The sequence below is a fragment of the Peromyscus eremicus genome, chromosome 6 (assembly GCF_949786415.1).
Source record: "Peromyscus eremicus chromosome 6, PerEre_H2_v1, whole genome shotgun sequence".
NCBI lineage: Eukaryota > Metazoa > Chordata > Mammalia > Rodentia > Cricetidae > Peromyscus > Peromyscus eremicus.
In genome coordinates this window covers 36,401,657-36,473,745 of record NC_081421.1, presented here as the reverse complement: position 1 = coordinate 36,473,745, position 72,089 = coordinate 36,401,657, and the positions used below count along the sequence as shown (strand labels likewise).

The 72,089-nt window shown below is 37.2% G+C and overlaps 1 protein-coding gene and 1 long non-coding RNA gene across 2 annotated transcripts; one reads left to right on the top strand and one right to left on the bottom strand.

Moving 5' to 3' along the window:
- Positions 1-41,756: 41,756 nt before the first annotated feature.
- Positions 41,757-71,518, top strand: LOC131913047 (arylacetamide deacetylase-like 2). The gene is made up of 5 exons (XM_059265399.1): positions 41,757-41,894; positions 56,674-56,896; positions 60,328-60,397; positions 61,879-62,050; positions 70,916-71,518. Exons 1-5 carry the CDS (start codon positions 41,757-41,759, stop codon positions 71,516-71,518), a joined length of 1,206 nt encoding a protein of 401 aa, XP_059121382.1.
- Positions 51,056-66,295, bottom strand: LOC131913048 (uncharacterized). Its single transcript, XR_009379800.1, has 3 exons — positions 66,172-66,295; positions 60,423-60,503; positions 51,056-51,194 (listed from the first exon to the last, which is right to left on the bottom strand). It is a non-coding gene; the product is annotated as an uncharacterized LOC131913048 (long non-coding RNA).
- Positions 71,519-72,089: the final 571 nt, after the last annotated feature.

The window sequence follows — 72,089 nt, the reverse complement described above, 5'->3', positions numbered from 1 at the left end:
GGGTGCACCTGGATCTATATTTAAAATCACAATTTATTTTTGAGGGATTGTTTATGAGATAAAACAGCCTTTTTATCTTTTCTGCCTACTTCTCGCTTGAAGTCTGTTTTTGTCAGATACTGTAATAGATATGCCAGCTTATTTTTTGTTTCATTTGCTCTAAATAAATTATTTTCACCCTTTTAGCCTAAGGTGGTGTTCATCTTTGGTGTTGTGATATGTTTCTTGGAAGCAGCAAAATCATGAATGCTGTTTTCTAACCCAATCTGCTCCTCTCTGTCTTTTCACTGGGGAGTTGAAGCCACTGATAGAGGATTACTAATTATCTTTGTTGATTCCTGTCGCTTTCTTGGTTTGTGCCGTGTTTCATCCATCTCTTCAGAGGGAAGTGTTTGTTGCAAGATCCTCTGTAGAACTGTCATAATGCTCATAAATTCTTTAGTATTTTATTTTTTCATTTAAAGTTTTGATTTCTCCTTCAATTTTAATGGATTGTTTTGCTGGGTTGATAGCTGTACTCTTATGAACTTGGAATGCATCTTCCCAGGACTGTTTGCTTTAAAAATTGATGTTCGAATAAACAGGTGTTCCTCTCATGGGTATGTGTTTTTAAGTTACTTGACCTCCTCATCTTGTATCCTTCACTACCCTTTATTTTCTTTATGTTTTTCAGTGTTTCAACTATAATAAATTCTGAGGGGTTTTACTCATCATGTCTGTTTGGGGTTCTACAGGCTTACTGTACATGGTTGGACATCTCTTTCTTTAAATCAGGGAAATTTTCTTTTATATTTTTATTAAAAATATTTCTATGCTTTATGCATTTTTCTTTCTTCTATTTCAATAATTCAAAATTTTAGTCTTTTCATGGTATACCAGAGTTCTCTAATGTTCTTTCCATGTTTTCTTTCAGATTTATCTATTTTACTACATGTGTATATACCGCATGTGCCTGGTGCCAGAAGTCAGAAAAACACATCTGATCCCCTAGAACTGTAGTTATGAATGCTGTGAACCTTGGTGTAGGTGGCCAGAATGTAATCCAGGTCCTCTGAAAGAGCAGCAAGTGGTCTTAAATACTGAGCCATTTCTCTAGACCAACGTTTTTATTTCTAACTGATCTTTAGTGTATTATCCAATTCCTCTTCTTTGTCTTCTACCTTTTGTACTTTGTTTCACACATGATGAATTCTATTGATCCAACCTTTTAATTTGGCTTATTGGGGTTTTAATTTTCAATATCTTTTCAGTTTTGCTTTTCTTCAGCAATTGAAGTATTTCTTCATTTTATATCGTATTTCAGTTCTCTGGAAGTACACTTGTGTCTTCATTAAGTTGTGCAAAAATCATTATAATTGTTCTTTTAAGTTCTTAGGAAGTTCTTCAGATCATCCTGATTAGGATACAACACTATGGAATTAGTAATCCATGAATAAGACATATTATCATTTTTTTTTCCGGCTACTTTTGTTTCTGCTATGGAACATGATTATCTGTAGTTAGTAAGTTTGTTGACTGAATACACACATACACACACACACACACACACACACACACACACACACACACACACATATGGGCTCCCCTTTTTTCTTTCGGTGGTGGTATATGTAATGTTCAGTTGAGGCGGAAGGTGTAGGAGAGTTGAGGTGTCTTTTCATTAAGTCAGAGGCTACTTGTCAAGTCTTCTTCTGAAGGTCCTATGTTGGATTGTGTCAGGTGTGAGCCTCCTGCCTAGGTCTGCAGCTTTTGCTGCAAGTTGTAGAACTCCCTCTGTGCCTCAGTGGCCTTGCCCTGGAGTCAACTCATACCTTACTGGTTTTCCCCGAGTCAAATTCCAAATGTGAAACTTCGCGAGCACCAGTAGGCCAAACCACAGTTCATGATGGTTCCTTATCCAGGGTCTTAACTTCCAGTGAAACAGCTAAGACATTTGGACTTCTCAGTTACCACAGGTTTTGCCCTTATTCATATTTGATATCCACTCTAGGTCTGCTGACTCTTTCTGAATTTTTGAAATTTTATTACATAATTACAATGAAACTTTTCCCATGCTGAATTTTTCCATCTATGTTATTCAGCTTTATGTAAACATTGAATATTGTCTTGATTCTTTGTAGGTCTTATCTAAAATTTGCAGGTGCTGTGACTTGTCATGGACAATAACTGTATCATGGCCTGAGACACAATCACTATGACATAAAACACTTTATAACTCTTCTTCCCATATGTGGGCTTTTACATTCATTCTGTTCCCTCTTCTGTGAAGTTACCTAAGCCTTAGGTTGTGAGAAGTTAATATAGATGATCCATCTGTGGTTGAATATGCAATGTTTTGTTACTTATACTCACCAATTTGAAAAGCTGAAAATCTCTGCATGAATCACTACCTATTTCAAAATGAAGCCTCTGTTGTGAGATGTTCTGTATGTTAAATGTGTTGTTCTGATTGGTTAATAAATAAAACACTGATTGGCCAGTAGCCAGGCAGGAAGTATAGGCAGGACAAGGAGAGAGGAGAATTCTGGGAAGTGGAAGGCTGAGGCAGAGAGAGACACTGCCAGCCGCCGCCATGACAAGCAACATATAAAGATACCAGTAAGCCACAAGACATGTGGCAACTTATAGATTAATAGAAATGGGTTAATTTAAGATAGAAGAACTAGATAGCAAAAAGCCTGCCACAGCCATACAGTTTATAAGTAATATAAGTCTCTGTGTGTTTACTCGGTTGGGTCTGAGCGGTTGTGGGACTGGCAGGCAAGAGAAATTTGTTCTGACTGTGGGCCAAGCAGGACCAGGAAAACTCTAGCTACAAGCCTCTCTGAAAATTTTAACAAATATCTATTAATCATATTTGATTTAACTACATCATTATGCCTTATTTTTTTATTTTTTATTTCTCTATGATAAAATTTTATAGAGAATAGTTCATCCATATTTATTGCTGAATATTTTTGTCACTATATTTTTACTAGCTCTAGAATTTCTGCTGAATTCCAAATAAATAAATTTATGGGCTTTCACTTATTGTTCTCCTAAAAGTATTTTCATGAGTATGTAAACTATTTCTAAGCATGAAATAAAATTATTTTAAATTTTTGTGTTTCTGAAACCTGTAAAGTGAATTGTTAAACATGTTTTCAACCATGGTGTTAAGTAAATAACTAAGATTTTTTTAAGACCATGTTAAATTTCAAGAGGTAACATCTCCCACATTTCCAAAATGTTTGGTCATCCTATATGCTTATCTAAAAGTATTGTAGAACCACACTTGACACTGTTAACAGAGCCAGAGACTTAGGGGATAATTGAATACAATTATTCTGCTAAACAGACATAGTGTTAAATTGCTTCCTACTGACTTATTGTAACACCATAGAGCAGCATTTTTCTCAGTCCTCATTAAGGAAGTGTCTATTTGCAGTAGATCGAAATTAACATAGCAGAGAAACTCAACTAGTCAGTATGCAAAGGATGAGACACTGTGGAATGTCCATCCCTAGTTGGGGCATCTATATCACATACCTCTTCCCAAGACTTCAGTGAAAAGAGTAGAAAGTTTATAAGAACTAGAGGTGATGGATGACTACAAGTAAACAGTGTCTTCTGGACACAGCCGAGTAGTTGCACATACAAACTTACAGAAGGCAGAAAGCACAAAGCCTAAACAAGATCAAACTAGACAGAAATCCAGCAGGAAAGAAAGGAAGTGGGAATGAAATTCCAGCACTAGCTCAAGATCTATGGGTGTTTGACAGATGCTAGGAGAGAGAGTCCATTTTGGTTTTTTGTTTGTTTGCTTGCTTGCTTTGCTTGTTTTTAATGGTGTGACCACTGGTATGTCAACCACACTCAAGGGACACAGACTCAAGGCAAAAAAAACTCTCAAGAATGGTTGGGTCACACAAAATGGACTTGAAGAATTTGAGGGAAAAAAGAGAGAGAGAAGGAAGAAAACTCAAGATGGATGGGTATGGAGGAAAAAAGCACAAATCAGGTACAAATAATACAAACAGCAGCAAACCAGGTACAAGTACTATATGCAAACAGCAGCATAGGTGGATGCTCAGAAAGTTAGATATTGATCTAATGCCTCTCTGTGGTAGCACATTTGGTTATGCACTTATCATGAGCTGACAAGACTATGGGTACTACCACAACATAGAAACAAGTAGGTCTGAGAACTGTCAGCTTAGATAATTTCCTATATATGCCATCTCCATGTGAGCAAATGATTTACTTCAAAAATTCAAAACAATACTACTTATCTTTCTGATGATCCTATGTAGTTTGGTAGTTGTCAGCCCAGATCAGTAATTACTGAATAGTAATGAATGCAGTTTGAATGTGTACCTTCAATTTTACTGTTACTGAAACTTTAAATCAAAATGAAATAATTAAACTGTTGTAGTGATTGACAGTCCAGATGTTAACCTTTTCCATCTGTAAGCAAAGAATCCTTGCAAGATGTAGTATGCAGATTATGTACAAAATGAATGACAAATAACTAACTTAATTTAACTTTGAGGAAATCAAATTAATGTATGAATAACATAATTGAAAAATTTGCCTGAAATACAGTTAATGCTCACTCAATACCAATATTATTGAAATTTTTCTCTCCTAAATTTTCTTTTCATTTACCTTCCCATTCTTATCATTAAATGGAAACTGGCATGCCTTTCATGCATATAACTATGCTCACATTTTATTATTATACTGCTGCTGGTAAATATTTATAACCTATCAATCACAATAAATAATATTTAGTGGGAATGATAAAGTAACTTCTCTTTAATAATATTTAATATTAGAAAAATTAAGTAACTTCCTCAAACATACACAGTAATCTTTTTTATAATTTAAAGGTGTTTATCCCCAATTCAAATCATCGTTGTGTTCAATAAACTTACAATTCTTCAAAATGTTTGGATTACATCACTAAATTCTTCCCTAAACACATGTGCTACAGATTTATAGATTTTCTTCTAAATAACTGTTTGTAATTTATTAATCAAGTCTAAGAATAAAAACAATGGTGAAGTTATAAGTAGCACAGCTCCATTAATTCTATCCTTTATGTAGTGATGAGTGACTGGAATGTACACACTTCTAAGCTGTGCAACATGACTGAGGACATCATCTCTTTCAAGGTCATATTTACAAATAAGAATGTAAGTTAAAGGCAAAATCTGTAAGTGAGAGTCACTGACTGTTCTACTATCCATAAGTCCTGGACAAGAAGCATTTAGTTTCCCAAGAATTGGTTCAGTTTCCAAGAACTGGTTCAGTGTAAACATGATTCTTTTTATACTTCTTAGGAAGTAACTCTAGTTAGACAACTTGAACAGGTGTCTTGATCCTTCAGACATGTGTTCTTTTCTCTTCATGACCCTGGGAAATGCTTGATCTTCAGTCACATGCAGGCATGCCAACTTAATTGCCATCTTTCTTAAGAGAACTAGACCATGTTTATACTCCCAATGAGATGATGTAAAGGCATCAAAGAACTGTAAACCAGGGTAAATCAAGGCTTCTGCTTCAATTTTATTTTTGAATTATGGATCATTCTGCAGCTGAAAATATATAATAAGTACTAATGATGTGATATATTTCAAACAAGGTAATTAGAATTTTTTTTAATAACCTGAGGTAAATTATAAAATTGAAACAAGAGTAATTATTCTCATAATACTTATACATGGTTTTAGAAAATCATGAGAATGTTTCATTCCACTTTCATCAGTGAAGAAATGATATACACTTTGGTGCCCACATGTTTATTTGTATATAACAAGCAAACAACTGATATGATCAGGAGAGGGATAGTGAATGTCAAGATATCTATGTTTTGGAAAATCTTTAGTTTAATTCCTTTTTAATGTTTTGTGAGAGAATATTATTAGCTATAACAGGTTTTTCTGAAACATGTTATCCTCTTATATAAACTTCAAAAATGCTTGGATTGCAGGCATTCCAATCTGCCCACCCTGTATCAATTCATTTTTAAAATCTGTTAATCAAAATATGAAGAAACAATGAAAATAATAAAATTCCAAAGACAAAATTTACATATAATATGGATACTTATTATTATAGGAGCTTTCTAAAATGTATGTATATACAAGTGTGAAAAGAGTTTAAATGGAGTTACCATATAACAGAGTGGCAATGCCCCTGTTAAGACAACACTGACTAATAAATAAAAATATCCAAATCCAAGGAATGTGTTACCTCTTTTGGAGTTGTTGACCAGATATGTCGCATAGATGTCCAAACATTAAAGTCTATTGCCAATGCTCTTGGTTTCCCTCCAGAACTAACAGTGATACCATATTGTTATAGACACCACATATCTGGGTCATAGAACATGGAGAAAACAAGCTGGTAGTGACCTAGAGCCTTTATAACCCTACTGGCCAGCTTTCATCACCCAGGAAGGTGCCCTGTACTCTACTGGAGGAGAAAAGTAATCCATCTTACAAGCTGTGAACCACAAAGTCTACAATAATGACTGGCCAGGAAAGACCTGCATATTGATGCAACCGTCACTCAAATGTCATGAGGAACAATTTTCTGATTGGATTTAAAGCCTGTTCTACAAGATGGAACCCCTACCTTATAGCATTATCAGGCAAGAACCTGCTTCTAGACTGGTCATAGGCCCACGAGAAGAACTTACTATTATTCTACTAAACAGACATAGTACTAAACTGATTTCTAATGACTTATTACTAAACCTATAGAGTAGTGTATCTGTCAATCCTCGTCAAAGAATCACCTCCTTTTGGTAGCTGATAATTAACACAGATACCCTCAACTAATCTTCAAGTAGAGAATGAATGAGACTGAGGAACATTTAGCCCCAAATGGGCCATCTACATACATTCCCAAGGCTCAGAGATCTTCATGGCAGAGGGGACAGAAAGATAGAAATCGCAAAAATGATGAATGGCTACAAGGAAACAATGTTGTAAAGACTGGACACCTGCACATATGAACTCACAGTAGTGTGACAACATGCATAAAACCAACCAACTCACAACAGACAAAATCCCAGCACGGAGAGTGGAAGTGGGCATTAAATCCCACCACTGAGAAAACTACTGGCAACTAATATGTACTTAGAGATGAATAGTCAGTCTCTGTTAATGGTTTGGCCCCTGATAGATCCTTCACACCAATGTGGAAAGGACCTACACATCTGGGAGTATACGGACAATAGAAATTGGGCTTGATGAGTTAAAAAATGAAAATCACAAGGATACAAAGTTGGTGGGTAGAAAAGGGAGATGGATATATGGAAAGTTGGGGAACGGTATGACCAAAATATATACTATGAAATTCTCAAGGAACTAATAAAAATTTGTATATTAAGTAAACTGAATAAAAATTAACGTTTTTGGTCATCCGATCACCAGAGCAGGTCAGCTCAAGCACTCTCTCGACCATTGCCAGTAGTCTACAGTGGAGGTATCTTTGTGGATTTCTGGTGACTTCTCCAGCACTCTGCTTCTTCCTATTCCCCTGGGATCTTCATTCATCATGGTATCTCCCTCCCTGTTCTCCTACTCTGCTCCTGATCCAGCTGGTACCTCCCACTCCCCTAAGCTCTCTTTCCCCCAACCCTTGCCCTCCATTACCCCCCCTTCACCCCCAGTTTGCTCATGTAGATCTCATCCATTTCTCTGTCACTGTGTCTTTTTCAGGGTCCTCTTTACTAGGTAGCCTCCCTGGAGTTGTGAGTTGCAGTCTGGTTATCCTTTGCTTTACGTCTAGTATCCACTTATGAATGAGTACATACCATGTTTGTCTTTCTGAGTCTGGGTTACCTCACTCATGATGACTTTTTTTCTAGTTCCATCCATTTGCATGCAAACCTCATGATGTCATTGTTTTTCTCTGCTGAGTAGTACTCCATTGTGTATATTACCACATTTTCTTTATCCGTTCTTCCGTTGAAGGGCATCTAGGTTGTTTCCAGGTTCTGGCTATTACAAATAATGCTTCTATGAACATAGTTGAGCATGTGTTCTTGTGGTATGATTGAGCATTCCTTGGGTATAAGCCCAAGAGTGGTATAGCTGGGTCTTGAGGGAGGTTGATTCCCAATTTTCTAAGAAAGTGCCATATTGATTTCCAAAGTGGCTGTACAAGTTTGCATTCCCACCAACAGTGTAGGAGTGTTCCCCTGCTCCACATCCTCTCCAACATAAGCTGTCTTCAGTGTTTTTGATCTTAGTCATTCTGACGGGTGTAAGATGATATCTCAGAGTCGTTTTGATTTGCATTTTCCTGATGATTAAGGATGTTGAGCAATTCCTTAAATGTCTTTCAGCCATTTGAGCTTCTTCTGTTAAGAATTCTCTGTTTTGCTGGGCGGTGGTGGCACACGCCTTTAATCCCAGCACTCGGGAGGCAGAGCCAGGCGGATCTCTGTGAGTTCGAGGCCAGCCTGGGCTACCAAGTTAGTTCCAGGAAAGGCGCAAAGCTACACAGAGAAACCCTGTCTCGAAAAAACAAAAAACAAAACAAACAAACAAACAAAAAAACAAGAAAACTAATGCCCGGGGAAGGAAGGAAACCACTGCTGTTCCTGTTGGCAGACTAGCAACAGAAGGGAATGACGAGCCTCCCCAGCACCATGCTTCCGAGGAACCACGGCAAGTTTAGCTATAGTGTAATAGCTTTTGCATGTCAACGGGGCATCTCTCCTAACTCAGGATGGAGAACAGTGGAGGAATCAAATGTGATGCATGCTGATTGTTGGATGTTATAATAAAGCTTTGTGCTGAATATTCTTCAAAGGGTTTTATAAATAATATAATATTTAAAGTCTTCAGTTGCCTTGCTGTTATACCATATTGTTGCTTTCTCCAACTTTGTCTACAAATGATCTGATTCCAGGTAGATTTAGGAGGGATCCAAGGACAGGCACTCTTCTGATAAAGCCAACGACCACGGGAAAGAAGCCCCTGAACAAGAGAAAGAATCCATAAATTTCGAAGATCATGCCTATCAAAGGCCAACCAATAAGGACCACGAACACACCACCCAGGAAAAATCCGGTGGCTTTCACTTTGTGTTTCTGGAAGAAGAATCTGAAGGTTCTTTCTAGACCAATTACAAAAGCCAAGCCAGCCACAAACAGAATTCTGCGTATCCGTGAGGGAGATCACGGCGGCGGCGGAGGCAGCGAGGACCGCGGAGCCTTGGGGTCCACGCTGCGAAGCCTAGTCCGGAGAAGAGCCACAGGGACGTGGCCAGGCCCAAGCCGCCACGTCTTCCGGAAACACGCAGCCGCCACTGCCGGCATCATCCTCTTACAAAAATACTTTCCCAGTGCCAGTGGTTTTAGGGTTATGAGTTATGTATTGGATTGCATTTGTTTCTCAAAACACTATTTATTATTTAACTACACACAGGAAAGGTAATAGGAGGTTGCATTTCTTATTTATCATATTAATTTTTCTATACAGGCTTGAAATGTGACCTGAATATTGTTTGTGACACTCAACTAAGTTTGGAATATCATTATGGTTAATCTTCATTGCCATCTTGATAGAATCTATTTAAATCGCCTAGGAGATTGGGGCACAACACTATGTTTCTGTGAAGGCATTCCAAAGATGGTTAATTAAGGAGTAAGACTCCACTTTGAGCATGAGCGGCAACTTCCCAGGAACTGGACACCTCAGTAGAACGTGAAGGGAAAAAGAAGAAATGGTGTTGAGGTCCAGAGATCATTACTCTTTGATTTTGGTTTTGGAAGATATGAACAAGCAGGCTTTTCCTCTTGCTCCAGTTTTAAGCTGATCTGGCTCTGTGTGTGTGTGTGTGTGTGTGTGTGTGTGTGTGTGTGTGTGTGTGTGTGTGTGTAAAATCTAGGAAACGTCTAGTATATCAGGTTTCCATACTACCCCTCATCTGGTCCTTAATTTTAGTGGTCTCTCCCCATATTCCCCCCTTGGAGAAAGAATTTTCAACACTGTACTTTTCTGTTGGAATTCAGAGTACAGTTGCTATAAGAATGTAACACACATCTTTAAATAAAATATACTGTGTAATATTGTTTGTGGAATTGAGCTTTCTGCTGTTATGATAAAGTACTCACAGATATCAATTTCAAGGAAGAGAAGCTTCCTTTGGCTCACAATTCTAGAAGTTTTAGGCCATGGATAGTTGGCTTTGGTGTTTTTGGAGTATGGTGCCACAGAGAATCCATGGTTAGGCAAAGCTGCTCACCTTATGGTGTCCAGGAAGCACAGGAGTGACACAAGCTCTCTCCTTCACAGATGTGCTCCCAGTGGCCTACTTTCTTCAGCTAAGCTTTATCTCTTCACATTTCCATCACCTCATGATATAGCCCATGGATGGATAGAAGCCTGGACACAGGATACACAAGGATGCAACAAATATTTGCTCAACGAATACAGACATTTCTCATGATTATATAATTACATGGATTTGCAAATTTTAAGTTTAACTAACCTGAATTGCATTTGTGGATTTGTTGGCTTTATTCTGCAATTTGGATAAGGACTCTGTTTCTTTTCTTACCTAAAGCTCAACTGAGAGTGTAGATTATAATTTTCTTTAAAAAAAAAAAAAACTCTTGAGGACTTAAGAGATGTTCAGTAGAAGGGGATTCAGATCTGGTGCTGTAAACCCAGCCAAATACCCATGACTGGTGAGGTCACAGACCCTAGAGTAGAACCTACTATTGTCACTTTCTTAAAACACTATAATTCCTAATTATATTCTAAATAGCTGTTTTTATATCGACAGATAAGTGAAGTTCTAATCCCTCATCACAGAAGGTTCTTCTTTCAGCAGATGGAGAAAGCTATAGAAATCTACAGATGGTCAAAATACAACTGAACTGTAGAATGCCTATCCCCAACTGATATACCTACCACAAGGAGCCTTCCACCTATGACTTACGGAACATCACAAAATAAGAAGGAGAAAGATTGTAGGAGTCAGAAGCTAGGACCTCTAATGAAATGATAATATCTTCTATATATGACAGAGAAGCTGCATTCTTGAAATCTTAACAGTAAGGTCACCTAAAGAAGATTTGCACAATGAAAACACCAGTTGAGATGCTAGCAAGGATGGAGGAAATCTCACAAGTCCCCACCCCTAGCTACAGGCAATTGATCAAATTAATGTTTATTCGGCTAATCAGTAATATAATTCCTGAATATATACAAAACAGAGGGAGATATCATTCTTACTAAACATATAAATATGAAAATAATGACTGTGTATTATCATAATAGAAATAGTACTGTCTAAAAGGAAAACTCTAGGAATTGTTAAATAGTTTGCATATATTTGGCATGTCTGTGAAAACCTAGCCTCAAATCTCTTAAAACTTACACCTATGTATCAACTACATTTCAATTTTATGTATATTTAGTTCTTTTACTGTTTTAATGACTTCTACCTTTTGGGTCATTCTCAAAATTTCTATTCTCAGGAACTGTACATTCTTACTGTTATTGAGGACTCTAATGAGCTTTGGAATGTGGGAGAAATTTATAAGTTTTATCAATGTTAATTGTTAACATTTAACCCACTGATATTGATTCTATTGCAAATTAATGTATGATCTATTTTATCTAAAATAAAACATATCTTATAAAAATAGGAAAACTTTATGATATTGGTATTTTTTTCCATTTTTTCAGATTAACTTCTGTATTTCTTTATAGAAGACAGCTGACTCTCCTATCTGATCTTACATTAGTCTGTTGAAATATACCATCTACAACCTTCTGGAAAGCTGCACTGTAATTCACAAGCAGAGCAGGGTTTGCTTTAAAGAAGTGTGCTGTTGATGCACACTCCCTGACATGTTTCAAAGACCCGAAGGGGCTGTCAGGTCGCACTTGACATTTGTTCTGCTGTTATTTATCTTCAGTTTTAAGTTGGTGGATTTCGTGTTTGTTTGTTTTTTTAATTTGAGTACAAGATTTTGAACTCAAGTGTACAACGAAGAATATTCTTTGTTCCATTTTTACTGAAATATGCTTCTGTCTGGAAGTTTTATTGGTGACAGTGACAATATGTATGTTCAGAGAGACAGGAACAGACAATGTATGATCAGTGAAGACACAACCAAGTCTAATAGATCAGGAAGATGCAGAGTTCTGTGGTACAGAAGTGACAGCAGAGTTCTCATGATGCATTTTCTTCTCAGAGTCCAAAGTTTGCTGAGCTATCTTGACTCACTAATTTCCAATATCTTACTCTGTGCACTAGACAAAAGAGGAAAACGTGGATGAGTATGTCCCATACCAGAAAACTACTTCATTTACCAGAAACTACTTCATTTAACTTCTTTGAGTAGATCATATATCCTGAGATTTCATCTCCTCGAGAATGTGGATGTATTATAAAAACCTAGTGGTAATAGTTGAATTTGGCTTTTTCTTCTTCAAATGCAAAATAAAATTATATTATGATGCCTGTAATATATATGTGTATATATATTGTATACACATACACATATTGTATAGGCATAGGAATCATAAAACGTATCATGTTAGTGACTAATTAAATTCTACTTGAATTTTACAAAATAAGTATTTTGCTATTGTCAAAACAGAATTAAAATACATCAGATGGTTCCTGAGAGAAATAAATTTTAAAGTAATGTCATGGAGCCAAATTCACAGAGCCGACAGAATGGTGAGGGAAAGTTTAGTACTCGGCCACAATGCACTCAAACTATAAATAACACAAAGTGGGAAGCACACAAGCTTTAAAGCCAGTTAGATCTTCATTTGCTTAATTTCTCTTGAGACTCATTTACTTTAACTTTGAAATTAAAACAAAGCAGTACATTATGGTACTGAAATTAATAAGACAGTACTTTACTGTGAAAATTGAAGAGTGTGTGATATAGAGCATAATTCAGTAAAATCTGGAATGATAACTGAACTTAAATTAACATACATAGAGTTATCACTAATTATTTGATAGGATCAGAAGAAGATGATGATACAAAACTGTGTTTATAAAAGTTAAACTTATAATGAGATAATTACTTAAACGAAAGGATCTTTATGGTGCCATCCAGCAATGAAAAGTTTATCAAATCACTATTGTGCTTTGTCATGTTGTATTTCATAAAGTACTTCACTTTACTTATATAAATAAGTAAAATAAAGCATAGGGCTCAGGTAAACACAGTTTTTAGTTGGTGGGTAGAAATAACAATGAAACTCAATTGAGTTTCAGACTGTAATTTTATTTTATTTTCTCTTTTATTAAAAATAGATTCTTTTCTCATATATTATATCCTAATTACGGTTGTCCCTCCCTCCACTCTTCCCAGTTCCTCCCCACTTCTCTTCACATTCAGATCCACTCCCTTTCTGTCTCTCATTAGAAAAGAGCAGGATTCTAAGAGATAACAAGACAACAAAAAATAGAACAAGATAAAACAAAACCATCACATCAAAGTTGGACAGGGGAACCCAACAGAAGGAAAAAAGCCCAAGAGAAGGAACAGGAATCAGAGACCCCTCATTCATTCACACACTCAGGAGTACCATAAAAATACTAAACTAAAAGCTATGATATATATGAAGAGGAACTGTAGCAGACTGATACAGGTCCTGAGCTTGCTGCTTCTGGCTCTATGAGTTCATATGAACTTTGCTCAGCTGACTTATAAGGATTTGTTCTCCTGGTGTCCTCCATCCTTTCTGGCTCCCACACTTCTTCTGTCTTTCCTTCCTTGAGGTTCCCTGAGCTCTGGCGGGAGGTATTTGATGGAGACATCCCATTTTGTACTGTGTGTTACAAGTTTTCTCTCTGTCTTTCCCAAATGTCTGGCCACAGGGTTCTGTATTTTTTCACATCTACTGTGGGAGGAAACCTCTGTGATGGTGGTTGAATAAGGCACTGATCTTAGTATAGCAGAATATCATTAGGAGTCATTTTATCACATTACTTTTTAAGACCATCCCCATCCACCCCCAGTCCACCCAGGAGATCTCTTCTATTTCCTCTTCCCAGGGAGATCCATGCATCCCCGCTTGGGTACTCTTTGTTACTGAGAGAAAGATAGACACACATCCAGAAACACGCTCGTGCGCGCTCGCACACATACACACACACACACACACACACACACACAAACGCATACACATATATTTTGCACTACTATTGAGCTTCATCGATTCACTACACAACAAAGGGAAATTGTATTGTGCATTTAAAATATGTAAGAAAGAAGCTATAATTCCTTCTTAAAAAAATTTGTAGCTTCTTAACATATCCATGACTTTGCTTCCATGATCTGTGAATATTTCAAAATAAGAAAAGGACATTGTGTTTGGCTGTGCAGGTAAATCTTGTTCTTCTGGGCGAGCCCACTTTCAGATGAGCATAGTCATCACAGTTGTAGTGGCGAGGAAGCAACGGTAAGAGATGCTCTCACAGTTCCATTATTAGAAAGAGACGGAAACAATAGCCCTTCCTAGGCCTTTCAGCATGACCCAGGGATTTAAGGTTCACACCCCTGATGAACAGTACCTTTCTCTTCTATATTTATTTATTTAAGATAGATTCTTCTCTCATAAAAGACATCCTGACAACAGTTTTCCCTTCTTCTCCTCCTCCCATCTCCCCTTCTCATCTCCCAACTCCCCCAACTCCCCATCTCCCCCCAACTTCCACCTCTATTATTTCCCTTCAAAAAAGCATGTCCTCAACAAACAACCAAACACAACAAAACAAGATACACTGAGACAAGGCAACACCCCCCACACCGAGACTGGACAAAGCAACCCAATAGGAGGGAAAGAGTCCCAAGAGCAGGCAAGAGTCAGAGACACATCTACTTCCACTTTTAGGAGTCCCACAAAAACACCAAGCTGACAGCTAGAACAGAATACTTGATGAAAACCCTTTTAGAGTCTGTGCTTGCTGCTTTAGTCTGTGAGCTCACGTGAGTCTTGCTTAGTTGATTCAGTGGGAAGTGTTCTCCTGGTGCTCTCTATACACTCTAACTCTCACATCTTCTACCCCCCTCTTTTGTGGGGTTCCCAGATTTGCGAGGGGAAAGATTACCCCTCACATGGGGACCTCCAATCTATCTGCTTAATGTCTGGCTGTAGGTCTCTGTACCTGCTCACATCTTCTGCAGGAGGAAGCCTCTCTGATGATGCCTGGACAAGGCACTGATCTATGACTATAGCAGAATGTCTCTTGGAATCAGTATTTTTTGTCAGTTATGTTTGGTTGCACTCTAGGTTTCTGAGCTATTCAGCCTTTGGGTCCTGGCCATCCAGACACTGGAAGGCATGGGCTCTCTCTTGTGGCATGGGCCTCAAATTAAACCAAACATTGGTTGGCCACTCTCAGAAGTTCCACTGCCCCAGCACGTCTTGCAGGAAGGATAAATTGTAGGTCAAGGGTTTTGTGGCTGGACTGGTGTCCAGGTTCTTCTTTCCATAGCCTGCAGAGTATCTTCCTGTACCAAAGAGACTGGAATGTAGGGGTGTAGGCTCCATTTGGGCACCAGCTAGACCTCTGTGTTCTCAATGTTACTGAAAGATGCTGTCTCTCAAATGTCCTTCTATTTTACCTCAGAATAATTTCAAAATTTTCCCCATTCCCAAGCTCACCACCTCCTCTCAGGCCTTAAATTGAAACATTCAGCATCCATGCCCCTGTCCACTTCTTCCTTTACCCATTTCACACTGTCTTAAACTTACTGCCACCTTATTAATCTCTTATCCATGTCCCTCTGCTTATATTGTGGGAAAAGGTATGTTTTCCTTTTGGTGAAGAGAGGCTGCATCTCTCTGCTTGCTTTGGATCATATTTTCTGCTATGTCATATTTTCTGCTGTGTTTTTCTTCACTCTTCTACCTGAAAATGTGCTGTTTGGTGACTACTAAGCATGTGTTCTCTCTCCTACCTTGAGCTCCCTTGACCTCAGTTACTTTATTAGTTATTACCTTATCATATTTCCTTTTCTCAAATTCATTTCCACATTCAAGAGTGTCTGTTTTTTTTAATTTCTCTCTCATTCTTCAAGTGGTTTAATTTGAAAACGGTTATTGCTTTCTTATACACTGTTAGTACACAGCTATTTTGTACTTCCTTTTCTCCCCTCCCACTTCCTTTTTCTCATTCTCCCTTCATTGCATCTACAGTTATGAAAATCAAAAAGCTGTACTAAAGTAAATCAATGCATATACTTTCTAAATGTTTCTATTCCACAGAATTCCATATACCTTTTCAGTTACTGATTTTCAATATTCTTCTATTTTGGGTTCTACTCTTCCACATTAGCTCCCATGCCCATCTGTTGATAGAAGGTTCTATATTTTCATCTATAACATTGATCCTGAATTTCAGATCAATAAATGCACTTACTGAATAGGCCATACCCATAGATCAATAGTAGGTCACAGATGCACAACATGAATTCTCTAATAGAAATGTTTTGCCCAAATTTCTAACAAAATACCAGAAAAATGAGTAATTATATGCCTATTATTTTTTATCTATTGGGTATACCTGTATTTTTAAAACCCCAAAAATGGGGATGCAGAAACTTGTCTTGTGTCCTACCAATTCCATGGTGTATAAATGAACTTCCAGTATTAGAGATTGAGAACAAAAACACTGTCCAGAATTTCTTGACTGAGAGAACTACGGGGCAAAGCAGAACATATCAGGGAGCTTAATGTAGTCTTCTCCATAACTGTACCTTCAATGTTAATAGAAGAATTACGTATTTTTGAGATGTTTCTAATTTACATTTCTAAGGACATTCTTCCCTTCTAGCTATTATTTAAACCAAGTTTACCACATTGTAATTTAAAATAAGCTTTATTTTAAGTGACATAATATTTTGTTCCCATCTTAAGAATTCTGCAGATATTTTAGGTATCTCTTGTACTTTACTGTGAAGAATATTTATGTTTTTGACATTACTTTGTTTAAATTGTATTAATTTTTAATGTTTTTAATACAGATTAAACTATAAAATATTTCAAGATCCATTTTGATAATATTACTTATTATAAGTACAAGAAAAATTGGCTAATTGAGTGAATATTAAGATTCCCACTACTGATAGAGTTAAACAGTAAGACAGGCCAATTGAGATATGCTTCAATAGAAAAATCACACTCACACACATGAGTGCATCCATGTTTGTGCATGTGCATGCACACACACCCATATATAGAGGTAGGAAAAGTTGCAGAAATAATTTGACTTACAAAGGAACTTTTGATGTTTAAGATTCGCTGCTGTAATTAACTATTAGCATTTTAAAATGTTTATTTTGAGTCAGATTCTCATAAACAGAATATTAAATAACCTCCGTGTGTATTGGGCACATATATGGTAGACATACATACATTCAATCAAACTCTCATATACATAAATACAAATAAATGAATCTTTAAAATTTCCTATATAACCCTATCCGTTATTATAAATGGCTTTCGTGGTACTAGTTGTAAGGATAATCTGTTGAATCCTACAAACTTTATGATGGTGAACATATCCTGTGTCACATATACCCCCATAGAACCAGCACTTTAGATCCTTTAAACAAGTATGCACTTCTTATTTTAATACAGAAGTTAAGAGTAAGCCTGGACTTAATTAATGAAATTGAAGACTTAAAGCAGGGCCAAATTTTGTCAATACATCCTTTAGTGAAACTGAAAGATACTCACGTAAGTAAGTTTCATCATAATTGCTTTTTTGCCTTTTGTGTTTGCTTGACTTTCCTCTAAAGATACAGACTTGTTCCTCATTATCCATTCCCAGCTGCCCTCAAGAAGATTATGTTTCTGTGGTCAAGTTTGTTCTTTAGGACGAAATTCTTGAAAAGTATGGAGTCGATCCCACTCTCGTCTGTGTTTCTGGAAACAGCTTTGGGAGTACGTTGGTGGCAGCAATGACTCAGATGGTGTGTTGTATGTGTTACACATGTTTGAAACCTGAATGCCATTATTCTAACACCAAAACAAAATCAAGATTTCAGTTATTTCATTTGCATTATTATTTCCTGAACTATGAAACATAAACAAGAAAGGAGGTCTTCTTTGTACATGATTTTACTATAGTTGGGAGTTCTAATTATTAAATTATGTAATGTTAAATAACTTTTATTTATCTTTTATTATCTTACTCTTCTATTTTGTTTTCAGTATTGGGCACTGAACCCAGGGCCTTAACCTTAGTAATTTACCACTGAACTATATATTCTTCCACCCCTTTAAACATCTTGTTTTAAGACAAGTTGTTAATATGGTTCCCAGTCTAGCTTTGAACTTTCTCTAGAGTCTGTTTAAGCCGTGAACTTGATATTCTCCTGCATTAGCAACCCGTTTCTGAGATTCCAGGTCTACACCAAAAACCTCAGTTTTCTTTATTCATTTTAGGACAAAGTTCAACAACATCTCCTGCTATGGAATAATCATTTTTTGTACACTGTGAAGATTTATTGCTGTAATTGGTTTAATGAAGAAGCTGACTGGCCAATAGCTGAACAAGATAATGGTAGGTGGGAAAGCCAAACTGAGCAAGATGGGAAGACGAAGGGCAGACAAAGCCTCGCCTCCTAATACTGCTACTCCCTTTGGGGGCCATTTTCTTTCAAACCACCACAGTATGAAACTGAAAAAAATTGGGTAATCAATCTGAGTAAAGCATTTCCAGCTGAGTACTCACTCTTACACTTTTCCTCTTACACTAACATCAGCCTGCATAGTTAAAGTTAGATACCTAGAAGACCCCATTTTCTGATTGAGCCCACACCTGGAGCTAGTTTAGCATAGATAGGCCCATCTTCCTTGATTTCAGAATATGTTTCAGTACATGTTCAAATAGAAGTGGGAAATTATTAAGAAGCTGTTAAAGGGAATAACTTACTTGCACTGTTTAAAGCAGATTATGCAGCCTGACACAGGGGAAGGTCTTGGGCATCTATATCCATTGTTAGGAGAAGGGTACATGCATATGGCACATGCAGATAAAGGTTATAAGTTTTCAAGAGCACTGTTAGGGGAGTAATATGTATGTAGCCTAAGCCCAATGATGTCCTAAATTGATAAGCTGTTTTATGTGTTTGTCTGCCTCAATGGCTTTGCAAACAGGAAGGAAGATCATGCGTGATGATACCTACCTCTGATCCCAACACTTGGGAGGCCACTGCAAGGGTATCTTCTTGAGTTCTTTCCAAACCTAGTATATATAGTGAGTTTCAGGCCTGCCTGTGCTACACAGCAAGACCTTGCCTCAGAATAAAATAATAAGTAAAATGAAAAATGAAAAACAATACATATGGAAGGCTAGCCACATAAATTATAATAGGATTTTTAATATATTTATAATAAGTATTCATAATAAAATTCATTAGTAAAACATATTCTATATGTCACATGGCAACCAAAGCTTTTACAAACATAATTCATGGGTAACGGAAATGTGGCTGTGGTATATAATGCACTAAGAGGTTTTAATTTGATTGAGGTGATGTAATTTATTATTTTAAGCAAATCCTCAATAAAGTTGGCATTCCCAATCTACAGTTCTAGCTAACTGCTAAACACTTCATATAAAATTGGGAAATTATACTATGAATATCACAGATGTTTCAGTATAATCATAAGTGCCCCTGAGAGATGACAAAGGCAGAAACACCACTGTCACATAAGAATGATGTCACTCTGTGCTAGCAAGATGTCTCAGCTCGTACAACACTTCTTACAGCCTGTCAACTTGAGTTCAATCCCAGGAACACACATAAAGGTGGAATGGTAGAAGCAACTTCATAAGCTTGTCCTCTGTCTCCATGCATGTGCCATGGCACACTCATGTTCACATATATACATCAGGCACATACAACAAAAGTAAGTAGATACATTTTCAAATCAATAAAAAAGGAAGTCCCAAAAAGCCATTCTGGTCTTTCAAGAGGAAGAGAGACCATAAGCAATTCAGAAAACCTCTAAAATCTGGAAATGGAGGAAGCAACCATCAATAATCAATTCTCCACTAGATACCCTAGAAAGCAGGGGAGTCTTGTAAGCACTTCGTTTTAGCCTAGAAAGATGTCTTTCAGACCTCTTATCTAAGCAACTGTAAGATAAAAAATTTGTGTTGTTTTACATCACTGGTTGTAGTCATTTTTTCTAGCAATGACAAGGAACCACTATGTCCAACAGATGACCCAAGAGTCATTAACAATTGAATATCCTCTCATTCTCAACCTCAGGAAGTTAGATAAAAAACCAATTACTTGTGTTTTAGAAAGATGGCAAAATATGAATAATACTATGACTGAACTAAATAAATCATATCATTGGCATCTGGCACATAAACAACACTTGGGGACTGTTGTGTGTTCATCATTAGTACATATATTAACATTCACTTATAAATTTGACAATAAGAGAGATAATTTGGTAGCCTGGGTCCCTTGATGAGGTTTCCTGATCACACCTACTATCAGTGGAGGTCTTTAACACTCAATAGAGTGGTCTAAGGTCACAAGAATTTAGGGCGAAGGCCAAGAGAAGATAAACAAAGGGCCTTGTCCTAGTTTGCAGCTGGAAACTGGTGAGAGTCTCGAGATTTTCTCTTACTCTGGCAATGACACATGACCCTCAATTCAAAAATAAAGTTTAGCTGGGAGAGCTCATCAGCTGCTCTTGGGAAACAAGAAAACAATGTATCTGACCCCTTCTTCTCCCAGGATTTTTCCCATGGGCTGCTAGCTGCCTTGCACTTGGATTTAAACCTTATTTCTTACTACTCAAAAACAAGAGAAGAGCAAGATTTACAGAAACTAATGCTTTACTGTTCTTACTTTTTCTTTATTATATGGTTATTTTGATGATTTTGCTGTTTCCTATTTGGAGGGGGGCATTTATCAAGGTCCTCCATCATTTCCAAATTAATTTGTCTCCATCACTTTTAGAACCTTTACCAAATTCTTGAATATTTTTAGGTTTAAAGAAAAATATGTTTACACAGTACAAAGAGATCCCATGTACTGTGCCCAGTAATCCCTTTTATTAACAATTACTATGATATATTTGTTTAACATTAATGATTTGGCTAACTGCCATTTAATGGTTTAAGGTTTTAATACAATCATCTTGTTTTATCAGTTTCTGCCTCCCCACATAGACGTTAAACTCACTGATGAAAAATATTATGAATGTTTTTCCCTAACTTATAAATTTGTGACATTTCATGTATATTACTAAAACTTAATTCTGACTTGAGGTCTACACATCATTTTTCTTACTTTTTATTTAATGTCCCCAAATACTACACAAGAAATAACATTACCCCACTATATCTACTACATAGATCTCTTTAATTCTCTCTTACTAGAGACATTTTCTCTAACTTTTAAAGAAGTCAGTATTTTAGTTTTCATATTTAAAAGTTTACATTTTCCAGTCATAATATGAAGTCATCATATGCAAATTAGATGTAGACTATAGCTATATCTCGATAAAATATAAAATATTTTGGTGAATATATGTGTGTGCAAATGTTCGCACATCTACCTACCTGCATCCTCTAGAGTAAAAACATAGATATCAGCAGATCATACTGAATAAACATTGTTGCTAAAATATTCTGCTAAATGAATATAACCTTCAGAAATTATGTATTTACTTTTCAATATAACTGTGAATTTCATATCTTTTGCATAAATCTTTGTGTTAGTGCACATATATTTCCATATGGTGAATTTGCATAACAAAATAAAAAAAACAGATTTTATTTTCTACAGTGAGGAAAATGAGTTTTAATGAAGGGATGGGAGGGCAACGGGGCACAAGAAGCAGGAAAGATGGCTGTGAGGACAGGTGGAAGGTCAGGGGAATGGGAAAAAGAGTCAGTGCATCAACAAAACAATTTTTGTTGGAAATTGACAAAATGAAATGTCGTACTGTATAGGCAAATTACATTTTAAGATATAATCATGTCTGGGGATTAACTATAAAAATTAAAATAAGAGATTCAAACTTGATTTTTCTCAAAAAAAATGGCTAAGAATATTAAAGTGTACAGCAAGTATTGATTGTTATTCATAAAAAATGGATGTTCTGTTAGTTTCTATAAAGTTTCTGTTGGTCATTGTAGTGAACATTCCAATGACCTCATGAATTGTGAGGAGTACTCTTTCAGGATTGTCAAGAATACCCCTCATCTGGGGGATATTTTGGGTGTTTTCCAGAGAAACAATCTAAGAGTACCAGCATTTGGGGAACTAGATAGAGAGATGCCCAATGCACTGTTCTGTAGACCCAGCCATAGGATCTAAAAGACAATTAGTTCTGGCAATGGCACATGCCCTTCTAATGCCCAGGTGACAATGATCATTTTCATGGCCTGGAATGTACAAAGATAATTCTAGCTCCTGTACAAGAAGGTGAGTATCTTCCCAGACTCATCCCGGAGCCATCGACATCATTGGTCTTTAGCTAGTCAAACCTCTAACTTGTTTTCCTCATGGAAAGAGAAAAAGTAAGGGGTTGTCTGCAATGACAAGCTCATTTTGTATTTTTGTTTACATATTTTTGTTTTGTAACTTTATGCAATAGTATGAAAATTGCTTGGGGCAGACGTAATTGTTGCAGCCTTCCCTGGAGTTTTCATCACCCAGAATCAATGCCAAGGAAATGTCTTTGGAGGTTTGGGCACTGTTTCAGGACCGAGCCGTAAGTTTCTGAAAAAAAAAAATCTACCACAGAAATGTTTGTTATAGTGAATAATATTTTCACCACAATAAGTAAAATTCCAAATAAAGGCTTTAGCCAAGTCCTCACTGAGTCCCACTCTCTAAGATAGTTCAGACCAAATTCTGACCTTCTCTCAAACAGGACCTCCCAAGATCTCTGCAGTTCTTACTGCATCTCTGTGAAAACAAGTTCTCTCCTGTTCTCACTTTTCTCACCCCTTCTGGAACTTTGCAGTGACGCCTCATTCTCTGTTTGGCATGTGCAAGAAATGCCAGGCTCCTTAGATTTCTATCCAAATTCTTTTTTCATTATAAATGAGTCATCTCTGTTTTATGTTGAGTGCAATTCTGGATTTCTTTCTTTTAAACAATACCCAGTCATGTGCCAAAATTTTTCTTATACGTTTTTAAATCACATACAAATGTTTAAACCCACTTCTTATAACATTTTGTGTGGATCCTCATCTATTTATTAATAGAATTTCATTGAGGTTTTTTTTTTTAACTCAACTCCTCAAGTGCATACAGATAATAGCCGTTTTCCCCAAGTGTCTGACAAGGCTATGAAAAAGCAGAAATAATTTAAGACTGAGGGTGATATTCTTTTTGTCTTTGCTTTTGGTTTGGCACATACCTCAATTATCTTAATCCAATTATAGAGATTCAGTCTTTCAGGGATGCTGCTAGAGAGGCCAAGTTTATTCAGAAAGGACTCCCTTCCTCAACTGGATATTGTCACTAAAAAATCTGGTTAAACCAACAATGGGTACCCACAGAAGTAGTGGACAAAGGACTGGGTAGGAAGTTAAAGGTGTGTTCTCAACTGAAGTCAAACCATGACTGACAGATACAGAACACCTGCATCCCATCCCTGTAGTGGGAACAGTGACTTGCCAATCTCCTTTATTCCAAAGATGCAATTCCAAAGGCTGGAAACATAACACCTTCCTTAGTCTCTCTCCATATGTGGCTACTACTGATAACCTAACATCTGCCATCTCAGACCTTGTACTGTTAAAGGCCACAGAGACTCTCTCATCTAGCCAGTGGTAAAGTCCACAAGCCTTCCAAATACCTGAACCTGGCTTATGAAGGTACATCTGCCATTTACCACATGGGAGGGAGATGGAGGTGTGTGGTTTTAACTTAAATGGTGTTTAACTAACCGATTTCTAAAACTAAAGTGTTTGCACCTAACTGAACCATATTTGAAGGACCAAGTTCTTTTGACTTCATGAACAAGGAGAAACAAGGTTTCAGCAAAGTAAGGACGAGATCAATGGAATATCTCCTGTGAGAATCACAGGAACAGTGTTACGTGGGAAATAGTTAGTAAACTATGCCATCAATAAAAATTGAATGATTAAAACCAAATCCCTCATAAGGAAGATTGAACAATAAAATAGGAAGCAGTACTGAGTGGACCTAAATCCTTGTCTGTGGAAGATCCACACTGTGGAAGATAATCTAGGCACATAAATAGAGGTCTGATGAGTCTGGATTTATCCCATTTAAAAAGATCTTTAGAACTCTTTGTTCCTCAAGACCCAATCCCTCAGTCTGTCCCTAGCACTGCAACAGAACACCAGCTGCAGCCCTCTGTCCCCTCCGCCTGTACCTCCTGTGGTTCTCCCATACCTCCCGTGGTTTTTCCATACCTCCCGTGGTTTTTCCATACCTCCCGTGGTTCTCAGAGACCTTCCCTTCCTAAGCTCCCTCCCTTCAGTCATAGCTGTATCCCAACTCCAAACTCCAGAAGGCATGCCCTGCTAAACTCCAGACCACACCTGCCACAAAACCAGATAGGCTGCTCTCAGAACTTCTCCTGTCTTACTCGGTGTTCCCCAGCCCCAGCCCCACAGTCCCATCACTAGTGCTGCAACAGAAAACCAGATGCACCCTTATCTCCTCCTGCCCACATCTCCTGGGGATCCCACAGACCATCTTCTCTTAAATTCTGTCCCCACCACTTGTCACTGTATTCTGGACCCCAATCTAGCAGGCACCCCCTTCTAACCAAAGGGTCACAAATCCCAGGGCAACAAGTAGGCTGAAGGTAAACCAATACCTCTCCCACTGCTCTTGAGATCCAATCCCCAGTCTCATTCCTAGCTCTGTAGCAGGAAATCTGCTGTGGTCTCCCTTTCCTCTCTGACCACACCCCCAGTCAATCACAAAGAACTTCCCTCCAACTTTCCTTCCCCCAACTCATCTCAGTTACTCAGATTCCAAAACCAGCAGGCATTCTCTTTGAAAACACAAGCCAGGAAAAGAGGCAACAAAGACATAGGGAAGAACATTACATATTCATTAAAGGAAAATCAATCAACTAACATTTCCATTCTTAACATCTATGCCCCAAACACAAGGGCACCCAAGTTTTTAAAAGAAATCCTACTACAGCTTAAATCACACAGTGATAGTGGGAGACATCGATACCCTACTCTCACCAATGGACAGATCATCAAGACCATGCCTAAACAGAGGAATACTGGACCTAAGAGTGGCTAGACACAGGGTTAACTAAAAAAAAATCAGTAGCTTTCCTATACATATTTATCACCCTGCATAAAACTCAAGTCCAAGTGCAGAAAGTACCTCAACATAATACCAGATACACCAAACCTGATGGAAGAGAAAGTGGGGAATAGCCTTAAACACATTGGCACAGGAGAAAATTTCCTGAATAGAACACCAATAGCTCAGGAATTCAGACCAATAATTAATAAATGGGACCTCATGAAACTCAAAAGCTTCTGTAAGCAAAGAACACTGTAATTGGACATAATGGAAGTCTACAGAATGGAAAAAATATTTTTGTCAACTCCACATTTAGTAGAGGATTAATATCCAAAATATATAAAGAACTCAAGAAATTAGACATCAACAAACCAAAAAAAAATTCAATTTAAAATGGGGATATAGTTCTAAACAAAATTCTCAATAGAAGAGTCTCAAATGTTGAGAAACACGTAAAGAAATGTTCAACATCCTTTGCCAGCAGGGAAATGCAAATGAGTACTTTGAGATTCCATCCTACATCTGTCAGAATGGCTAAGATCACAAGTGTCAGCTCATGCCAGCAAAGATGTAGAGCAAGAACAACACTCCTTCTCCATTGCTGGTAGAAGTGCAAACTTGTACAGCCACTATGAAAAAAAATATGGTGATGCCTCAGAAAAATGGGAATTGACCAACCTTAAGACCCTGCTATATCATTCTTGGGCATATACACAAAGGATGCTGAGAACTCCTAGTAATGGGTGATACAGAGTCTCAGCTGGCTATCTCTTGTAGCCAAAAGAGGCTTCCAGTGGCAGGACTAGGTCACATTCAACTGAATTGCTGGCCAAGAGTTCCCATGGAAATCCCCAATCACCCAGGTGTATGCTAAGACAAAAGGTAACTCTGCAAATTGACAGCAGGGGCTAAGGACCATTGTTGAGGACAACATCCATACAACTCATTGCCCATGGAGAAATCAAGCTGGTGCCTTCATGGAGCCTTCATCTGCCTCTTCTGCATCCCTGAGCCTTAGCATTTTGGACACAGCAGCCAGAGAACATGAACTGGATCTGCCCTGAAAGTCTTCTTTCTGGGGACAAGCTTTCATGGTATCTGAAGGTACCATGCAAGCTCCCAAGGTAGAAAACTATAACACCTACACACCAAAAATCAACCAGCATGGTACAATAATCATAAGGGTTTAATAGTGGCACAAATACTTTGATGGAAACCAACAGCTCATTAATTCAACATAAGGCCTCCTCAACAAGAGGGAAACCATACCTAGAACCTAGCCAACTACTGGGGTTAGTGAAGTCACAGATCTTGGAAGTGATCCTACAATTGCCACTTCACTAGGCTAGCATAATTCACAACTACATTCTAAATATTTATCCTATACTCACAGGTAAGTATAGTTCTCACCTCTAATCAAACAAATTTCTCTTTGTAACAGAGACCAGTAGAGAAAACCACAAGTGACCAAAATACAGAGAACAAGAGATCATGTGGTACTCAGCTCCAACTGAAGCATTCACAACAAAATATTGGCAATTAAATTTAGCATTATTTTATGTACCTAAAAAGTTTTAAAGAAATTGAAAATGTTCCTTAAATACTATACTAATTTCTGTAGCTTTATATCATAGTACATTTATGTTTAGAATAAAATTTCTCAGTCCCATATTTTTGAAGCCTCTGATTTTCATAAATATTAATATTTTTACTGGTACAGCATGGCACAAATATAAAAAAGAAAAAATGAAGAAGCTTTATTTTGGTTTATATCCAATTGGTACTTAAATTATACTTTTTTTACCTTTGAAAATGAGCATGGTTTGTATCTGGCAATTAGGTTTGCAATACAACTCACTGACCAAGGAAAAATGTTTCAGAAAACAGTGAGGGAAAGTCTAAACACAAGCCACGGAAACCAAAATACCTGCTCCAGTTTATTAATTCACTTTCTGAGAGGTATGCAACAAGTTAGAGGGAATCAGCTCTGATTCATTTCCAGGACTCTGTGATATATGATAAAATCATTGTGAACTAACTATTTCCAGCAACAGAATTTATCATCTTCCTATATTGTCATTTATTAGTATCATTTCAAAAGAGAAAATAAGATCATATATGCTACAAATCTTCAAATGTAGGCACCTGATTTAATTATGACCATACAGGAGGACTCCATGGATTTCTAACTTTCATAATCCTTTCATTTACATCCAGGAACATAGTTATATAGTTTACATAGTTAAATACATGAACAGACTGGATAGCAGTTTATGAATAAATGCTGTGCACCAGCATCAGATTGTCATGGGGTATTCACCAGAGAAGACTGCTAAGACATGATTTTAAAACTATAGAAAGTCTTTACTAGCCAGCTGGTAAGTACACTGGATGTTCAGGACCTCAGTGTAGCACTGAGCCTTTCTCAGGGTAAGCTTTCAAGCGCAAAAACCATGTTCTGGGTTGACATAGTCCAATTAATAAGAACAGTTAGCCAGGAGCAGAACTCCAGAAGCTACAAAGCAAGGTTATTACATTTTGACCATTCCCAGAACTACATGGACTTTGATAGTTAGGTGTTTGTTTTAGATTTGGCAGGTGGTGCTGTTTATGTGCTGAGTTTTACAGCCTGAGTAGCACTTCCATCATGGAGTCAGTTGTGCTAAGGTCTCAATGCCTACTAATGTCTGGGGCTCTGTTACACAGATCATTTAGTAGGTTGCAATCTAAAATAATCTTATTGAAGTTATTATGTCAGTATAAAGGAAAGACTTATGGAATAAGAGTAAGCCAAAGATGGTTTGAATCAAAGTTATAATATTATTGTTTTCCTTGAGAAAGTCATTTATTTTTTTTCTAATCTTCTAACATTTGATCATAAAATAAAGATAGTTATGCCTATGCTGTTATCTCTCAGTTACGGTATTTAGGGATAATATAGACAAATGTAAGGATGAAGTTGGTCATATTTTCCAAAAAAAGACAGAGATTCTAATGAATGAAATGGAGTAAGTTTAATATGTGAAAATTATAATGGTATTTACATGTGGAGGTAGATTATTTGTCTTGCAAACTTTTATGTTAGCTTGCAGTCATAAGAATTGTTAAATGTAATCACATTAGGGGTCAATAGTATACTTTTCATGAGTTTCAGTGTAAGCAAGATTAGAGTTCAAGAGTACCTCTTAGCTTTTATTATTCAAAGCACATTTTCACAGCTGATAACTTTTTTAATTATACATTTTTCACCCTAATTAAGTATGTCAGAGTAACTGTGTGAATATATGAACATTCTCCATGGATAGTCACACAGACTCTCAAGAATCTTGTGTAGCCATGGGCACACAACTGTCGATATTGTTTGTTGTATTGTGTGGAAGTTGTAGAATGTGATAGTGGTCAAGAAGTGGAATTGCTCATTGAATGAAATTACAATATCATCTTAAATATAGTTAGTATTTTATACATGGGATATTTTTTTATTTAAGGGCTGGTGGGATTAAACACTGTGTTAACAGTTTTAGATGATCTCTTTATCTCTCTTAATCCATCTTTCTCTGTCCCCCTGTGCCACCTTCCACTGAGCATATTTTAAATTAAATTTACAGTTGGAATTCTTAATTTTTGCTCTGAAGTTGTAAGTATGGTTCACTTTGCACTGATTAACAAATAAGCCTGCATACAATTTACAGAAATTTGTCTTATTACATGTGAGCTTCCTTATATAGGACTGTAGCTTGGATCCTAACAGCTCTCTTGGGGGAGGGGGTGAGAAGGCATGGCATCAATGACACACACACACTGGGAATCTATTGAAGGCAAATAATGAACTCATTTATTCAATAACAGGGAAGGCCTTATACACCCTCCTGCCAGCAGCCAGTCTGTAGTCGTCCCTCATTGGCTGGGCACAATCAGGAACTCTGACAGCTCCTGTTGCTAGGCCCTCAGGCAGACTCCAGGTTGGCTAATAAGGAAGTAAGGTATGTGCATGCCTTGGCAACTGGTCTGAGCCAATTTCCTTGACCCTATGGGCCTGTCCTATTACATAGGACATATTTTAAATTCATTCTTATATTTTCTCATGTTTCAGTTTTCTAATAATTTTTATACTGTACTTTCAGCTGCTAATACACTTTAAAATATACTATACTATTTGATTTTTTTAAAATTTTAAGTCTGGCTTATAAAAGCTATTTCAGAAGGAGGAATACATTGGCCCTTCCTAAGAGTTTAGCTGCATGAGTTTTAACACCAAACACATTCATATAATCTTCACAAAAATATAAACATAAAAATTTTTATAGTGAATTTGTAAACAATATACTGCACTTATCTGGGAAATCTAGCCACTGGAAATCCAATTTATATATTATAACGCCTAATATATATGCAACACAATGTTATCAAACCTTTTTGTTCCCTTTTCCAAACTGTTCCCAGAACCTCCCCACCTCTCACCCACCAACCCAACTTCATCCTTTTTTTCTCTCTCTTTAGAATACAAGCATTCAAACAACAAAGCAAACATTCAGAATTTTTAAAATTATATAAGGAAAAATAACAAAGAGAAAGCACAAAAAAATACATACACACAAACACATAAAAAAAACAAACATAAAATCAGAAACCATAATATACAATCAGAAAGCCAGTAATACTCCCAAAAATGCCCAAACAAAGCAATATAAAATAAAATGTTATCAAAAATTAAAATGGTGCATCATGGTAAAGCTATGCAAGGCTGAAAGAACTAGTTATTTTTTTCTCAAGGAGAAGCCTTCAATTCTAAACAATCAGCCTTAAACAAATGCAAATGAATCAGGATCATGATGGGGAAACCTGCAGAGAAGACAAAACCAAACTAGTGAAACTAGTGGGAACTCATAAAAGTTGGATCAATGGCTGTGGAGCCTAAATGGGACTGAACCAGGCCCTCTGCATGGCAATATAATTGTGTAGCTTGATCTTCTGAGGGGGTCCCTGGCGGTAGGATCAGAATCCATCCCTGGTGCGTGAGAGGGCTTTTTGGAGCCCACTGTCTATGATGGGATGCAGTCTTGAGGCAGGGGGAAGGGCTTGGACTTGCCTCTGCTGGATGTGTCTCCTCATGGGAGGCTTTGCCTTCTTGTGGGGCAGAGTGAGAGGTGGGTTGGGAGGGGGCAGGAGGAAGAAAGAAGGGGATCTTTGATTGGTGTGTAAAATGATTGAAAAAAATTTCTTAATAATAAATGTAAATGATGGCAACACTGATTGAAATATGTAAATATATGTTACTGAGTATATGGCAATAATTATAGGATGAAGAGATCAGAATTCCAGGAGACCTGAGTGAAGAGAGGAGGAGTTGTAGAGGTAAGAAAAGAAAGATGGAAAGACTTAAGCCGGAGAAGAAGCAGAAACCGTGGAAGAGAGCTGCTTACTGGTTTGCATTCCATGACTTGTTCAGTATGTCTTCTGATACGTCCCAGAACCACCTGCTCAGGCCCAGCACTGATTACAGCGGTCTGAGTCAACCTACATCAATCATTAATCAAGAAAAATGCTTCCACAGACTTGCCCACAGGATAATCGAAGGGAAGCAACACCTTAACTGAGATTCCCACTTCCCAGATTACTTCAGTGTCAAACCGACAACTGTCTACCACATATTCAATAATGCTTACTTAAGAGAATGGTATGATAGTGAATTTTTAATTATCCCTTTAACAATAATTACATTGTTTTCTATTTCCTAACTTAAAAAAAAAGGCCATTTCAAGTGGGGGGTTTTCTGGACTGAGTTTGCCCAGTTTTTATTTCTCCAAGACACCTTGCAATATCCACTCTGTCCAGGATTGTTCAGTGTGCTAAAGACAAGGTAAATCAGAGATATAAGAGTTGCCAATGTGAGGGAAGATGGCCAGTAGGGAGAAATGGCATTCTTCAACACAGGCACAAATGGGAAAGAAACAGACTAAGAATAAATGAGAGGCCTGAAAAGGCCATGTATGCTCATGGTAATTAACAGACATAGGAGACTAGGTAAAATAGGAAAAAAATAAACATGAGATTTATAAGGGAAACAATAGACTCAAACTCAGAGCACCAACAATAGAAAAGAAGGGAGAAGTCTCCATCTATTCTAGATGTGGGTCTGGCCATGTCAGGACCTCAGACATTGAAATCTGTACCTAAAATGCAGTCTAGCCAATACATGGTGAAAACAGTGGAGATTAGTGGTGGGAGGAAGGAGATGTCCTGGAGAGGCAATGTACACCAATAGCTAGGAAATTTATGAGGGAAGACTAACCTGCTGATGCCCAGGCAGAAAACAACCCAACAAGCAGTCTGTTGGAATAAGAAGACACTGCCTGCTCACAAACTGGTTTAACAAGTTTGAACCAATCCCAATGGGACAAGAACCTCCTTACATCAAATTATAATGAGAACACCAAGTATACAGAACAAACAATAGAATAAACAGGACAAAAGTGACAACTTATGTGTAAAATGAAACCCAACAGAAGAGCAGACTTCTCATCAGAAAATAAGCTTCAAGGGAGGCTGGAATGAGATATTCCATCTGAAAAATAGTAACTGCCAACTCTGATTACTGACTCTAGCAGAGCTTTCCTTTGCAACTGGAAGAGAAAGAAAAACTTTCCATGTCAAACATAACTAAAGAAATTCATGACAACTAAGCCAGTTCTATTGAAGTAGGTCTGTGATTGGAAAGGGGACTCAAACTGTTCTTATCTCTGAGAGTCCAAACACTTCCCCTAAGAGGAGTGATGTAGGTTTGTTTCTAAGTGAATACTTTACAGAAAACTTCACTCCTTGGATGTCCCCAGACTTGGTCCCTCCTCTGCTAATTTGGGTAAATGGAAAATTGTGGAAGTAAAATGGGGCTCCATGGAGCAAGAGAAAATTGTTCATCTGAGGTCTGTAATCTATTTCTTTATATCTGAAAGCAGTTTTGGACATAAAACTGTATTCTATTTTTAACTGGATTATTTGTCTTGATGTTATTTTTAGTTCTTTATATATTTTGGATATTAACACTCTGTAAGAAGTGTAATTGTCAAAGATCTTTTCCAATTTGATAGCCTGTCACTTTGTCCAAGTGTCCTTTGTCATAGAAAAGCTTTTCAGTTTCGTGAAGTCCCATTTTTAATTTTCAGTCTTAAATGCCAGTGCTATTGGTGTACTGTTTAGACAATCTCTTCCTGTGTTAATGAGATCAAGAATATTCTCTACTTTCTCTTCTATCAGATTCAGACTATCTGGATATTGCATGATATTTTGTTCGTGTTCTGACAAATAAAGCTTGCCTGAAGATCACAGGGCAGAGCTAGTCACTAGGTAACCATACAGGCCAGGCTGTGGTGTCACACTCCTTTAATCCCAGCACTTGAAAGAAGAAAGCAGGAAGATCAAGAGTTCAAGGCCACCCTGAGCTACACAAGATTGATCCAGTATAAAAGAGAAACAGAGCCTGGCAGTAGTGGTGCATGCCTTTAATCCCAGAACTAGGGAGGTGGAAATAGGAATATAAGGGGGGTGGAGACAGGATCTTGGGCCATTCAGTCTGAGGATTTCTACAGACAGGACTCTCCTCCACTCCCCATTTCAGTCTCAGATTTCTTAGAGGTAAAAAGTCTCTAGTGGCTTCTCAGATTTTTCAGCTTTCACTCCAGTATCTAAGTCTGGGTTTTTATTTAATAAGACAAATTAGGGTCATGCTTCATCTGGAGGCCACTACATTGAAAGATAGTGGAGACGGATATATGGGAAGTTTTGCTGGTAGGAGAAATGTTTCAATTAACTTATAATCTCAAAAAATGTTTTTAAAACTTGGGAAAATATTTATTGATATAATCAAATGATATTAAAAACAAAACTTAAAAATCTTATGGAAAACAACAAAGATATTTATAAATAGTGTTAATTGCATACATTAAGAAACTAGATATACCTCAAATAAATAATTTAATGATGAACTCTAGAAACCTAAATTGAGAAGTGCAAGTAGTCCCAGCATTTAGGAGGCACAGAGAGGTAGATCTCTGACTTAGAGGCCAGCTTGGTCTACTGAGTGAGTTTCAGTATAACCAGGGCTGCACAAAGTAACCCTGTCTCGAAAAACCAAACCAAAACCAAGAAGAAGCAGAAGAGGAAGAAGAAGAAGAAGAAGAAGAAGAAGAAGAAGAAGAAGAAGAAGAAGAAGAAGAAGAAGAAGAAGAGCAAAACAAACCCTAATTAGTAAAAGAAAACAGAATAAGTATAGTTAGGATATATTTTAGCCTATGCAAATGAAAACAAAACAAGACCTAAACACCAACAACACAAACACCCACTTACTACTTGGGCCTGTAACTAAATAGAATTCTCATGAGAAAAAATATAAATGGACAAATGGCAGAGAAGTTTTTTTTTCAACATCCTTGTCTGTGAGGAATACTCAAAACAAAAATACTTTCAGACTTCACATTATCTCAATAAGAATGACGAAGAGCAGCAAAAAAAAAAAAAAAAAAAAAAAAAGGAAATGCTAGAGTGGGAATGGAGAAAGGGAAATACTTATTCACTGTTGGAGCAAGTGCCAGCTGGTACAACCACTATGGAAATCATATGAAGTTTCCTCAAAAATCTAAAAATATATCTACCATATGATTCATCCATACCATTCCTGGACAGGTTCCCAAAGGACTCTCTATCCTACGCAAAATATATTTGCTTATACATTTTTTATTACTGCCCTATTCTCAATACCAAAGTTATGGGGACAGCATAGATATACATTAACTGATGGATGGATAATGAAATATACACAAAGGAATATCACTCCATTTAAAGAAAAATGGAATTATGAAATTCATAACTAAATGGATGGATCCTGAAATAATGGTTCTGAGTGAAGTAACTCAGACTCAGAAACACACTTCTGCATGTTCTCACTTACATGTGCATGCTTTTTTTGAAGCTTTCAATAAATGTGTTTTAACTGGTGTACATATAGAAATCAGAAAATTGATATGGCTATGGGAGGATTTCAAGAAAACAGTTGTTATGAAGGGGGACATGGATACTGGAATAGAAAGTGTTTATGGAGTGAAGGATGGACAGGCAGGCTAAGAAGGGAGTATGAGGAGGGATAACAGACGAAACCTTTCATATGCCTTATAGAAATCTACTATTTTAGAAGCTTCCTGAAATATGTACATATTATAAAAAGAATTTAAATGGAGTGGTCATATATCAGGGGAACAGTACTCCTTCTAGACACCATCGTCTATCAATGAAAAGAATCAGTGCCAGGTAAGGGAGAACTCTTTCTGAGATGGTAGTCAGTGGGTCCTATAGTTCATCCCCAAACCTTATAGTCTATTGCAATTCCTCTTGGATTCACTCCAGAACTTGATAGTGAGACTCTATTGCTGAAGACATTTGAGTCATAGGGCATGGAAAAATCTAGGTAGTGCTGATCCAGAAGGTTTGGCACTGCTAGCTAGATTTCACTGTGCTTCAGGATTCCATATACATTACTGGACAAAAACCTGTGAGCTACAGTCATCACTGGTCTTGCAAGATAGGCCTACTGGTGCAATAGCAGAATGTTTGTTATACAGATAACCACCCACCTTTGGAACCTGGCATTCTCAGGATCCTATGGTCTCCACTGCAGTTGATGCTTCATCCTCACTTATGGCTGTCCTGACCTCTGCAGAGAGACTGTGAACCTGACACATATTGCTGACCTTCTGCAGCTTTCTGTGACCCTGCATGTATTCAAAAGGTACCACGTGAGAGACTTCTCTACTATACACTATTTGGTGAATTGGCAGCTTGAAGTATTCTCTTTGCTCCTCAATGGACCACAACTTCTGTTTGCTGACTCCCAGATCTCACTACGATGATGCTGATCTTTTATTAAGCACAGCTGATTACATTTTACCCCAGACATCCAGCAACAAATATCCAATAAAGTAAAGCTTTCACTTTCATATATTGCTGATCAAAATATCACATAACTGACTCTCATATATACTATTTACTTCTCTATGAAACTTCACAAGGCAGGCCTCTTTCATCTGGACCTCCCTTAGTACTTCTATCTCCCTAGTTGTCATAGCAAATGATTAATCCCTGAGCAACCAATGGTATTTCGTAGCCCAGAGCTCCAAAACTAACCAAAATTCTTCCTCCAAAATAACACTACAGCACTATCTCTTTTACAGGTAACTATTTCTGCCCTAGTTTGCTTCATTTACCAAAAACAGCCTACCAGTGTGTTTGTGCATGTGTGAGTGCATGCATACCTGTGTGTGAGTGTATGTCTTATCACTGAGGGAAGCCAGACCAAGCACTCTAGAAAGGAACCTGGAGGCTGGAACTGAATGAGAGAACATGAAGGCATGATGCCTATTGGCTTGCTTTCCATGATTTGATCCTCTTATTTTCTTATATAACTCAAGACTTCCTGCCAGGTATAGCATAGTCCACAGTAGTCTACCTCTCCACCAATAATTAATTCAGATAATGTCTCACAGACATGGCCACAGGCTAATGTTATGGAACCAATTCCTCAATTTAGGTTTCCAATTTCAAGGTGACTCTTGCTTGTGACAGGCTGACAAAAACTAGATAACATACAATATCAAAACCAATTAAAGATTCCATGAAAAAAAAAAAACAAACTAATGTCCATGATTAAATATTTCCAAAATACTTGTAAACCAAATTCAAAGACACATGCAAAAGTTCACTCACCATAAGAGGACTTCATTGTAGAAGTTAAGGTGTGGTTCAATATACATAAATCAATATATGTTGTAAATAATATAAATGAATTCAAGGGAGGAAATCATAGGATTTTCTTAGTAGGTATAAAAATAGATTTTGATGAAACACAAGACCACTCATGATAAAATTTTTCAAATGAGAAGAAACATATCTCAACATAATAAGGATATATAAAAAGACATTTGTGTAAAAATGAGAAGTGTGTAATTTACATATTTTTATTTAATTTAGTGTTACAGTCTTCACTAAAGAAATAAGACAAGATAAACAAATAAAAGAGATATGAGTAGTAATGAGAAGTCAAAGAAAGCCTCCTTATTTGCAGGGGACATGATTTGACATGTAAGTGAGCCTAATGCTCTACCAGAAAACAATAAGAACTGAAAAGTATATACAATTAAATGTAAGGAGACAAAATTAAAGTACAATAATCAGTAGCCTTCCTCTACAACTGGCAATCATTCTGAGAAATAAATCAGTGAAATAACCTCATCATCAATATTTGAGAAAAATAATACCTTGTGATTCATTTAACAGTGGAAGTGAGAGGCATTTACAATGAAAAGATTAAAACTTTAAAGAAACTGAGAAACTAAAGAAAAACCAAACATGGCTAAATATATCGATAATTAGTCCTGAGAAAATGTCCATTATACAAAGGTCTACTTCCGATTCCTCGCAGTCTGTTAAACCTGTAGTGTCATTCCTCACTGAAATAGAAAAGACCCTGCTGTGGAATAATCCTGATGTACACTGTAAAGATTTGTCACTCAAATTGGTTTAATAAAATGCGGATGGGCCAGCAGCCAGGCAGGAAGTGTAGGTGGGGGTGACCAAACTAAGGATGGGAAGGAAAAGGGCAAGTCAGGAGAGGCCAGCCAGTTACCTAGCAAGCAGGATGTGTAAAAATGAGGTAACAAGCCATGAGCCATGTGGCAAAGCATAAATAGAAATATGGGTTAAGTGTAAGAGTTAGCTAGTAACAATCCTGAGCTAATAGCCAAGCATTTATAGGTACTATTAAATCTCGGTGTGCTAATTTGGAAAGAGCTGCCAGGCAGTCAGGACAGGAAAACTTTTGATTACAAAAACCATCTTAAGTTCTTAGGAAGCACAAAAGATCCTGCATACCCAAAACAATCCTAAGAAAAAGAATACTCCTTGATGAATCCCCATGCTAGATATTGTATAGGGAAGAGCCATAGGAATGAAATAAGCATGATACAGACTTAAAAAAAAAATAGACATGTAGATAAAAGTATTCAAAATATTAGAATAAAAGTCATGACAATAAATCCAGGTGACTCTAGATCCCCTGTTTTAGACAAACAACCGAGAAATACATGTTAGAGGAAAGAGAGTGAGAGAGGTGGGAGATTTGTCTTTCTACCCTACCCTTCACCCGATTTTGCATGGTATTGAAAGGAACTCTCTGTCCCAGCTGGTGCCTGCTACACTTTGTTTATCAATTGGATGGCAAGGGAAACTGCATGAAAACTCCTGGCAGTGACCAGAGATTTACATCAGCAGCTGGGATGCCCTCCCAAACCCTATTGAAAAATCAGAGCCCTGCAGCTTCAGGCTGGACTTAAAATGCTGGAATCCCCAATAATATCATTCCAGTATTTCTAGTAGCAATGGAAGCCAGAGAGTGATGGGGAGTAAAACCCAACCAGCAGAAGGGCTGCTAGGTGCAGACCTTTGGAGGTTGTACTGGGCCTCTGTAGTTTCCTATGGCTGTAGAACTAAGCCATCCTGATGTCTAAAGATATTTACCATTTCCCTTTTATTCTCCCATCTACCCACCCCCTTTCTTCTCCTCTCTCCCCTAAATCCTTCCTTCCTCCCTCCGGTTCTCCCTCCCCCAACCCTCTCTGTCCCTTCTTCCTTCCTTGCCTCATTTATATTTTGGGGAAAGGTCTTGTCCCATAGTGAGACTGCTCTGGAGCTTTCTGGCCAAGTTCATGGTGAACTCAGGATTCTTCCCTTCAACTCTCTGTTGTTGGGATTTCAGCTGTGCCCCACCATGCCTGACTTAGCTTTGTTTTGTTTATTTTGTTTTGTTTCTTTCAGTTATTTGAGTGGGAACATCTCTCTTAAAGGCTGCCGTGTGACCCTCTCTAATTCAAGGGGCAATTGAGAGCTTCTCATCTGGTCTCCCTTTTTCTCCTCTCAGGCTTGTCTCATGTGTCTAAGTGGAGAAAACTCCTTGATTTAAGGGACCATGAGATTGGTTAGGTTGACCCATCTAATCATTTTGTTTGAAGGCCCTTGTTTGAAAACTTCATTCCACCTACAAAATTTTTTCATAGAGTACTAAGATAATTGTTTGACTAGACTAGATGAGTCTCCCAGTGATTGGGACTTCTGAAGAGCTGTCTTGGAATTCTGCTTACTACAAGGGATTTGTCCTTGTTCTATTAGCTGTTGTGAGGCTGTTGTGATTCTTCTGCATTTATACTGCTTGCAGTTCACTGAGATATTGGAGTGTGGGGTTGTGTCTTCTGTCTGTGGTGATATTTTATTTGTGCTCTAACAAATAAAGCTTGCCTGAGGGTAAGAGGAAAAAGCCAGCCACTATATTAAACATAGAAGTCAAGCAGTGGTAGCACACACCTTTAATCTTAGCATTTAGGAGGCAGAGATTCATCTGGATCTCTGTGAGTTCAAGGCCATACTGGGAACAGAGGCAGGTGTGGTGGCCCACGCCTTAATTACCAGCACTAGTTAACCATAGAGGTCTGGAGGTCTGTACAGACAGACAGAAAGTGATATAGCTCAATGAACAGAAGAAATGGTGTAGCTGTGTGGAGAGAGGAAGTAAGATGGCAGGGCACAGAAAGTTATACTAGGCATGAGTAAACAGCCTCGCTCTGGAGGCTGGTAAGGTGAGGTTGGTTGAGGCTTGTTCTATTCCTCTGATCTTTCAGTTTTCTCCCCAATATCTGGCTCTGGATTTTTTTTTTATTAATAAAACCTTTTAAGATTCATGTTACATCTGTCAGTTTGGACCTCAGTCTCTTCCTTTTTCTCCCTTGCTTTTTCTCTCTTGTGCTTATGAGAGTCAACCAGGCATGGAGGATGAATAATGAACAATGGACAAAAGCATTTCTCCTATATTTTGTTACCCTTCATTTGTCCTGTGATTCTCTTGAGATAAGTTTTCTTTGTATGCCTTTCATGGCTTCATGTTTATGTTTTACATTGAACAAATCCTTAACTTTGTGGTTTCTTTATATTATTTTCTATTAGGAAAAAATGGCATTTCAGAAGCCAAACCATTAAAACCTTTTTTTTTTTATTGATTATAAATTCTGTTTTTGAAAATTTGAGGGTAAACGGTGGTTACCTGACTGGATGGAGGGAGGATAAAGTCCATGAAATTCCTGTGAGTTCTGTGCAGTTCAGAGGAGAGAGGGAAGGAGAACATGCAAAAGGAAGCTAATATTGTAGATAGTGGGTTGATGTTTCCAGGATGCAATGGGATCGTTCCCCTCAGCTCATTTGCAGCCTCCTTAACCCTCTTCCACTCACGATCCATGTTGTTTTATTTCCCAAAATTAGATAATGACTTTTTACTGATATTCTCTTATTAAGATATTTATCAAAACAGGGTTGGGTTATGAATGAGACATGAAACAATTAAGAGTGCTAGGAATAGCTTTTGCCCACCAGTTATATAGGAAGGGGGGAGGACCCTCTTCTAGGGAAAGTACTCTATGGCAGAACTGGTAGAATATAGTAAGTGAAGAATTTTTACAAAGGAATTGACAAATGCCAGGTTATAGTCAATTGTTAAAATCTTTTGTCTAATCTGAAGATATGGAATACCACAGGCAATAAGTTTAACCAACATGTAGTTTTCCCACGATTATATGAGAAACTATATAAATCTACCAATCTTAATAGATGACAAGCCACATAGAAAATTCAGCATTAGATGGATTCATTCATAATTTGGAAAAGAATAGGAATTTCATTTCTAATTGCCTCTAAAGATCACTGTCTGAGTAGATTTGAATTTTCTTTTTTCACCTAGTTAATTAAATTTTTCATTTATTTTTAATCCTGATCACTTTCCCCTGCTTCCCCTCTGCCCTCACCACCCCCACACACTTCTCCTTATATTCAGAAAGGGGCAGGCCTCCCATGGGCATCAAAAAGCATAGTGCTTCAAGTTGAGGCAGGACCAAGCTTCTCCCCCTGCATCAAGACTGGTCAAGGCAACCCAGCATGGGAAAGAGATTCCCGAAAAGCACCTGATCCCACTGCGTGGAGCCCCACAAAGAGACCAAGCTACACAACTGTCACATGCAGAGGACCTAGCACGGTTCCACATATGATCCCTAGCTTTTGGTCCACAGTCCTTGAGCTCCCAAGAGCTCCGCTCAGTTGTCCCTGTGGGTTCTCCCATCATGACATTGAACACCCTAGCTCATGCAGTCTCTGCTCCCTCTTTCCAACAGGACTCCCTCCCAGAGATTGGTCCAGGCTTGGCTGTGGATCTCTGCATCTGATTCCATCAGTTACTGGATGAAGGCTCTCTGTCAGAGTAGTCACCAATCTAATTAGAGGAGCTGACCAGTTCAGGCACCCTCTCTACTATTGCTAGGAGTCTCATCTAGGGTCATCCTTATGGATTCTTGTGAGTTTCCCTGGCACAAGGTTTCTCCCAAACCCCGAAATGCTCCCCCATCAAGACATCTCTTTCATTACTCCCCCTTCCCCCGCCCGCCCCACCCCGTCCTGCTGCCTACCTGCCAAACTTAATCCATCATGTTCCCATCCCCCATCCCTTCCCCTGCCCCTACTCCCATGCCCAGTTTACCCAAGAGATCTCTTCTGTTTACCTGTCCTTCAAACTTTCCTTGTTACCTAGCCTCTCTGGAGTTTGGATTGTAGCCTGATTATCCCTTACTTTACACCTAATACCCACTTATGAGTAAGTACACAGCATATTTTTCGTTCTGGGGCTGGATTACCAAACTCAGGATGATTTTTTTTCTACTTCCATCCGCTTGCAAATTTTATGATGCCCACTGTTTTTTTCAGCTGAGTAGTACTCCATTGTGTATATGTACCACATTTTCTTTATCCATTCTTTGGTTGAGGGACATCTAGGTTGTTTCCTGTTTCTGGCTATTACAAATAACACTGCGATGAACATTGTTGAGTAAGTGTCCTTGTAGTATGATTGAGCATCTCTTGGGTACATGTCCAAGACTGGTATAGCTAGGAACTGATAACCTGTGCTGTAGGTGTTAGCCTCAAGGTTGATTAAACATTACCTAACATTTTACCTTGTGTTTTTAAACTGTTATCATTGTTCTTTGAAAAATAGCTAGAAAACAAAGCAATAATTTGGTCCTTTTTTTAGGGTTCTCTAATCAAGGTCCTAACTGCTTCTGCTCTTCTGGTGTTATGTGATGATAGAGGAGCTCACTGATCTCACAAGTTTATGCCATTGCTGTACACTTTATTAGATATTCTGTTGTAAATTCTATTTCACAAAGCTGTACAGTTGTGTAACCAGTTTCAACTGTGGCTTGATCTCAGAAGTGAATGTCAAGTCACTATTGCTAACATTATCATTTTATCTCAAACAGTTCACCTACCTTTGTCTTACTGCTCCATAGTCTATATATGAGATGCTGTTGACTGTCACCACACACAAGTTTGGTAAAGATTGATCATGGGGTACAAAACTCTGTGCTTCGGATTCTCCTGTATTCTATTTGCTTATTATGTTTATTTACCTCTTCCAGAAAATATTGAAGAACCCTGGAAAGTCAGATTCATGGATGCTCTTATAAAAGTGACTTCACTTGTGGTAATATATTTTTTACTGGGGAATTGGGGTGCCATGCTATAAGTATATTTGAAACTTCTTTTACTTCAATGTATTTGGAAGAGATTTTAGTTTTCTTTGATTTTTGTTATCATTGTTTGGTTGGTTTGTTCCTATTTTTGGTTATGGTTTTGGAGTTTCAAGATGGGGTTTTTCTGTGTAATCCTGTTTATACTGGAACTTGCTCTATAGATAAGGCTCACTTGAATTCAGAGATCTGTTTCCCTCTGCCTCCTGAGTGCTGGGAGGAAAGACATTCACCACCACCTGGCTTACTTTATGATATGTAAACCAGATAATATTGCTGTATATTTAATCACTAATATGCTTAACTGATTAACAAACAGGAAGACAGACAGTGTTTGCTAAACTACTATATGTAGTGACCATATGTCAACATCAGAAAAAAAGAAATAGTACTATCTGAAAAAAATATTTGGGAATTGCTGGAAAGTTTGGAAATGTTTAATGCTTTCAATAATACCAAGGATCCTACAGTCTCTGAAAACTCACTCTTTTATGTCCATTAAGTTTAAAATTTTGTTGTATTTAATCATTTATCATTCTAGTGATTTTCTTTATCAAAGTAGTTCTCAAGATTTCTGTTCACAGAAACTTTGTGTATTCTTTGTGTTATTGAGGCCTCCAAATGAATTTTGATTTGGGTACATTTATCAATATTAAATATGAGAGCAGTTTTCCCTATGATGGTAATGAAGCTGTTATTATAAGTTAGTACAACTAGTATATTTACAATTAGATGAAATGTGTTTTAACTGCATCCAGAAATGTTAGAGGCATATATTCTATTTTCTCAGATTTCTTTACTACAATTTCACTTTGAAAAAGTCACTGTTATTCATGTTTTAAACATGAATATAAAGAGTCAGCATCGAGGGGCTGAAGAGATGGCTCAGTGGTTGAGAGCACTGACTGCTCTTCCAGAGGATTTGTGTTCACTTCACAGCACCCACATGGCAGCTCACAACTATCTGTAATTCCAGTTCCAGGGGACGCACACCAATGATAAAGCACCAATGCACATAAAATAAAAATAAATGCGTTTTAAAAATGCAATTAAAAATTTAGCATATAAAATGAATGCATAATTTGAGATCAGTCTAGTTTTAAAGTGTTTTATATTTGTATATAGTGGAACACAGTCATATTTTTTGTCAAAAATTCATACATTATATTCTGATCCTCTCCCATCCAAGACACTCCTCACCTCCTCTCCCATTCAATTCCACCCCTTCTTTCTCTCCTTCTTTAGAAAAAAAAACAAACAGAAAAGCACAACACACACATACAATTATAAAAACACAGAATTGGAAGCCATAAATTACAAGGAAAAGACCAGTAATATAAAAAATGGTCCAAAAATGCAATATTAGACAAAACACTATAGAGTTCATTTTGTGCTGGCCAAGGGCTTACCCTCAAGCGTGGTTTATATAGATAGTGTGACACCACTGGAGAACACTAATTTTTGCATTCCAAGCAGGGAATAGTTGGAGATAGCTATTTGGTTAGTGATGGGGAGGAGCCCCTCTCCAATTCCCCCTCTCAGCACTGGGACCACATCTGGTTTGAACCTGTGTAGGCCCTGTGCATGCTTCCACAGTCTCTGAGTTCCTATGTATGTCAGTTCTGTTGTGTGTGGAAGACACTGGTTCCTTGGTGTCATCTATTTCCTCTGCTTCTTACAATCTTTAACCTCTTCTTCCACATAGCTCCCTGAGCCTTGAGAGAAAGGGTTTGATGAAGACATCACATTCAAGAATGAATATAGCAAAGTGTCTCACTTTCTGCACATTGTCCAGTTGTAGGTCTCTATATTTCTTCCCATTTACCACAGGAAAAAGCTTCTCTGATGATGGCTGAGCAAGACACTGATCTATGTGCACAACAGAATTTCATTAGGAGTCATTTATTATCCTTTAGCAAGTCAATAGCATTTGGTTTTCCCCTAGGCCCATTACCTATCCAATCTGAGGGTATTACCCACCTGAGCAGAGTCAGGCATGGGTTCCATCTCATAGAGTGGGCCTTAAATCCAGTCAGAGGGTGGTTGGTTACTTTTACAATATTGTACAACTATTGCACAAGGATATCATGCAGGCAGATGCTGTGGATATCGCTCTGTAAGCTATGAATGTGTTGCTATGATTGGTTATTAAATAAAATTCTGATCGGCTAGTAGCCAGGCAGGAAGTATATTATAGGTGGGATAAGCAGGGAAGAGAATTCTGGGAACAGGAAGGCTGAGTAAGAAGTCACCAGCCTGACACAGAGGAAGCAAGATGTAAAAGTACCGGTAAGCCACAAGCCACATGGCAACTTATAGATTAATAGAAATGGGTTAATTTAAGATATAAGAACTAGATAGCAAGAAGCCTGCCACGGCCATACAGTTTATAAGTAATTACGTCTCTGTGTCTTTACTTGTGTCTGAGTGGCTACAGGCCTGAGCAGGACTGGAGAAAACTCCAGCTACAGGCAGGTCACCATTGAAAATCACAGGGTTTGTAGCTGGTTTGGTCTTCACCTTTCTCACCTGGTAGTAAGCAGAGTTCCTTCCAGTGCCATGAACAATAGTCAGTGGGGGAGAAGGCTCTAGTGAGGCAACAGCTTGACTTCTTGTGTTGACCAAGATATGTAGGTGATATCTTTTTAACATCAGTTTGTGGAGAGTAACCATTAGTCTTAGCAATAGCTTGAATTATTGCAAGCTTTTCTTAGTACCCATTTGGCAAATTAATCAATTAAATGAACCCATTTCTGACACTGAACTTCTCAGTTGGTGGTAAAAGATGCCTAGTTTTCTAGATTTCTTTCATGTATGTATACATTTTAAGGATCTTCTACAACAGTGGCTTTCCAATGACCCCTCAAATTTTAGTTGTTCCTCCCAGTATTCCCTCCCTTAACTCACTTTTCCCTCCTCTTTGTCATTTAATTCCCCTGTCCCAGTCTCTCCATTGTCACTCCATAACAACATAATGTATTTCCTGTCCCTTGAGATATCCTCAACTTCTCCTTACTCCAATATAACCTTTATGGTCAAACAGAAGCCTTAGGGATATTCAACAAGATTGGTGTATAAGAATAGATAATAAAAACAATTCACTTTCTGATGTGATTTGTGGTGACAATTCACTTCCAAATTTCTTTGTTTTTGTTTAAAGGCTTAAGATAAACTTTCCAAGTAGGTTTCAATAAAGATAATTTATGATTAACTCTGTCTTTTTTAACAAAGAAATGTCTATCACTTTGAGCAGCTGATTCATCAAATACTTGAATGGAGAGATAGTAGCTCGCTAAAGTAACCTAAGACATTGTTTCCAAGCAGAGATATTCATATCTACTAAGTTTATAAAGATAATACATATCTACAACATTTTCTTCCAAGACACAAATACATAAATAGTTTGAGAACTAGAGAGGAATGGCTGTTTTATTAATTCTTTTTCTTTTTAATTTATTCTTCTCTCATATAAAACTTCCCAGCCTAACTGTACTGTCTCTTCCACTCACTCTTCCCAGTCTTCCCTACCTCCCCTCTTTCCCAGATCCACTCTTCCTCTGTTTCCCTTTAGAAAAGAGCCTGCCTCCCAGGGATATCAACAGAACATAGCATAACAAGATGCCATAAGACAAATCCTCATATCAAGGCTGGACAAGGTAAGCTAGAAGGAAGAAAGAATCCGAAGAGCAGGAAAAAGATTCAAAGATACCCCATCTCTTACTGTTATGAGTCTCACAAAAACCCTAAGCTAAATAACCAAAGCATGGAGAACCTAGGGCAGGCCCATGCCAACTCTATGATTTCTGCTTCAGTCTCTGTGGGCCCCTATGAGTCCTGCTTGGTTGATTCTGTAGGCTGTTTTCTCCTGGTGTCCTTGACCCCTCTAACTCCTGCAATCATTCCTCCTCTTCTTCTGAAGGGTTCTATAAGCTTCACACCTGTTTTGCTGGGGGTTTCTGCTCTGCTCCCATCAGCTGACAGAGGAAGCCTCTCTGATGATGACTGGGCTAGGCACCAATCTATGAGGAAAGCAGAGTATCATTAGGAATCATTTCATTAATTTTTTGTTAGTTGTGTTTGGTTCTACCCTATTTCTCTGAGCTATCAAGTTCCTGGCCATCTAGACAGTTTTGAGCCTGGGCTTCCTCTCTTGGCTTGGATCTAAAGTTAGACCAGTCATTGGTTGGCAGCTCCCACAAGCTAAGAGTCCCCATTGCCCCAGCACTCTTTCAGGCAGGACAGGTTTTAGGTTGAGAGTTTTGTGGCTGCGTTGGTTTCCCAGTCCCACCACTGGAAGCCTGTCTGGTTATAGAAAACAGATAGCTCAGAGAAAGAGGGTAGACCCAAACACAACTGACAAAAAAAAAAGAAAAAAAGAAAAAGAAATGATTCCTAATGATACTCTGCTTTACTCATAAGTGTTTATCAGCTGTAGGAGTTCCCTCATAGAATTATGGGGTTTGCTTATGCATACTATCATATCATCTGCAAATAATACTTTGATCTCTTCCTTTCCAATTTATATCCCCCCAGATTTCCTTCAGCTGTCTGATGATTTAGTTAGAATTTCAAATACTATGTTGAATAGATATGGAGAGAGTGGACAGCCATGTCTTGTTTCTGATTTTTTGTGGAATTACTTTGAGTTTCTCTCCATTTAATTTGATATTGACTATAGACTTGCTGTAAATTACCTTTATTATGTTGACTTATGTCTCTTTTAACCCTATTCTTTTCTAGAATTTTACCATACTACAGTGCTAGATTTTGTCCAAAGCTTTTTCAGTATCTAATGAGATGATCATGTTTCTTTGTTTTTTCATTCATTTTGTGTATGTGGTGGATTACATTGACTGATTTCCTTATGTTGAACCATCCCTGCATCTCTGGGATGAAGCCTACTTGATCATGGTGGATGATCTTTTTGATGTGATCTTGGATTGTGTTTTTGAGTATTTTGTTGAGTATTTCCATCTAATTCATAAAGGAAACTGGTCTGTAAGTCTCTTTCTTTGTTGTATCTTCGTGTGGTTTACCTATCAGGGTAACTGTAGCATCATAAAATAAATTTGGCAATATTCCTTCTGTTTCTATTTTGTGTAATAAATTGAGGAACATTGGCTTTAACTCTTATTTGAAATTTAGAAAAAACCATCTGGCGCTGGGCACTTTTCTTAGTAGATGTTCTTATTGCATGTTTCTATATATGCATATTTATTTTTAAGTTAAGAGCTTTATAGTATTAAAAAAAGTCTTGAATGTGACAAAACCACAGTGTTGATTCCATCAACAGCACCTGTCACTCCTCAAAGAAAATTGTTTATACAACTGCCATTTTGATCTTCTACTTGTTACATTCTTCTAGAATTTAGCATTTTTCTTACTTTTATTTTTAGATCTATAATGTGTCAGCTAATTTTATACAAAGAAGATCATATGTACCACTGACCTAGATACATGGCACTTCACTTTGTTCTTCCAGTTACTATCTGTGTAACAATGGTTAGCCACAGGAGTTCCTGGAGTCAGTATTCTCACCATTAATGTAGATGGGAATAATATCTGTGTTGATTTATAACCTTAGCATCATGAGGCAGAAACAATAGTATATACTCTGGAATATTCTAGTCACATAAAAGTATAACAATGATTTAACTGAAACTGGTCAGTAATGTCTTAAATGATTTATCAAAAACACTAAAGAGAGCCTGTCTTCAATGATATAAATAAAAAGTGACATATTTTTCCTTCAAGACATTTTTAAAAAAAATAGATTATTTTATATATGAAAAGGGGGACATGAATTATGATTAATATAGTAATTAAATGATATTTTAAAATATTAAACTAAACTAGAGGTTATGAAGACAGCATAGTGGGTAAAACATTTGTTGAGCAAGGGTTCAGGTCTGCCCTCAGGTCTCCAGAACCCACAGTCTGCTGGATATGGTAGTGTGCATCTCCTGCAGTGGGAGGGGAGGAGAGGACAGGAGAATCAAGGAAGCTGCTGATCAGAAAGATTGGCATATACAGCTGGAGCAACTGAACCTGTCTTTAACAAGTTCAAAAGATAAGGACCAATACCCAAGTTTATACCTAACTTCCACAAGCACACATGATCAACATGTTTACACACACACAGAGATCATTTTATAACACTAAATTGAATGACCAACAAAATAAAATAAAATATTGGAACATACTTGAAATTCCACTTTTCAGATAATTTTATTTTCAATAAAATAATAGTTAAGAATAAATTATTTCAGATGGTGGTGGTGTATGCCTCTAATCCCAGTACTCAGGAGGCAGAGGCAGGTGGATATCTTAGAGTTTGAGGCCAGCCTGGTCTGCAGAGTGAGTTCCAGGATAGCCAGGGCTACACAGAGAAACACTGTCTGAAAAAACAAAACAAAAACAAAACGAACTATATATACATATATATATATATATATATATATATATATATATATATATATATATATGTAAATTTGGTGGCAATAAGACTACTATTACTTCCAAACACATCATGTTTTATATACTTTCTTAATTTTATTTATTTGTACTCCATGCTTTTCCTGTTTCATAGTTCTTTGAGGATTTTAGACAATTATGTTTGACCATATTTAGAAGTCAATTTAACAGAGTGGCAGTAGTAGGTTCTCTCATGTGGCCTATGACCTGTCTATCCACAGGTTCTTGACCGAACAATTAATGTGAGAAATCCATGGATGTCTGGGAAGAAGACTTATTTATTAAGGAATAAAATGGTGATCACACTCATGAATACAGAACAAGTAAACGCCATTGCTGATCTAGCTGCCGTTCTACCTAAAGGCAATGGGGACCAACCACAAGACACTCTCCACTGCTTGATCCAGCTCCAACCACTCAAGAGAGCTCAACACTTCTCCTCCTCAGCTCTTATGCAGTCACCTACACAGACAAGACCACGCCTACGGCTTGTTACTCCCAAGCCATTGGCTGAATGGATTGATTTGCCACAATACTTCCCCTTTTTTGTCTAAATAAGATGGTTCTAATCCTAATGCAAAACTATATACAACAGGAACAATTATCAAGTATTGTTCAGAAGAAACAAAATGCAATAACATAAACAAAAACGGAAATACAACCTACAAGAAAAACATCAAGCAAGAACACATTCTAAATGTCTAGACCATAGATAATTGATAAATTACAGAGATTACTCCAATAGCTGTCATATCCTGAGTCTAAGTCTTGGACCTAATATGTCCTTAGCTAAGATATGAGAGGATTGTAACTGTAACTATCTAGTTTTCAACCTCATCCAAGACCTGAGGAGGAAAATAATATTACCTGAGTAAGCAAGAAGTGCAAGCGAGAAACTTCCGAAAAACTGCAAGATGTGACAGAAGCAGCTGGTTGCCTGGACAGTCACCCAATGTTTCTCTGCAACGTGGGGGCATTCAGCTTTGGTTATAGGCCTAGAATATCTGACAGACCATTTTCAGAAGCAGGAAAATTTGAAAGACTGTTCTACCCTGGTTTGGTAAGGTTTAATAGTAGCTTTTCCTTGTGTTCTGCTTGTCTGGATTGAAAAGCATGCTTACTGTCAGTAGCCAAGGCAAGGGCAGTTCTTTGCCCAACAGGCCAGTTTTGTCAAGATGAACACAAACTCCATATGGAGTGTCTTTGATGCCCATCATCTTTTTGGAAGTAGATGAGTGCTGCCAGGAGCAGTTGTATTTCATGTTAACAGATTTCTAAGTTATTAAAACATTTAAATGCCATATCCCCTAGGTCTTTGAAGTATTTGAAGATTACCTATTTTTGTGGGATGTATCTCTGCACACCTAGGAAATCTAAATAACAGGACTATAAGTTTGACAGACATGGGTGACTGTAAACCTGTAATGTTTATCAACCTATAGAGCTTAAAGCTAAAGTTTCACGGTAAAAAATATCCAGTCTTTAAAAAGATGTACAACATAAGGACAATGAACTTGAAATTGTGACAATACACAAAAATATCTTAATCAGAAGTAGAAATGTGTAGTGCAATATGACAAAAATATCTTTAATTTGCATCAATATACAAAAATATTTTAAACAGAAGTAGGAACATATATACAATATAACAAATATAATTTTGAATTACTATCAATACACAAATTATCTTAGATAGGAATAGAAAAATAATTTTAGATTTATATCAATATACAAGAATCCATAATAATGCAAATTATCTAAAGCTGATAGTTGCTAAATTAGTTTACAAGTAGATATAATAATCTACCTTATCCTATCCTATCTATTCCCCTTTTTTCTATTCCAAATGAGATTCTTGAGTCTAACTTTATTGTTCCTCTCCCAACAACTTATAACCAATCCCTCACAGATGACAATTATGCATAACCTTGAGTAAAACAAAAAACTGTTGGGAGAGGGGATATCTTAGAATTGATTCCTGCTGTCAAGGGGTAATGGTATCTCTATGAGATCCTGTAGAAAACTAAAACAATGGTTAAATCTCTTGAGGGCTAGCTGTAACATTTGTTGCCCATCTCAGAGTAATGGGTAATGCTTATCTGAACTTCTGGCTGGATCGGTGTAAGAAGGTGAATCATCTCAGCTAGCCACCTTGGAATTGTCTTAAGGAGTAGTTAGTAGTCCAAAGCCAATCTTTGAGTGGTGTTTATAGGCTCAATGGCATTCTAATGAACCAGGTACGGTTGTTGTTGTGGGGCCCCATTATCTTTTTGGAGACTTCAGAGATCACTGTTAGGAAAATGTATTGTTCATGGTGGAAAACATAAACATTATTAATATCAAATCAGAAAGTTTATATTGTAAGACAGGAGTATATCTAAAGAAAGGTTTTTAAAGAGTCAAAAATAAGTATGAGGTGAAGGAGATTGTGACAACTAGGGTCCTTAGATTTTGGTTTTCTTTTGTCCCACAACAGGTTCTGTTATGAGACAGAAATTCTGAATTTTTCTTTTAACGAAATGCTTGGATATAGAGACGTAGAAAGCCACACTCCAACTTCAAAGCCAGCTTTAATTTTTAATTGAGTCAGGACTATAAATTTTTAGAGAAGTAAAGCAATTTTAATTTTTTATGTCTTGTAAAGGTAGGAGGGAATATTGGTACCATTAGGTCAAATTTTTCTTTGCTTGGTAATTTTTTCTGGAAAGTTTTCCCTTCTTCTTTAGATGTCTAGATGTCCAAGGTCTTTTGACTTCTTGAAAACGGGTATTTCTATTTTCCTGTAAAGACAAAAACAAAACCCTGCCTCAGTGCTTATTTGGTGAGTTTTCCTTTTGACTTGTAGAATTTTCACATCAGTGGATGAACTATCACTTTTACTTATTAACAGGTCTCTCCTGTACAAATCAAATCTTTATTAATTTTGATGGTATCCATAGCTTTTCTTCTCCTATGGAAACAAAAGTGAAACCCCTTCCCCAATGTAATCCATATCCTGGTTTCCAGTCTGAGGTCAACACATCTTTAAAGTACACAGGCTAATATAGTTTTTGTAGGTTTTTTCCTATTGTCCAATGTCTCTCTGCAGTTGTCCTTCCTTTCTCATTGGCATTTAGAAAATTTAAAGTTAATAAGGCATTATCCAATCTATCTCTTGGGGCATTTATCACCCTTTTCTATTTATTAAGCATGTCTTTTAGAGTTCAATTAGATCTTTCTACAACCATTTGTCCTGTACTATAATATGCAAAAAACTATTTCATTTCACTAGAGACAAGCTGGAGCATTTTCAGTCTTAATTTGTACAGGTATTCTCATGATGGTCATGACTTCTAATAGGTGTGTAATTACAGAATCAGTCTTTTCAGAACTCATTGCAGATGCCAATGAAATCCTGAAAACATATCTATTATATGGTGTACGTATTTTAATGTTCCAAATTCTGAAAAATGAGACATATTCATTGGCCAAATTTCATTTCTTTTTATACCTTTAGGATTATTTCCTGCAGGTGATGGAATTTGAATATACAAGGAACAAGTAGAACTTCTTTTTTTTACAATTTCCTTGGCTTGTGCCTTCCATTGATATCTCTTAACAGACTAAGAATTATTATAAATAAGCACCATGAAGGCAAAATTTACCATATCCTTTTCTTGTAGAGGTATAGTGAAAAAAAACAGTCTTTTAAGTCAATAACTACAATAGGCCATCCTTTGGGTAACAGAGAAGGCAAAGGCATTCCAGGCTGTAGAGAGCTCATTGGCTGAATTACTTTATTTATGGCTTTCAAATCTGTCAGAATTCTCCATTTTCCAGATTGCTTTTTAGTAACAAATATAGAAGAATTCAAAAAGCTGGTGGATTCTTCAAAATGTTGAGCATTTAGCTGCTCCTGAACTAGCCATTCTAATGCCTGTAGTTTCTGTGATGTCATAGGCCATTGCCCAACCCAGACAGGTTTGTCAGTTAACTATTTTAAAGGTAGGGTTGTTGGTACCTCTGAGAGATCAATAGCTGCTGTGCCCTGTTTTTGTACAGCCTAAATGGTCAGTGATTGATTTTTATAATGTCTTATAATATTACTCCCAGAAACATAAGTTTGTTTATAGTCCATTTCTGAGATGAGAGGAATATTAATCTAGGTATTCCATTGCTGTAATGAATCATGACCCCATAGATTCACTGCTACATCAGCTACATATGACCTCAGTTTTCTTGTCTGTCTTCTGGCCCTATACATTCAACCCACCTCATGCTTTGTTTTACCTGAGAGGGGGTTCTAATCCTCAAGAACTGAACATCTGCCTCCTGAAGAGGTCAATTTGGATGCCATGATTCTGGTGTAATTCATACACATCCTAAGCTTTGGTCTTTGATCACTTATAGAAGTCTGCCAAAATATTAATTTTATGGTTTCTCCTGGAATTTTGATTCATCTTCCAAAGCTGTTCTATCATCCAGAGCAGTATGGTATTTTACAATAGGCATTGAGAAGTTTCCTTCACAGTGACTGGGGATGACTGGACCATGTCTGACAAGTGGTCCTACAAGACTCTCCCAAGGTGTGTCAGGATGATTAAAAAGTTGCCTTCTTTGTCTCTTATTTATCTGCATTCACTGGTCCAATGTTGGCCTTTGCCACATCTTCCACATAATTCAAAAGGTTGGGGCCTTCTATTTAGGTCATCCCTAGAAAAACATTGCTTATAGGAATGCCCTGTCTGAGGTTTCTTTTTAGATGGCCTGATTTACCACAGATAAAACATTTGACTTTTTGATGTTTGAAAAATCACCTCTTCTATCCAGTATTCATATCTATAGTTATGAGATTTTGAAAAAATCACCTCTCCTATCCAGGATTCATCACTATAGTTATGAGACTCGATATTGACTATGTGTTGGATTCATTCTTCTATGGGTGCTGATCTGACTTTTCAAGACCCAAATATCTTTTTGCAATCTAAATTAGTGTTTTCAAAAGCCAAAGATTCAACTAGTACTCATCTAACTTCTGAATCTGATATGATTCTTTACAGCTGTACTCAATCTTTGCAAAAAGTCAGTGAAGGGTTCTTTTGAGCCTTGTATAACTTTAATGAATGGGTCAGTTCTTTTTCCTGACTCTTGAATCCTATCCCAAGCATTTAAGACTGCAGTACAGCATAGGGACAAGGTGTGTTCACCAAATGTAGCCTGATTATTTACATCAGCATAACGGCCTTCACCAAGTATTTGATCTTGTGGAAATCTCAATACTTCTAATCTTACCTTGCTATTCAAGGGCTTTAGCTTCTTCTCTCAAACAGCTTTTCCATTGTAACTGAGGACCATATTCTAATGCTGCTGAGACTGATTAATTCCAGTCATTTGGGGTGATTCTGTTCCTAGAGGACCACATATTCAACATCTGCCTCACATGTGCTGAATGCATACCATAGGAAACTATTGCTTCCTTAATATTTTTTAAATCTTTCATATGTATAGATTCCCATTTGCAGCCAGCATATACTTTGGAATAATTGTTTTACTGGCCTTACAAACAGTAACAAGATAAGTCATGGCAGGTGTGCTAACTAGCCTAGGCAGCCTATTTCTAATTATGTAAGATAAAAGTGAAGTTGACTCCCCTCTAACTCCTTTCATTTATGTCTGAAAGCTCCTTTTAATCAGTTTTAATAAGTTCTTCTAAGGTTTGGAATCTATTAGTAGTTGCCTTTTGTAGGGTTTGAATCTCCTGAACAGCAAGTGCTTCCAAAACTTTCATTAAATCAATCAGTTTCTTGTTCTTGTCATTCACATATAATTCTAAAGCTTCTATCTTATCTACCAAGGCTGTGTTGTCTTCCTTAGTGACTATCTGTATGGCTTGCAAATTACTCTCCAAAGCTTGGGTTCTTCCTGACAATTTCTCATAACCATTCTCCGTGGTCTGTGTAAATACCTCTAAAGTTTCTTCTTATCTATCAAGGCTGTCTTGTCTTCCTTAGTGACTATCTATATGTCTTGCAAATTACTTTCCAAAGTTAGTGTACTTTCTGCCAATTTCCCATAACCATTTTGTAAAGAATGTATAATTTTAGTCAATTTCTCATCTTTGGCACTGTTATCAAACCATTTCTTAAGGATAAAATATTAATTGACAGACTAATAGAAATTATATCAAAAAATGTATACATCCCAGGTAGGCTGCTCATCTCTTGTAACATTGCATCTACACTAGAAATTAGCAGGTGTCTAATTGCTTTTTGGTGAAATTTCCCACTATTGGCATGGAAAGGGTTTACAATTGTGAACTTTTTATTTATTTATTTATTTATTTATTTATTTATTTATTTATTTATTTATCAGTCTAAAATGTAAAGTAATCAAGTAATTTACCTGAGTTAAAATTAATTGTGTTAGGAATAAAAATCTTGATTGACCTGCAGACAGATCCAATATTAGGATGACTGGTACATGCAAAGAATTGGGGATGTAATAAAGATGTTTGGCCAGCAGGTATCACAGGTGTGGCACCAAAGAAGGTCGACTCAGGCTGACTTAGGCTCCCGGAATTGACTATGAACAAAAGTCCTACCTAGGCCAGCAACCTGGTAGCAGATTATTTACACTGAACAAATTTGGTTAGAGGGAGCACCTGAGAAATCTGTCTCAGGCCCTGCCCCAGTGCTGGAGCAGAGCAGAACCTGTATGGGGAAGGGGGCAGGCCAAGCAAAAATGGCTGGCACAGAGCAGACTGCTGGACCACTGGACCGCTGGAATGCTGGTGGAGCCCTGGCTCAAGTATGGCTGGCGGTGTGTGCAGAGCGGACCACTAGACTGGGTGAGCTGACCTCGGAGCACTGGCACCCGCTGCTGGGAATGGGAACATGGATGCCACAGGCTGCTAGGAGCAGGGCAGGGTTGCTCTGTTCCAAGTCAAGAGTGGGTGTTTTAAAAACGTGAATTTGGACACTGTTAAGCTGCATAGAGTTAGGCAGCCCCAAGCAGTGAAACACAGGCTTGGGGCGGGAGGATGCATGCAGCCGTGGGCATCTCTGGCAGAGTGGGAATTTCAAAAGGTAGAGTTTGGGCATGCTGGTTTGCTAGGGCCCGGTCACTGAGCAGACCAGCTATGTGTGGGCTGGGGAGGAAGGTTTAGAAGCTACACAGGTTAGACCACATGGATAACAGATAATTCGTGAAATCCACAGGTATCTGGGAAGAAGACTTATTTATTAAGAAATAAAATGGGGATCACGATCACGAATACAGAATAAGTAAAGATTGCTGCTGATCCAGCTGCTGTTCTGCCCAAGGGCAATGGGGACCAACTGCAAGCCGCTCTCTGCTGCTTGATCAGGCTCTCACCACCCAAGAAAGCTCATGACTCCTCCTACTCATCCTCAGTTCTTAAGCAGTTACATATGCAGACAGGATCACACCCTAGGACTTGTTACCCACAAGCCATTGGCAGAATGGAGGGCATTCCCACAACAAACAATGGTATTAGGTATAAGTTTCATCTTATGTAATGTGACTAAAATCCAGAAAGAACGTGATCGGTTACCCCATAATGTTCAAACCATGTTGAAAGAGTAGGTAAGTCTTGCTAGTCTGGTGGTTATTGTAGTTCTTGGGGTTCACAGTTGGGTAAAATTGATGATTACTTTCCTTCTCTGGTGTATACATTGCACTGTAAAGCCCTATAAAGCCTAGCAAGTAAGGATGAAGCTTCCAGGTCAATAGCAGCTTAATATCTCCAAACATTTATTTATTATTGTTGGACAGATTTATGCACTAACCTGATGAATCCCCTGTTCTCAGTCGTCTCTGTGTCTACTGGAATCCATTTTTTCTCAACAAGTTCCCTTCCTACTTTCATGTCTTGATTCTTCTGTGTGATCCAATGAGTTTAATAGAGTTTCTCCTTGAGAATTGGAAGGAGATTATTTACTATAGCAAGGGTAACTCATTAACAGCTATGGAGGAAAATGACTCCTTTTTCTTATTAAGCTATAACTACCATTTTTTTCTAAAGGGATGGGATTTTATTGACCCATCTGCCATCCATAATGAATTGTTTATGAACTCAGTTTTATGCTGGTCTGGAGCAGATAAACATATTGAGAATTTCATGCTACCAAAATACTGTTAGGAAATAAAATTAGTCTTCTAGAGTATTATCACACTGTTTACTTTTATCATTTCATGTGTGTGTGTATTTGTTATTATTAAAAAAAGTTTAATCTTTAAAATTTTGTCTTGTTTTTATAGGCCACATTATTTGAAAATGTAGGTCTTATGAAATATGAAGAAGTATTTTCAACTTTAGCAACAGTTCACTTTACAAAACCAGTTTCAGATGAAAACGTTACAGTGATTGACACAAACTTTAATGACATTTCTGTTCGTCTGTACTTGCCAAAAAGAAAATCTGAAAGACAGAGACCAGCTATAATTTTCATTCATGGTGGTGCCTTTGTCACAGGAAGCTGCAGTAAGTGTATTTCTGATGTGTGTAATGTTCATATATTCATATTCAAATAAGTGATGGGGATTGACAAAGTACTTATCAATATACTGATGACTTGAGTAATATGTGCTTCTTAAGTGAGATACATTGGAATTTATGAGCCATGGCTCACACGTATTTCATATTGGTAAGTAAAGCATTATGTGAAAATATGATTGTTTTATTAGAAAAACTTTACTTTTAAATAAACACACAGAGAGCCTAGACTTGAATATGTAAACAATAAACTCTAAATTCAGACTAAAATAATCTAATCAAATAAATTATATAAAACACTGACATGAGCCAGGTACTTTAATTGTTGGATCTGAAATAATATAATCACTGCCATACTGCAGTTAACATTTGTTCAAGTTGTAGATTATGATACAACAATAATATAAAGAATAACTTTGTATTAAAGTGATAAAATGAAATAATGCTGTTAATCAGTTACTGACTTGAACCTCTGTATTCCTCTCTGCAGGTGAGTGTAGTAGCTAAGACAGAGAGACACACAGGCAAACAGAGAGAAAGAGAGAGGGGGGGGGGGGAGGGAGAAAGAGAGACCATTTTAGACTTTTGATGACTTACGGATTCACTACGGAGCAAAGTGTTGAGATATTGTACTGTATACTTAACAGACATAAGAAACAAGTGATTACACTGTTTTCTTCAATGACCCTGTAACTTAATTATTATATTCAGTATTTTGTTTTCACGAACTGTGGCCATTTCGAGATAAGCAAAAATTAGGGGATGTGCCTAGTCTTATTATGACTTCATGTACCATGTTTGGTTGATATCCCTGGGAGGCCTGCTGTTTTCTGAAGGGAAAGGAGTAGGATTGGATCTGGAGGGGAGGGGAGGGAGGGGGAACTGGAAGGAAAGGAGAGAGGGGAAACTGTGGTCAGGATATAATAAATGAGAGAAGAATAAATGAAAAGTAAAAATAAAATAAATAAAAATGCTACTGTGTTCAGCTGGGCTGCCAACTGAGTGAGCATTTCTCAGTTATCACCAGTGTTGTGGGGGTGAAGAAACAAATGGATTAAAGAATGCTTTCAAAGTCACACAGTTAGAAAGCGGAGGAAGTAACAGTTTTATTAGCAGAAACCAGGGGATTCAGTCTCATGCTCCTGCTGAGCAGACCATCCATGCTCTCACTGTTTCTGGAAAATGCCCACTCTCAAAAGCAGTTAGTCCCTCTGTTTTACTCCAATGCGTTTTCTAAATTTCCATCCTGTTTCCAACCTTACATGCTCCTTCCAGCACCTAAGTCCATATTTTTAGCACTTCTCTCCTTACCCATCTCACACTTACTGGCATCTTACTGATCCCTTCTTCACTATTTTCTACTTACATTCTGGGAAAAGACATGTTTATATCTTTTGCTTTCCTTGGAACAGTTCCTTCCAAATCATCATCTGATTTGTGTTTCTTCTATCTGCAGCTGTACCCCCTTCATTGACTCCTAATGTATTGTCTTTCCTGCCTTGTCTTCTGTTGACCCTGTTGCTCTCTCCAGTTGTTACCTAGTTGTGCTTTATTTTCAGAGACATGTTTCCATGTCTGTCTCTTTCTCTCCTTTTAATTCTGTCTTTGAGCTGTGTAATCTGAAAGTAATGCCCTTTGCTACACTAATGTTTTTTACTATTATCTTGTATGAAATAAATTTATTTTTTTTCCTTACTTTACCCCTTCATTTGCAACTACAACTTTAAAACAAAAGAAAAGCTGAAACCATGGTGAAATAAGTTATTGTTTAGACTTTACAAATATTTAATGTTCCCACATTTTAATATTTCATTCTTTATCTGTTCATTCCAGGTTTTTCTCTTCTTTATTATTTACTTGTTTGCACCCTAGCCCCCATGCCCATCCTGTTTTCCATCTCTAACGTTGTTGCTGAACTGAAGTTCAATAAACTCAACTGTGGAATAGGCTGCATAACTGGCCATTAGTGAATCATGTGAATTCTTTAACAGATACATCATATTCTCTTCTTTAAGAGTATACAGGAAAATAAATAAGACCCCAACAACACAAGACTGGCCAATGTCCCTCAGTAGTGACCAACATGCTCTGCTTTACACTGTCATTTAGATCTTACACTTTCTGACATGTCCTGACCACAAAATTATGAGCGTCTTCTTGTTCCTGTCCACACTATGTAGATTATCGTTTAAATTACTTCCTGTTCTTTCATTCCTAGTTGTTCACCACTGTTTCTTCATTTCTCTTTCCTTCTTCCTCTGTCTTTCATAGTGTGAAAATATGGCCACATGAATTATTGATAAACATTTCCCATATGTTGACCACCTACTGATAAATATTTTGTCAAACATTGAAGTATAGATCCTCCATTCTTATTTTGTTATTTGGGCCACTTTCTGCCTCTGTTCAAACTTTATATTCAAACTATATTTGGTTACATATATTTCCCTGAACTTTGCAAAGTTTCATAAACTTTTTTTTTACTATAATTTGTAATTTTTCTCTAGTTTATTTGCTGGTGGTTATTTTGTTTTATATTTAACATGATGGATGCCAATTTATGCATTTTGGGGAAATTAATACATATTGCTAATTGAGAGAATCTTGACATTGCTATCTATTCAAAGCTTAATAAAACATTTTCCTTTTTTCCTCTTTCTAATTCTTTTTTTTTTTTCCGAGAGGTTTCTCTGTGTAGCTTTGCGCCTTTCCTGGAACTCACTTGGTAGCCCAGGCTGGCCTCGAAATCACAGAGATCCGCCTGCCTCTGCCTCCCGAGTGCTGGGATTAAAGGCGTGTGCCACCACCGCCCGGCCTCTTTCTAATTCTTATAAGTTGACTATAACTCTATTTCATCCATAGTTAACTTTTGTAAGGAACTACAAATGTAAGAACATGCTGTTACTTGATTTTAATAAAAATTAAATTGTCTCTTCTATTCAGAATGGTAATATGAAGTTTACTTATAAATTCATTAAATATGCATGACTTTACATAAATATGTATGCCTTTAGCAAAGGAAAAACTCATTTGTTTTAATTATGCTAAATGTGCATCTTGCTTTAAGTAAGTTGATGTGCCTTCATTGAAAAGTTCCCTAAAAAAAATAACTATAGTAAATCTCTGAGTTTGTGAAAATTATAGTACTGGCTACAATGTTATTTTCAACTTAATTCCACATTTCCCAATTCTTCTACCAAGATTTTTATGAAATAAGGTGATAATGAGTTGTAGACAATCTTATTTTCCTGAACTCTCACACAGCATTGCTCCTTATAACAACAAAAGTGGGGATTGCAGGGTTTCTGTCAATTAATCACAGTCTACATTTCTATCTACAATACCACACATAGGTATTGGTGGGTTTCCATTGTTTTTCACTTACAGTGCACCAATTATATTTAATTCTATTGTTTCAGAGATGTCAGCCTATGACGACCTGAACAGACGGACAGCAAACAAGCTTAATGCTATTGTTGTGGGAATAGAGTAAGAGAACGATAATACTTCTTACCACAGCCCTTGCATTCTCAACATAGACTTGGCTTTCTCAGGACTAGATAACCACCTCGGCTTCACAAGTAGCTTATTTTATCTGCAAGTAACATACACAGAAAGTATACTCATTATATGTTTGAGATGTTGGGTTTCATTTGACCTGGTTAAAGAGTGTAAAGTTGGTGTTGTTCTTGGTTCTAGTATTTTTTGTGTGGAAATGTTGGAAAAATTTCAATATTTTAAGACATTATCCAAATAATGTCTTATTATCCCATGACTTTTACCAACATTTTGAATAACATACAAAAATATGAGTAAGTACTTAATTACTTTATGAACTTTTATGTCCTCTGAGCTACTGAGAATCCATCCCATCAGGAGGATGAAAAGACTGCTGCACATCTAGATAATTCAATAGTGACATAGTGTAGAAATAGACTTACAGGATTGCAGACCTCACACAAAGTCACTGTAAAGAGTTCCATAGCTGAGGGTATATTAGGGGCAGGTAGGACATACTAGAGAGTTTAGCTCTGTCCTGCTCATAATTACTTGTTAATAGAACCAGACAAATTGAAGTTTTGAGAAGTATCTAAATTATAATAGTAAGAATAGTGTGCCTTTCCTGCAATAATTTTAGTCAAATTTAACACATAATCATTTTTAATAAGCTTTTTAAATGGTGTGATATAGTGTATAGTGTTTAAGAATTATACATGATTTTTGGTACATGCTGTTCTTTACTTTGCAGAGTAATGATATTTGTATGTCATTTGCTCATATTATGCTAATTTTCAAATATTTAAGACACAGATTGAAAAACAAATATCTGCAAGAAACATGTCGTGGATATTGTTTACTATAAGCATGGGAATATTCTACTAATTCTAACAGGTATTAAGATGATAGAGTTAAAAAAATGTGATACCCCAATTGAGGTGTCCTCCAAAGACAGAATACACACACACACACACACACACACACACACACACACACACACACACTTAGAATGTTCATAATTCGTAATGACTATGGTGATTTAAAATCTGATATTCAATTTGTAATATGAAATTCTACTATTTTGTAGAAAATGGACGTACATACATTTCTAATTAAAGTCATCTGTCAATAATTTAGTCTGATATTTTCTGCGGTAAGATTTCTGGGGTAATCTTATCAATGATTCTGAATTGCTTTTGAGTCACCAAGCACACTGAGGGCCACTGAAGCATACAGGCTTCACAGGATGAACACACCTGTCTCACTTGTTCCTCCTTAGAACCAATACCTGGAACCCTGAACCTGAATCTATACCTGACTTTAAGATAGAAGCTACCCATGAGCTTGGGGGTTATTGGTGAGATTTAGGATTCAAAGTAAGGTCAAGATATCAGTGTATCTATTGATGAGAGATATTTAGTTGTATTATAACAAGGGATTTTATTGTGGTTTTGCTTGATTTTCCTCTAAAGCTACAGGCTTGCTCCTCAGTATCCATTCCCAGCTGCACTTGAAGATTGTATTTTTGTGATCAAGTTCTTTCTCCAGGATAAAGTGCTTGCAGAATATGGAGTGGATGCCACTCGAATCTGCATTACGGGAGAAAGTTCTGGGGGAACCTTGGCAGCAACAGTGGTTCAACTGGTACGTTGTATGTATTATATATGTTTTAATCCTAACATAAAAGAAGCAGTGTTTTATGTGTATTTGCCGTACTTTTAAACTGTTATCTGAGAAATTTAAACTAAAGAGGATTATCCATTTTGCACATTACTTTAGATGTAGCTTTAATTGTCTAATGCTAAGGAAAGGTTTTACAACCCTACTTATTTTTTAGGGAGGAGAGGCGTGGGCATTGAATCCAGGGTTATGTGCTTACCAGGCAAGGGCTCTACCACAGCACTATGCAACCTTCCCTTTTAAACTTACTGTTTCAAAATAGGTTTTTTGATAAGATTCTCTGAGGTTCCCATAGTTTGTGCAGGCCTTGAACTTGTGAGCATCCTGCCTCAGCAACTCAAGAACATCGTATTAGAAAACTGTCACACTGGCCATGGCTCAACATGGCTTACCTTGCCAATGTTAGGAAAAGGTTCAACATCATCTATGAACCACTCTTTTATACAATAAAGGATTATGTGTTAATAACTTATTGATTTTCTATTGATAAACTATTAAAGTTTTCAATATTTTTGTATCACTGTCATTGATGAGTGTTTGGTTACTTTTTTTTTCTCCAAGACTAAATATCTGACAAGAAACAATTTAAGGGAAGAGAGGATATAACAGCTCCTGGTTTGGAACTTTCAGTGCATCATGGCCTGGAAGGGTGACAGTGGGAGTGGCCTTTGGCTGTGGTGGTTGAAGTGTAAAGCTGTTGGCTCTCATCTCTCAAGTCTAGAAATCAGAAAGAGATGCTTGCTGGTACTAAGCTTCATTTCTGAATTACCAGTCCTCTTCTTTTCTGAAAACAAAAACTTGTAAGATGATGATTTCATGTTCAGGGTGAATCTTTACTCCTTAGTTAATTCTCTCTAAAATACTCTCATAGACACTTCTAGAGGTGTGCTTCATTCTCCTATATGATTCTAAATTCAGGTGAGTTGATATTGACCAGTAACCATGGCAATGTGGCAAACATACAGATTGTCATAGATAACATTGGACAATAAATCATGCTTATATAGAAGAATTCCTACTGTAATAAAACAAAGTTACCTGATACTAAAATTCTTGCTGAGCTGAGCTAAATAATCACTGCCCAATTGGTGATATTTTGAAAAGCAATCCCAGTACAACACATGACTCATACTTCCCCAAATGCTTTTGTAGAACAAAATGAATATGTTGTATCATTTATACTGCATAGATTGGCTTCCCCTTATAAAGTAGATATAGTCTCAAAGTTTATATTTTTTGAATTTTACTGGATACTTCTATTTTATTTAAAATTTACTTCAATCAATAATATATGTTTCTTTTTTGAAGACTAGTTAATTCATTTTAAAACAACTATCCCTTTGATTATTCAAACATTTTGAAATGCCATCTCATATAAGCCTGTAAATTACTCAAATTTTTTCTTGAAACATTTTGACGTTCTGTTGGTGAGGTAATCAGTACATGAACAGGCTCTTAGAATAACAGAATTTAAAAAAAAAAAAACTTCTAAAACAGGTCATGGTTTTTCTAGTAGAAAAACAAAATATAGATGGACTAGAGTACAAAATATTTGTGTTCTCATGTTTTAAAGAAACACGGCGGCCCGATGATATGGCTCAGAATGTAAAGGTACCTGCTGCCAAGTTGGAAGGCCTAAATGTGACTTCCAGGACCCATATGGTGGCAAAAATTAACCAAATCCTAAAAGTTATCATCTTCAGGTGGTGGTATATTATTCTCTAACATACCATCAGAAAAAACAAAGCCCTGACACTATTCTAAACTATGTGGCCCAAAACAAACATAAAGAATTAGAGATTAAAAATGTGTCACTTCAGTAGGGAGCAGCACTGTGATGTCTTCATATGAATCTCAAAGTTCACAAGGTTCTACCAAATCATTTAGAAAGATGAAATGATGATGAATGGGTTAGTTCAATAAAGACATATGGATAAATAGGCAGATTTGTGATGACTCATAAAGTGTCAGAAGTGAAGAAATTTAAAAAAAACTAAAGTGATGAATAAAGACAGACCACCTTCTCCCCAACTGAATAAGCGTTTAGGCACAAACTTGTATCAACAAATGCTTTATATATATATAATGTGTGTATTTACAAGTGCTTGTTCATGTGTATGCTCATACATGCAGAAGTCAGAGGTTGACTCTGGATGTCTTCCTCTATATTCCTCTACCATATTTTTGAAACTGGGTCTCTGACTGGGCCTGAGATCGCTGAGTCAGCTAGATAGGCTGCCCTGTTAACTTTGGGGATCCCCTTGTGTCCACCGTATCCTCACAGTGCTGGGTAACAGGCACCTGCTGCTGTGCCCAGCTTTCTTGGTTCTGACCATCTGTACCCAGGCCTTCAAACTTGTATCAACAAATGCTTTACTGGGAGTGCCGTCTCATTTCTCATTCATTTTATTATATATTTCAATTTAAAGTTAAGACAAAACTACATAATAACCTTGGTGTTCTTCAAGTACAAATATGTGTGCTAGCTCTCTTGGCGGCCACCATCCTGCTCCTTATGAAAGAACTATCACAATTCTGCCATAATTCTGAAGCTATGTTCAAGGCAGAATTGTTTTCTACTCTTCTGAGAGGTTGCATTTTATCTAGAAAATTCCCATTCCAAAGCCACTGGGAAGGAACAAGGACTCAGGAAAGATTCTCTTAGGGAAATTTTTATTTCTTCATTTTCTTCCTGAACTTGTAAGAGCCCTTTTCTATTCTCCTGCAATTTGAAGTTAGTCAGACGGTTAACCTTGTGATGAGCTAATGAGATTTCATTAAATTCTTTCATTTCCTTTGCTTATGAAGTCAGTCTTGAGAACATTTTGCATACCTTGGAATACCCAAAGAATGGCAGTGTATACATTCACTGATGCACAACTGCTCGACAGGCTGGAGCTGGTTAAGTATTCATGCTTACAAGTAAAGGCTAGATTCACTGCTGAGGAGTGCACAAGAAGAATGTAGCTACAGACTCAGGACTCCTCTTATTTCTGATAAGAAACAGGCTACACATGCAACATTCCACATCCTTCTCTGCTATTCTGGTTTCCATAAATTGTTTTCTATATCTTCTATCACTTCTATCATGCCACATTACTTAGATAAATATTAGGTGTTTCCTTTAGCATGCCAAGTTCCATCAGATTTTATATGTGGGTTTTGGCATTTGCATTACATTATATTTGTAGTTTTGGCTCATTGTATTACTTAGGTCAAAAATTATTTTAGGGAAACTAGACATAGTAATACATGCTAATTTGTAGAACACTTAGGAGATTGAGACACGGGGACTATGTTCTCACACAACTTGAGATGCACAACATAACCCTATCAAAAACAACAAAAGCTAAATTTCTTTAACGAAACAAGCAAAAAGATCATTATAGCTATTTTATCATCATTACTAGGGTACTCCTGATCTTCCTGATCATATTCCTGTTTGGTTGTCATATGTGAATAAATGTGTGAGCAACAGAATATGCATTCACAGGTGAAAGTGGGATGACATGCTCTTGTGTCTCTAAATTAGAGTAAATTTTATAGGAAAAATCACCAAAAATGTTTCAGCTTAATAAATTTATTTTACCACAGGGTATTACAGTGAATATACCAATCCTTTTGTTTGAAAGCTATTGACTCATGAATACTTATTATATGTCTAGCTACAAAATGATCCAGAATACAAAGACAGAATTAAGGCACAAGCCTTGATATACCCTGGCCTACAATCGCTTGATACTTTTCTGCCATCTCATCGAGAGTATAAACATGGTCCAATTCTGTCCAGAGAGATGACAATTAAGTTGGTATGCCTGTATGTGACTGAAGACAAAGCTCTGTTCCAGGCCGCACTGAGAAACGAACACATGCCTGAAGGATCAAGACACCTGTTCAAGTTTGTTAACTGGAGTGACTTCCTTCCTGAGAAGTTTAAAAAGAACCATGTTTACACTGAGCCTATTCTTGGAAAACTGACTGACACCTATCCAGCACTTGTGGATAGCAGAGCATCCCCTTTGCTAGCCAGTGACTCCCAGTTACAGAGTTTGCCCCTGACCTACATCATCACTTGTGAACATGACCTTATAAGAGATGATGGTCTCATGTATGTCACACGGCTTAGAAATGTTGGGGTTCCAGTTACTCATGACCACATAGAGGAAGGAATCCATGGAGCCATGTCATTTACCAGAGCTCCAGTGTTTTTACATCTAGGATTAAGAATGAGAGATAGGTATATTAGTTGGTTAGAAGAAAATTTATAAACAAATCTTACATGTAGCTAGGCAGTCCATATGATGAATGAGAATGGCTTTTGGATAAAGCTTCATTTCAATTTGAATGAAGATTATTGTGTATGTTTGAGGAAATTACTTCATCTTCTCAATCTTAAAAATTGTGCTAAAATGAGAATGTTCATGTCATTATTCCCATTAATTATTGTTTGTTAGGAAAGATGTACTCTGAGTATTCAAAAATGGTAGGATAATGAAAAAATGTGATAAGATTCACGAATGTGATATGAAAGGAGTTATGAGGACTGGGTGGGTTGGCATATTACTCTTCAGCATTCTAGAGGCAATAATATGTGAGATCAAGACCAGGCTGGTCTTTATAACTAATTCTCCTCTACTCATTGCTATACAGAGGCATGCAGTCTCAAAAAAAAAAAAAAATCTTCAAAAAAAGTAAACAAAAGAAGCCATGAAGGAGGAGAAAGTCTGGTAAAGAACTATTACAAAGACATTCTTATGGACCAAGCATTATACTGTACTTTTGCCATGTTTTTTCCAGTCACGTTTTGTCCATACATTATTTTGGTCTGCTCTAGGTAAACTAAGTTAATGTTCTTTTCACTCATTTCCCATGAAAATTGTATACTGCTTTTTACAAAAATGTTTTGTGTATTGGAGGAAAAGGTTAATATCTGGATTGTAGGGTTGGGGATTTAGCTCAGTGGTAGAGCGCTTGCCTAGCAAGCGCAAGGCCCTGGGTTCGGTCCTCAGCTCGAAAAAAATAAAAAAATAAAAAAAATAAATAATATCTGGATTGTAAATTATTCCTAAAGCTTAAATATTTACTCATACTTTTGTAATATCAAATTTGAAGGTACCTATGTGGATTGCATTCACTGATAAAGTGTCTCTTGATGCATGATGGTATACAGCCAACTGTAGATTGCAGGTGGAGTTATTTAGAGTATTCTCTTGAGTTTCTGTAGTGAATAGTTGTGCATACAAAGGCTGCATATTCAGGGAGTTATCTGAGTTGGTGATTTCCAGACCTGTTTGCTTCCCTATGATAATTGGACCTATGCTCCTGTCAGCATAAATCAACTCATAAATATCTGTATTTCAGCCGGGAAGTATTGAAGTTAATGTTTAATTTTCTTATGTCCTAGTGCTTCTGCTTTTTGTGCATGGTTGTTTGAACTTGCTTGTGCTTTTTTTCTAATGACAAATAAACTTTCTGAAATGGAAGCTAAGTGTATTATATGGATTTAGCTGGAAATGTGACTTTCATCTCCAAACACATTTTCATTAGGGCTTTTCTTCAGCTTGAACATTTTTGTTCATGTCAACTATGATTCACTCATATGTAAGAGTTGCCTGTGTGTGGGACAGTGGCCAGTAGGGAGAAATGACATTCTTCTACATAGGCACAAATGTGAATGAAACAGACTTATCTGATGAGTCTTTCTAAGAAAAGATGAGAGGCCTGAAAAGGCCATGTATGCTCATGGTAATTGACAGACATAAGAGACTAGGTAAAATAGGAAAATACTAAACATGAGATTTATAAGGGAAACAATAGACTCAAACCCAAATCACCAACAGCAGAAAAGAGGGGAGAATTTTCCATCCATTCAGATGTGGGTCTGGCCATGTCAGGACCTCAGACATTGAAATCTGTACCTGGAATCCAGTCTAGCTAACACATGAACAAAACAGTGGAGATTAGTGCTGGGAGGAAGGAGATGTCCTGGAGAAGCAATGTACACAATAGCTAGGAAATTCATGAGGGAAGACTGACACCTGCTGATGCCCAGGCAGAAAACAACCCAACAAGCAGTCTGTTGGAATAAGAAGACACTGCCTGCTCACAAACTGGTTTAACAAGTTTGAACCAGTCTCAATGGGACAAGAACCTCCTTACATCAAATTATAATGAGAACACCAAGTATACAGAACAAACAATAGAATAAACAGGACAAAAGTGACAACTTATGTGTAAAATGAAACCCAACAGAAGAGCAGAAACTAAGCTTCAAGGGAAGCTGGAATGAGATATTCCATCTGAAAGATAGTAACTGCCAACTCTGATTACTGACTCTAGCAGAGCTCTCCTTCACAAATGGAAGAGAAAGAAAAACTTTCCATGTTAAACATAACTAAAGAACTTCATGACAACTAAGCCAGTTCTATTGAAGTAGGTCTGTGATTGGAAAGAGGACTCAGACTGTTCCTATCCCTGAGAGTCCAAATACTTCCCCTAAAAGGAGTGATGTAGGTTTGTTTCTAAGTGAATACTTTACAGAAACCTTCACTCCTTGGATGTCCCCAGACTTGGTCCCTCCTCTGCTAATTTGGGCAAATGGGAAACTATGGAAGTGAAATGGGGTTCCACGGAGCAAGAGAAAATTGTTCATCTGAGGTCTGTAATCTATTTCTTTATATCTGAAAAGCAGTTTTGGACATAAAACTGTATTCTATTTTTAACTGGATTATTTGTCTTGATGTTATTTTTAGTTCTTTATATACTTTTGAATATTAATACTCTGTAAGAAGTGTAATTGTCAAAGATCGTTTCCAATTTGGTAGCTTGTCACTTTGTCCAAACGATGGTGTCCTTTGTCATAGAAAAGCTTTTCAGTTTCATAAAGTCCCATTTTTAATTTTCAGTCTTAATGCATGTGCTATTGGTGTACTGTTTAGAAAGTCTCTTCCTGTGCTAATGAGATCAAGAATATTCTCTACTTTCTCTTCTATCAGATTCAGACTATCTGGATATTGCATGATATTTTGTTCGTGTTCTGACAAATAAAGCTTGCCTGAAGATCACAGGGCAGAGCTAGTCACTAGGTAACCATAGAGGCCAGGCTGTGGTGTCACACTCCTTTAATCCCAGCACTTGAGAGAAGAAAGCAGGAAGATCAAGAGTTCAAGGCCACCCTGAGCTACACAAGATTGATCCAATCTAAAAGAGAAACAGAGCCTGGCAGTAGTGGTACATGCCTTTAATCCCAGAACTAGGGAGGTGGAAATAGGAATATAAGGGGGGTGGAGACAGGATCTTGGGCCATTCAGTCTGAGGATTTCTACAGACAGGACTCTCGTCCATACTCCATTTCAGTCTCAGATTTCTTAGAGGTAAAAAGTCTCTAGTGGCTTCTTGGATTTTTCAGCTTTCACCCCAATATCTGACTCTGGGTTTTTATTTAATAAGACAAATTAGGGTCATGCTTCATCTGGAGGCCACTACATTGAAAGATAGTGGAGACGGATATATGGGAAGTTTTGCAGGTAGGAGAAATGTTTTAATTAACTTAAAATCTCAAAAAAAATTTTAAAACTCAGGAAAATATTTTTTCATATAATCAAATGATATTAAAAACAAAACTTAAAAATTTTATGGAAAACAACAAAGATATTTATAAATAGTGTTATTGGCATACATTAAGAAACTAGATATACCTCAAATAAATAATTTAATGATGAACTTTAGAAACCTGAATTGAGAAGTGCAAGTAGTCCCAGCATTTAGGAGGCACAGAGAGGTAGATCTCTGACGTAGAGGCCAGCCTGGTCTACTGAGTGAGTTTCAGTATAACCAGGGCTGCACAAAGTAATCTGTCTCGAAAAACCAAACCAAAACCAAGAAGAAGAAGAAGAAGAAGAAGAAGAAGAAGAAGAAGAAGAAGAAGAAGAAGAAGAAGAAGAAGAAGAGCAAGACAAACACCAATTAGTAAAAGGAACCAGTATAAGTATAATTAGGGCATATTGTAGCCTATGCAAATGAAAACAAAACAAGACCTAAACACCAACAACACAAACACCCACTTACTACTTGGGCCTGTAACTAAATAGAGTTCTCAAGAGAAAAAAAATATAAATGGACAAATGGCAGAGAATTTTTTTTCAATATCCTTGTCTGTGAGGAATACTCAAAACAAAAAATACTTTGAGACTTCACATTATCTCAATAAGAATGACTAAGAGCAGCCCTTATCTTCTATCACTTCTATCATGCCACATTACTTAGATAAATATTAGGTGTTTCCTTTAGCATGCCAAGTTCCATCAGATTTTATATGTGGGTTTTGGCATTTGCATTACATTATATTTGTAGTTTTGGCTCATTGTATTAGGTCAAAAATTATTTTAGGGAAACTAGACATAGTAATACATGCTAATTTGTAGAACACTTAGGAGATTGAGACACGGGGACTATGTTCTCACACAACTTGAGATGCACAACATAACCCTATCAAAAACAACAAAAGCTAAATTTCTTTAAAGAAACAAACAAAAAGATCATTATAGTTATTTTATCATCATTACTAGGGTACTCCTGATCTTCCTGATCATATTCCTGTTTGGTTGTCATATGTGAATAAATGTGTGAGCAACAGAATATGCATTGTTTCTTCACAGATGAAAATGGGATGACACGCTCTTGTGTCTCTAAATTAGAGTAAACTTTATAGGAAAAATCACCAAAAATGTTTCAGCTTAATAAATTTATTTTACCACAGGGTATTACAGTGAATATACCAATCCTTTTGTTTGAAAGCTATTGACTCATGAATACTTATTATATGTCTAGCTACAGAATGATCCAGAATACAAAGACAGAATTAAGGCACAAGCCTTGATATACCCTGGCCTACAATCGCTTGATACTTTTCTGCCATCTTATCGAGAGTATGAACATGGCCCAGTTCTGTCCAGAGAGATGACAATTAAGTTGGTATGCCTGTATGTGACTGAAGACAAAGCTCTGTTCCAGGCCGCACTGAGAAATGAACACATGCCTGAAGGATCAAGACACCTGTTCAAGTTTGTTAACTGGAGTGACTTCCTTCCTGAGAAGTTTAAAAAGAACCATGTTTACACTGAGCCTATTCTTGGAAAACTGACTGACACCTATCCAGCACTTGTGGATAGCAGAGCATCCCCTTTGCTAGCCAGTGACTCCCAGTTACAGAATTTGCCCCTGACCTACATCATCACTTGTGAACATGACCTTATAAGAGATGATGGTCTCATGTATGTCACACGGCTTAGACATGTTGGGGTTCCAGTTACTCATGACCACATAGAGGAAGGAATCCATGGAGCCATGTCATTTACCAGAGCTCCAGTGTTTTTACATCTAGGATTAAGAATGAGAGATAGGTATATTTGTTGGTTAGAGGAAAATTTATAAACAAATCTTACATGTAGCTAGGCAGTCCATATGATGAATGAGAATGGCTTTTGGATAAAGCTTCATTTCAATTTGAATGAAGATTATTGTGTATGTTTGAGGAAATTACTTCATCTTCTCAATCTTAAAAATTGTGCTAAAATGAGAATGTTCATGTCATTATTCCCATTAATTATTGTTTGTTAGGAAAGATGTACTCTGAGTATCAAAAATGGTAGGATAATGAAAAAATGTGATGAGATTCACGGATGTGATATGAAAGGAGTCATGAGCACTGGATGGGTTGGCATATTACTCTTCAGCATTCTAGAGGCAATAATATGTGAGATCAAGACCAGGCTGGTCTTTATAACTAATTCTCCTCTACTCATTGCTATACAGAGGCATGCAGTCTCAAAAAAAAAATCTTCAAAAAGAGTAAACAAAAGAAACCATGAAGGAGGAGAAAGTCTGGTAAAGAACTATTACAAAGACATTCTTATGGACCAAGCATTATACTGTACTTTTGCCATGTTTTTTCCAGTCATGTTTTGTCCATACATTATTTTGGTCTGCTCTAGGTAAACTAAGT

Excerpts from the sequence above, each read along its gene's own strand:
- LOC131913047 (XM_059265399.1), top strand. The coding sequence starts at position 41,757 with ATGGGGTACAAAACTCTGTGCTTCGGATTCTCCTGTATTCTATTTGCT. Across the intron at positions 56,897-60,327 it reads CTTTGTCACAGGAAGCTGCA|AGATGTCAGCCTATGACGAC; the intron begins GTAAGTGTATTT and ends CTATTGTTTCAG. Across the intron at positions 60,398-61,878 it reads GCTATTGTTGTGGGAATAGA|CTACAGGCTTGCTCCTCAGT; the intron begins GTAAGAGAACGA and ends TTTCCTCTAAAG.